Genomic DNA, 60,948 nt, shown 5'->3' with positions numbered 1-60,948 from the left:
ACTTTACCCACCCTATGCTTTCACTCATCACCCATTTAAAGAAATTTATCAGGTTCAATTAGCACAACCTGTTTCCTCAGATCTTGACGCCCACTGGATGGCATATATTGGACAACCCCTCCCTCCATTTTTAATAGGGCCTCCATTACCTGTCCAAGAGTGGTTTGGCTGCTGACATAATTTAAAATTCAGTACTAAATGGATTATGTCTTCTAAGAGGTCACAAAAACCACGTCATTTAAATGGCTTCATCAACCAGATAAACTAACCGAACATGTAATTATCATAAAGATGAACTGTATTCCTTACAGCGTGGTGAACCTGTTGTAGTCAATGTACCAGGAGTCCTTTTTCCAAAGACTGTCCTATTTTTGTATAAGTATGACTGTATTGAAAATTTTTTTTATTACATTTGTACCCCGCGCTTTCCCACTCATGGCAGGCTCAATGCGGCTTACATGGGGCAATGGAGGGTTAAGTGACTTGCCCAGAGTCACAAAGAGCTGCCTGTGCCTGAAGTGGGAATTGAACTCAGTTCCCCAGGACCAAAGTCTACCACCCTAACCACTAGGCCACTCGCTGCCAACTTTAGCTACATGTTAAATGCTAACATGTCAAAACTAGTTTACAACCTGCAACATAGCCATATCTTATTTTGGTGATGCCATCAATTAAAATGTTTAATTGCACAATCACATAAAGCATTTCCTCCTGTACAGTGCAGAATGTAGACAACAGAACTGAATTTTCAGAACTGACATATTTCAAATACTAAACTGAAAATAAAATCATTTTTCTTACCTTTGTTAGGTGATTTGTTTTTTCTAGTCATCTTGTTCCCTCTCTGAACTCTGTTTCCAGGGCATCATTTCTTTTCTCTCTTCCTTCACTCCCTGCCCTATATCCATCTTTCACACCCAACTTTCTTCCATTTTTCTGCCTCTTTCCAGCTCTTCCCTTTCCCTCCATTCATGGCCAGAATCTCCTCTTCTCTCCTCCATTCCCTGCCATCAATGTGCATTTCCCCTCTCTTCCCTTCTCCTAACCTCTGTTAATGTCCACCATCTCCCTTCTTTCTTCCATCCACCATTTCAAACATCTATCCCTCTCTTCCCATGCCAACAGCATCATCACTTTCTCTTCCCCAACCATCCAGCATTGCTCCTCTCTCTCCATCATCCACCTCTCTTCCCCCTCACCATCCAGCATTGCCCCATCTCTCAGCCCCCCCCCCCAACCATCTAGTATCACTCTCCTCAACTACTACAAAAACAAAACCATCATCCCTGCATGTATTATCCCTTATATTCTACATTGCCCCATCCCCCCCCCCACATATATTCTGCATTGCACCATCTATCCTCACCCCCTCTGTATTTTCCATTGCCATATCTCTTCTTCATCATGCTATGCATTGCTCTCATTCCCCACCCCCATATCCTACATTGCACCATCTCTTCCCCACCCATATCTATGCTGCTTCATCTCTCTGCACCCTCCAGCATTGCCCCATTTTTCTCCTCCCCTTCGCCTGCACTGCTGTCTTTCCCTACCCCACCCCTCCTATCTAGTTTTGCCCCATCACTAATCTCCTTCACCATACTCTATATTGCCCCATCGCTTTCCGCCTCCCTCTACATTTACCCTTCTTGTCTCCTTGTCCTCTTCCCCTCCCGCTGGCTCACTCATTTTAGGTGGTCTGAATAATACATCATGTAACTTCCTGTTTCTGGGTCCTGTAGAGTCAGCAGCGTGCAGAGGGGAAAGGCCCTGCGCCTGCCTTTTGCTTCCTGCTGCTACCACAGCCACAGTGAAGACAAGAAGCAGACTGGTGCAGGAACTTCAGCTCACCTAAAATGAGCTAGTGGGAGGGGGAGAGAATAGGGAGACAAGATGAGGCAATGCAGAGTACAGGGGAGGAGGGAAGAGATGGGGCAAAGCTGGATACAGGGGAAGGGGGGAGACAGTCATGTGTTAACTGTATTAAAATATTTAACGCATTAATCACATTATTAGCATGTTAAGTCTGCAGCCCTACTGATTTTTTAACTGGGCCACATACTTAATCTGAAATTCTGGAAGTTACACCTGGTGGTAGTTTCCGTAATCACAATTCCCACATTTCAGCATTTGTTCATACAGCAATGGCATATGATAAGTAGACCTGTAAGTGTCAGCATGGCTTACAAGTTATCATCTGTTGTTGCACTAACAATGTAATACTAGTCATTCCTTTTGGAACGGCAGTAGAAAATTCAATGCTAATTTATATGGGAAAACTGCAAAAAACAAAGCCACTGTTTAAAAAAAAAAAAAAAAGTTTGTTTCTCATGGTAACCAATAAACTAAACCATACTTCTGACATGGCTATACTCACTAAATGGTATTAATAGCAACATATTGAAAAATATAACAGTTCAGTCTTAATCAAGGTTATTGCATAGCAAGGGATTGTTTTTTTTTTTGGTATGCTAATAATTTTATTAAAAGTCAGGACGAATAACTATTTTCTTTCAGGACAAGTAGAAATAAGAACAGTTTGTTCCACCTAACCTCTTCTTTTTCAGACAAGGAATTTTCATGAGTAAGCTGAGAGAGGCTGACAAGGGCACAAGACACTTTGAAGAAGTCACTTATATTTCCACACCATCTGTGCGCTTAAATATACAGAATACTGGCAGTTAGGGATCCTGAAAATGTCATTTGGGTGCCTACATGATATTCTACAAATAGGCACTTTGTGTATTTGTAAGAGGGGTGGTCACATGGGTGGGGCAGACATTTAGGTGAGTAACTTACAGAATACTGTAAGTTGCCCACATGCCTGCTACATTTAAGTGTCCCAGAAGTACTCAATAAGGACACAGGCACCCAATTGTCCATACACAGTAGGCTCACGTTGCATTACTGGGATGGCTAAATGAAGGCACCGTGTTAGAGATTTGCCTCCTAAGGGCCCAATATTCAAACACATTAAGCCAGATAGCAGCATCTGCTCTGCGCATAAGCGCTGCTGAAAAGTGACACATGGCCCTGTTCAGTGCCACTGAAAATCATTACAGATCTTTTCACTATCTGAAGTTATCCAGTTAGCGACACAGGGAGTCTACTGCTTGGAAAAAGTTAAGATAGATTTTTTTTGCTGTCCTAACTTCAGCCATCATTGCTAGAGTGGCTCCTGTCACTACTGTTTGGATATTCAGTGTCAGGCAGTAGCCAGATATTGGTGCTAATTAAGTGCATCTTTTTTTCACTACTGCAGCTATATCTGCTCTCCCAGGACCCCAAGCATTAGGCAGCACTGCATCAAGATGTACTATGAATAAGGTCCATTAAAAAAAAAAAAGTTGTGTTACTTCTACTGAAGCTGGATTAATAAACTGGTGAGGGTACTAAATCCTATCTGGTGCTCTGTAATTTGCAAACAAAATTGCTTCCTTCCTGAAGTATGACTTTTCAGTATATGAGAGAGATAGACAGAGACACACACACCACAGACCAGGATGCACAAAGTCACAGTCAATTCATCTAAAAGAAAACAAAAACACCCCTGTCAAAAAGTTCTCAATCTGAAAACTAGGTACAGACCTGACAAACAAAATAAAAAGTTATTGGGGTTGAGGATTTGGGGTGGGGGGGGGGGGGGAGATGCACATACAGCAATCTCCAAAGCTGCCTTTTTCTTTCAGAAAGCAGACTAAAAATGGAGGCTTTCCCTACACCCCTTCCCGTGCACTCCGCTCCATGAATAAATCCTTCTTATCTGTTCCCTTCTCCACTACTGCCAACTCCAGACTTCGCGCCTTCTTTCTCGCTGCACCCTACGCCTGGAATAAACTTCCTGAGCCCCTACGTCTTGCCCCATCCTTGGCCACCTTTAAATCTAGACTGAAAGCCCACCTATTCAACATTGCTTTTGACTCGTAACCACTCGCCTCCACCTACCCTCCCCTCCTTCCTGTACACATTAATTGATTTGATTACTTTATTTTTTGTCTATTAGATTGTAAGCTCTTTGAGCAGGGACTGTCTTTCTTCTATGTTTGTGCAGCGCTGCGTACGCCTTGCAGCGCCATAGAAATGCTAAATAGTAGTAATAGTAGGCTTGTAAGTTGTATACAGAAGACTGTACTAAAAAAAGATACCTTGTGTTTTAACATGTTCACTAACTATTAAAACCTATTAGAAGCAAAGATGATACTTTCATTAAGCCCTACCTAGCCCACTAGCTGATGAGGTCTGCTTCCTGCAGAGTCACTGCAAGCTCTGCAATCCACTGCACATACTGGATCCAATCAAAGGAGGAAAATCCGAGGCAAGAACATTTTCTCCAATTACAAAATTATATCCTTTGTCAAATCAAAAAGGGGGAACACAAGCTGTATATAAATAAATCATACATAAAGCTTTAGAAAATGGCATGGCATGCTATGCAATACAAAAATATATAGACGTCATACATATTTACAAGACAGATATGACCAAATTTTTAAAACAGCTGCAGCGACACAAGGTTAACTGAAGTCATGGAAAAATAGCAAGTGATTTAAAGTGAATATTCTGGATATTTATTTATCATTCATAAAGCTTTAGAAAACAGCATGGCATGCAATGCAATACAAAAATGTATAGACGTCATACATATTTACAAGACAGATATGCCCGAATTTAAAAAAGAGCTGCAGTGACACAAGGTTAACTGAAGTCATGGAAAAAGAGCATGTGATTTAAAGTGAATATTCTAGATAAAAATGTTTTCATTTTTAGCAGATGGATGCTAGCTGCTCTGGAATTCAGCTTCACTTGTGTCCAAATCATGTTCCTGCAGGAGAAAAAAAAAGACACAACTTTTGTGAAATTAAAAAAAAAAAGTTATATCGTAGGCTGGAGCAGAGTTCGGCTGAGCTTAGCAATCAGCACTGCTGTTATGTTCCTTAGCAACTGCAGCGCCAAAGTCTGGATTATTTACCTCTAGTGGGCGCTATCAAGGAGCTACTATGTACAGGCCTCAGGCTACGCAAAGGGTTGAGGGACCATCGTGAATAAGAGTCAGAATGTAATTCTGTACAGCACTATTCCATATGTCTAATAAGTTACCCATCTTTAAATGAGGACCCCTTTTTTCCCAACTGTTTTCTTGTGAGTTTGTGTTGCTTCTATTTTCCATCACTTTATTTGATTCTAAATTATTTGGCACTACACATACATACAAACACACACACATGCGCACCAGTCCATGAAAACCAGAAATGAATGGACCATTGTACACACTACTCTGTGAGTGACAACACTTTAAATGGAAACTGGCAGCTATTTTCCAAGGTCTTAATATATAGTTATATTTGCATATCTCTAGAAGTTAGAAAGTTCCATTTTTTCTCTCCTCTCTCTCTCTCTTGTGCTTGATGTAGATGGTGAGGCATATGTCATGTGCTCAGATCTCAGCAGCTCACAATACCTGATTTAACTTCTTGAACTCCACCACCCGGAAGAAGATGTATTCTAGAATGTGTTTAGCATCTTGCTTATCTCTTGGAAGTGAATTTGTTACCCCAAGAATGTCACCGCACTTTCTCACATAAAACTCCAAATCGTCTTCTGTACCTGAAAATAAAAAGCAAAAAGTTCATTAACCATTCAGGTAAATTACGCAAGCTGCAAGTACACACCTCCCTATTTCCTACTGTCGCATAATTACGCTTTCCTGAGGAAGCGGACAAAAAGCATCACCCTGGTGAGAGGATATATACATTAACACTATCTCCAATATTCATGGAGCCCCATCTATTAAAAATAACACTTTTTTTTTTAAATCTGAGAAATAAAAATTGCAAGCAAGGCCTGGAAGCTGACATTTGTTGGTAAGTTGAGCAAGACGAGCATTCTCGGAAGAGAATGTTTCATCCAAGTCAAAGAGTTCCAGAGCAGGTGGTGGTAACTCCCTGAAAGTCGGGGGGAAAACCTATAAAACAAGAAGAAATAACTGCTAATATCAATCTAATTTAGTCTAAAATCCAAATCTAGTTTTCCCTAATAATCAAAATACACATTGCTTTCGGGTTGTACCGACTACTGAAGATATGTGTTGGTGAAAGGTCAAACTGGAGTTGACAATGATACCCAAAATGTTTACAGATTTGCTGATAAAAATTTGTACATTAGTAATGGTAATTCAAAAAGCATTAAATACTCATTTATTTAATGTGGCATACGGTTGCAGAGTCTGAGATTAGCTGCCAGTGCACATAATCTTTCTTTCGCCTGCCTTTTCTTTTTCTTTGTTCTATTTGAAATTGGAGTTCTTTTCAATTAATTATAGTTGTGTGTTTTTAATTCATTTATAAACTGCTTTGGGGTTTGTTTGTTTTTTTATCCAAAGAAAATTGGTATATAAAATTTTAATAAACCATAATGGGACTCAAGAATGATTATTCTGATGTCATGTTTGGGAACAATTGGTGGGTGTTGATGACCAACACTGTTCTGGGCACATGGACTGCACTTCTTGAAAACTACTGGGAGTCTTCTGTATTTGGGACACTGGAAGAAAAAATAGCCAATGCAAAAAAACAGATGGCTCAGTGCTACACATTTTGGCTGATGTTGCTCAATGCACCAATCAAGGTACAGGCCACTGCTACGCAAAGTATCAACGAAATTATTTAACTGGAAAAATGATCAAAGAACCTAATTAAAGTTTATCTAAGAGGAAGAAGAATGAACATGAGGTGGTCAAAACCACACAAAAATACTTCTATACATAAAAATGTCGTCAAGATGAAACCAATGGAAAAAAAATGGAAACCGCTAGGCTCTTCAAAAAGGAGAGAACTGATGTGGCCCCACATAATGCTAGCACAGAAATCCAGACTCCCCTAGATGTCATCTATGTACTACCCCCTCCTCCATCATGTCTCCTTTTCCCTTCTCCCTATGGTTTCATTTTAACATATACGTGTTGTTTTATTTTTAGAAACTGCCATGCTTGTGCTTCAGGAAGGTGGTATAATCAAGCTCCAAACATGAGGGCTAAATATCCTGCGTGTCCTCTGAGGATACAAAAATCACAACTTTCTTTTCTTATCTTGAACTAGCCGCTACTTTTGGAATGGGGGGGTTTCCAAGCCCCCCCCCCCCCCCCCCCGGAGTTGCCGCCCCTCCACCCGACCCGAGCAGCACTGTAAACTTATATCAGCACGCAGCAGCAGGCACATCAGCAAAGCTGCCGTCGGGGCGGGCTTCCTTCTCTGCCTGTGTCCCGCCCTCGTGTGACGTAACGTCGGCGAGGGCGGGACAAAGGCAGAGAAGGAAGCCCGACGGCAGCTTTGCTGATGTGCCTGCTGCTGCGTGGTGATGTAAGCTCACAGTGCTCGGGCCAAATGGAGGGGCGGCGGCGACTCCGGGGGAGGGGGAGCGGTTCCGACGTCTGCAGCATGCCAGTAGAGACTTCCCTCTCTGTCTCACCCCCATCATCACGTATTGAAGCGGGGGTGGGGCAGAGAGGGAGGTCTCTACCGCGCATTTGCGAGTGAGTACGGTCACTCGCCATTTATATGTTTGATAGGCAGCATGTTGCAGTTTTTAACTGGAATAACAACTATCCAAATCACTAAGACATATACAAAGTTATTACAATGATCTAGAACTTTGCAGATTATATAGCAATATTTTTCCATTGTATTTTTCAATTTTAGGTTGAAATTTTTCTGCTCATCTCAAAAGTTTTCAAGTCTCATGAAAAATGACTTACAGCTGGTTGGAGTACAGGGAGAGGTGGCTCAAACTGAGGCTGGATGAGCTGGAGAGCTTCATGCTTCACATTCAGCTGTTCATATGCTCTACAACATAGAACACCGTCCACATAAGAAAAAATTACATAACCATACTTGCAAAACAGACTAGAGCTGTACCAAATAGCATATTTTATTATTCAGCCAAAAACGAATAATGAAAAATATTATTCGGACAAATACGAATAATGGGCATTGAGCTTTAAATGTAACAAATAATAAAAGCAGCAATATGAAATCAGAAACCAAAGTGTTTATTTCAGTAGGATTTAGCATAATACAGCGCCAGATTATTCGTATTCAAATTTAAACTGCTGTTCGGCCGAATACGAATAATGTTGGGCCAATCAAATCCGAACATTCAATAGAGACCTAAAACAGACCCCCTCATGGATGAAAACTACAGTTTCAAGAACTTTTCACGTTGAAGGATGCAGGATCAGCAATATTAAAAAAAAAAAAAAAAAAAGTAGCATTCCTATTACACATCAAACCCTTGGAGAGTTGCTTTTCTGGTTTGTTTAGGTATATTAGTTGTCACAGTGTGACAAAGGTTACCTTATGAATTTTGATATTTCATACACGAGTCTAAGATTTGCAAAACATACAATATAAAAGCCTGTAAATCTGCATGAACAAGAGGTGGGTATGGGTATGTCAAACGTTTATGCACATAGTTTAAATACTTGCATTTACGTGCTAAAGTGCTACATTTAGGCACACATTTATGCCTGCTATTCCATTACAGATTTCATGCTCAGTACGCTGCATTTTGGTGCCTTAATTTTAGCACATTTTAAAGACCTGCATGGTCCATCCAGTCTGCCCAACAAGATAAACTCATATGTGCTACTTTTTGTGTATACCTTACCTTGATTTGTACCTGTCCTTTTCAGGGCACAGACCGTGTAAGTCTGCCCAGCACTATCCCCGCCTCCCAACCACCAGCCCCGCATCCCACCACCGGCTCTGGCACAGACCATATAAGTCTGCCCAGCACTATCCCCGCCTCCGGCTCTGCCACCCAATCTCGGCTAAGCTCCTTAGGATCCATTCCTTCTGAACAGGATTCCTTTATGTTTGTCCCACGCGTGTTTGAATTCTGTTACCGTTTTCATTTCCACAATTAATGTGAGAGTTACTATAAAGTAATGCCAAAATAAGAGAGAGAAGTCAAGATTGATGGCAGATGGGAACAATTTCCTCAACACTAACTTAATAACTTTGGAGAGAGAGGTTGTGTCTAGTTGATAGATGGTCGGATCAAACAGTGTGGTAAAGTCTCGTGGGTTTTCATCTCCTTCCTGTAGACACACTCGCAGACGATCTGACAGCTTAGCTGTGTCAGGGAGCATGGTGTAATCAGAAATCTGAAAGAATATAGTAGATATTGCTTAAACTACTAGCACAATAATGTATAGATGAAAAGAACTTAACATTTACCTAGCTTATTATCTTTTATATTTTGAAACTAAACTGAAATTCCAAGCAACAAAAAAAGATTACACTCCAATCCCCATCCACTCTCAGTTTCATTACTGCCTTTTCTCATATTTTATTTGCCTAAATTTGCAAAAGGTTACAGCAAGGACAGATCAAAATTAAATGCAATTTAAGTGGCAAGGCCTCATTTCTGCAGAAGAAAATCACCAGCACATTACTACCAGCAGTAAAATCACCTGCGTATCAGGTAAGTCACTGGAGAAGATCAGTGATAAGGTAATGGCTCGTTTAGAACACTTTCAACTACCAGTACAATCTTGTCAACATAGTTCCAGGAAAAAGGTCAGGCTCAAGTATTGCAACATCTTTGAAAAAAAATGTCAAAGTCACTGACCAGAATATCCTGGAATTTATGTATCTAAATTTCAGTAAATCGTTTACCTAATAAAACAAGATGCAGCTAAAGAAGATGTAAGCATAACAATGAAAAACCTATAACTGAGTTCTATGGATGCAAATAAAAAAGAACATGGTTTAAAAAGCTTTGACTTTCAGGTCAAGAGACTTTCCTCAAGGTTTGGTGCTGGCTCTGTCCACAGGAGAGTAGCTGAGTTTGCAGAAGACAAATTGGCACACTTTGAAACACCAGAGACTAGATTTCTATTCCATTACACGAGCAGAAAATGGTATATGTGGTTCAGTATTGATAACTGTATTATAATGTGCCCTGAGAAAGTAAATCTCCTATGACAAACTGCACTCTGAATAAATGAATCCTTAAAATTATTAAGAAGGATAAAGGTGGGATTATTTCTGATAACCTCACAAGAAACGCTGTTCTGAAGCTGAAAGATGTGAAATTTAGTCTGGTGAATAATTTTCTTTCCTTGATTCTTGCTAGTCCAGTGGGTTCTGCACCCCTACTAGAAGACGGAGGTAGAGAAGACAACACTTTTCAGTGGCATCACCAACATAAGTAGTGGTATAATCTGGAACTTTGTCATTATGCCCACACCAAAGCAAAAAACATGACCATTAAGAAAACCACTCAAAGAAGAGCCCATCTTGTTTTGATAATATGGGTTTCCCCGCCCCTTTGTGGGGACATCCTGCAGGACGTCCTCAGGAAAACTTGGGCGCCCCGTTCGATTATGCCCCTCATTGTCATTAACTGAGGAAAGTTTAACAGGTATAGGTTCAATTTTATTGTATAATTCTCAAAGTTCTCCAATTTTCTCTGAAATAACATTCGATCGTAAAATAAAATGGTTTGAGACTTATCTGCTGAACTTGGCCTGAACGTTCTTCAATCCTCCCACCATGAACATTCACTGTTTCCTCAAGTTTCTGAATCTTGGCCACATTTTCACCAATAGTTGGCAGGTAAAGATAAGGCACATACCTTGCAAACAGAGTCTAAAGCACTCCAAATGGAGTCGAGTGTCACCTCTGTTTGTCTTACTAGGTGAGGAATAGCCAATCTCTTCCATGATCATCCACGGCTCCTCCAGATAACCAGGACATCAGCTCAGATTCCAGATATTATAACTCCCAAGGTAAAAGGTAAAGACTATAGATGGTGGTGATATTCCAACCGCTGTCAGCGCCTCAGGCGTCACTATATTTCAGAGTGCCGGAGGAGCAGCTGGGCTGAGCGAAGAATCGCTGTACAATTCAGGGCTCTTCCTCACCCCCTGCTGAGCGGATACGCCCGGAACACCACTCTGGCGCATGAACTGAAGAATCTCAGTCTGACAAAAAGGGGACACAAGTGAGCTGGAGGGAGCCCGAGACTTCCTCTTTTGCTTAGGCATAAGGAAAAATGGGTAAGACGTCCCTAAGGGCTAAGAAAATTAGAAACAAAACAGAGCTCAGTTCAGTTCTTCAGTGTCCTTGCTGGCAGCCATCTTACCCCTGCATCTAACACTAATGTTATATCTCTAGATGGGAACAACTTCCCTCTAGATCTTCAATCCCAAATTCTAGGGGCGGAAGTAAATAATTTACTGACCATGCACGGCTATTTACAATCAGTTATCAAAAATTCTTTTTTCATATTAAGAAAATTAGGAAGCATCAGAAAAAATATTTTAATCCTGAGGTGTTCAGGATCCCGGTGTAGTCATTAGTATTATCAAGACTTGACTATTGTAATCTCATCTTAGTTGTTTGTTCTAAATCATTTAGAATTAGTTCAGAATGCAGCTATTAGACTAAATTTTGGTTTACCTAAATAAGATTCGCTTAAAATATTTTATTCCAAACTTATGAATACATCACAATTTTCAGAATTCTGATCGGTGAAGCCCCCCTGTACATGTCAGATCTAGTGACCTTATTGCAGGGGTCAGCTATGAGATATAAAATTCAACATCTTTTTTTTTGTTAAGATTTCCAATGTTTAAGAAACTGAAATCAATTAAAAAAAACTCCCCTCTTCTATTCAGTATCAGATGGCCGAGCTATGGAATCATTTTCCTTTTTCTTTAAGATCTTGTGGACACTACTTTTTGTTCAGAAGGAATTTGAAAACTCTTCTCTCTTATAAATTTGATCTCTCAATTAATTATGTGATTTAATTTTTTATAAATTTTATAATTTGTTCCCGGATGAAATAGTCTGGCTCTTATCTTATGGAATCCGTCCTTGAACTATAAAGGAATACTCGGAATACAAGACCTGGTATAACATAACACAACAGGAGACAATCAGGAGGTGGGAACCTTTTGACATCACTGTACATATACATAAAATCTTTGAACAACCAGGCAATGTGTGTGTTATACTACATACGCTCAGAATAAACCTGATCAGTACTTCTTACCTCTGGGTCCTCAGCATCTATCTGATTTAAATGGATATCCTTTGTAGTGAGCCACTGGAAGACAACATCCTGTGAGAGTGTAGACAAGAAAGTGTTTGGCTCCAGAGCCATGTAAAAAGGTCAGGCAAATTATAGCTCACAGACCCACAGTCAACTTGTTTAAAACGAGACATTTCACTAGCCCAGTACATAATTACCTAGGAATGAAAGTAAGGGGTGTGAGAGGGAGGGGGCACTAATTCCTGTTATTTTCTGTTTAACGCATATTCAAGTGCTCTAAAACATTTGTTGGGTGGCTCTAACATAGCATTATTTTGCTTACCCTGCAGTATAAGGTAATAAGATGCAAATTAATGCAAAGCAGTTCATGTAATGCATTTTGAATTGAACACTAGATGCAAGCTGCAAGCTGGGTGATAGCTGGTAAAATAACCCCAGTTTTTAATCACCAAGAGAGTTTTGGGCTGCCAAGCTGTGGCTCAATGCTCCCAGGTTGCAACTTAAAAGGAATCATGATAGTGCATGTCAGATGCCCCACAAGTATCCCCCTCACCATTCACACACCCCTTCCAAAGTCACCTCTCTCCTGTAGCAGTCCCCCAACAATGCTACCTCCCCAAGAAGGGAAGAACCTCCCAATAAAGCCAGCCCTCCACCCAGAAGAGCCTCCCCAAAGCAACTCCCTCCCTGAAGTGCCAAGCCAGCACCCCTCCCCCCACACTCGTCAACAGCAAGGCTCCCCTGTCCACTGCTAGATCCCCACCCCCACCAGCCTACTTGGTCCTTTCCTTGGTGTCTAGTGGGTTCTGATCAGGAGCAACCCCCAATCGTTCTTACCCTCTTCGGCATTAGGATCCAAAATGACACCACCAACCCCTAGCGGTAGCTTTGCAGATACTACCACTGGGGATGGAGAGGGGGTGTCATGTTTACAAATAAGGGCTTCTTTCTGATATAACATTTTATTACAACCATGCTGAAAACCGCTGCAGTGATCAACCAAACAGTTTACGTCAGAGATCATGGAGAAACTGACATTCCCCAAGATCACAAGCAGAACTGGGAGCAGCATCTGCAAGATTCTAACACCAAGCTTCAATGACGAAAATCAGTAATTGATAACAGAAACTAAGTAGAAAAGCCTAAATTTTAGATGTGGTGACATAGTAGGAAGAATAAGAATGACTACTCCTGACAGCCAGAAAAAAAGAATAAGAGACCATAAACTCAAAGGTCACCACCACTATATCCATTCGAAAGAAATAGGGTCCGACATGGTGACTGACAAAAGATGATACTGCTGGTGACTCTCAGGGCCTTAGAATGGGGGCATAATCACACTCCCACAAGTGGATATGAAACGCTACCAAAAGGCATAATTCAGACAGCCATAAAAATCTACTTACCATAATTTTGCTGTTTTCTTCTTTATCCAAGTACTGGTCACTGAACATATGGCACGAGCCCATCACAGCCAGCTTTCCACCTTGATTCTGTCAATAAGCCAACAAAAACTATTGAATCAGCAAATCTATTAGATAAAATGTTTCTCTAGGGACACAGACTGCAAGCCGGCTGCTAACCTCTATTTGTGTCTTTGCTGTAAATGAGAAAACTTTACAAAGATAAAATACTGAAAACATTTTCAAGTCATTTACCTGGGTAAACTGGCTGTCTGAAATTTGCCTGCTCCTTTTCCCACAATGAAGTAGTACATTTAAAAACAAATCAAAGACAATGTTTTTTTCACTCAATGCATAATTAAGCTCTGGAATTCACTGCCAGGGTATGTGGTAAAAGCTGTTAGTGTAGCTGGATTTAAGAAGTCTGAACAAGTTTCTGGAAGAAAAGCCCATAAACCATTATTAAGGCGGACTTTGGCAAATCCACTGCTTATCCCGGTGATAAGCAGCATGGAATCTATTTACTTTTTAGGATTCTGCCAAGTATTTGTGACCGGGATTGGCCACTGCTGTAAACCAGGTACTAGGCTGGATGGACCTTTGGTCTGACCCAGTATGGCAAATTTTATGTGCTTATATTTCCTGGGTAAAACTGCATAGAGATCAATGACATGCATACTTTTACCTCAGCAAGGGCAGGAAAATGCATGTAGATTATATTTTCCCCATCTCCACGCACTATTTTGTATGGAAAAAGTACTCATGGGAAGAAAAAAAAAAAACCTGGAAAATTTCTGTGGGAATTTTCTGAGGCAATTCACAAAACTGGTGCAAAGCAAGGTTACAATAAAACTATTTTGGATAACTTGCCATTACTTTATATCTAGACAGGCATTTCTGAAAACTGTCCCCATTACAAGCAGAGGAAGAACTATGCATGTGTCTACTCTTGATGTGGCATATTCTACCATCTCCACAGCCACCGGCCCTGACTTGGCATACAATATCATCCAGTGTAGATCCTCCCAAATTAAACTAATGCCCCTCATTGGTACCCAATATACCATCATCCCCTGCAGGTAACTGGCATGGCAAATGCTCTTATGCCCAGCAGATGCTCCCTATGGGATACACAGAAAAATTATGTCTTACCTAATAATTTTCTTTCCTTTAGTCCTAACAGATCAGTCCAGAACTTGTGAGTTGTGACCATCAACCAACAGATGAAGACAAAGAAAAAAAGTAGTTCACGATTTATCCTTTAAGGGTACTGTGCATCCCTAAAACACTCAGTATTTGAATGACAAAAGCAATGGAGGTCATGTAAAGAGTTCAGAGCATTTGCCGTATTACTCAAACTAAGAAGGCACTGTTGATTTCAACTTGCTCATAGACCTCCAAATGAAGCAGCCGTTAATATAGAAAACTCAAAGAACTGACCAACTGAAGTAGGAACTATCATACTCCACTGAGACTGCACCATGTACCTGAAAGCAAGAGCTATTGATGTCAAGTGATACACTATGTACCTGTAACAGTAGCTATTGGAGCGCAATGAAACAGAGATCCACAAACCAAACAGTAGGTAACGCCTTGTAGTGACACACAATTCCTCAACTGAGGGCAGACGGAATGAAAAACAGCAGATAAATTCTATAGTAGAAGTAGAATGAACTGTGGAATGGGAAGAATAGGATAGCAATAGGAAGCACGTAATATAAGGATGTTTTTTTTTTTTTTAGTTACATTCGTACCCCGCGCTTTCCCACTCATGGCTTCTGGACGGATCTTGTTGTGGCTAAAGGAAACGATCAGATAAGACATACTATATTCTTCCTTAGTATCCCACAGATCAGTCCAGAACTTGTGGGATGTAGCAAAGCAGTTCACAAATGGGGTGGGAGTTCATTTGTGTAGTTCAACCAGCTTAACCCAAGGCACAGATATGCTTAATGAAGTACAGAAATAAAATTAAATAGCACTGATACCAATAAGTTGTAGCACTGAAGATACTGCAAACCAGAAGCACAGCAGACTAAGAGGGCAAAGGAAAGCATAGAATAAGGGATTAAGGTACTACAGCCACTGAGAAGCTGAAGAACAATGGACAGTGAGAGACTGAAATGAAGATGACCTGCAGAGGTGAAGCACAGCAGCAAGTGCTAAGCTACATGCCAACTAAGAATTTAAGGCAGATGTACAGCTGAAATAATGAGGTTGAAGCACAGTTTCAAGTAGGAGGATGCAACATAGCTTATAGTGATTGATAGAGTAAACTGAAATAACAAAGATACTGTGAGGTGAGGATAGACAATACAATGCTACTAAACAGCTAAAGTCTACCATATACTGAGAGAATTAAGTATAGCTGCCCTTGAGATAGTGAAGCATAGATGGCACTGAAAAACTGAAGTCACATTGATGCCAAAAAGCTTTACTTTAGCGCTGGCGCCCTGGACCAGAGCCTCACCTGGTCCATAGGTTAAGCCAGCCCTGGATAAGAACATTATACTGAAGCCCAACTGATACTATGAAGCTGATGTAAAGCTGAAAAAGTGAGACTGAAGAATATCCCATGCTGCGAGGTTGAAGAACACAACACTGTGAAGCTAAAGAATAGCTAATACTGTAAAAAGGTGATACCGTGAAGGTGAAAACACCACTCATACCATGAAGGGGAAGCAAAGTAGCTACTGTGAATCTGAATCTTAGGTACCCCTGAGAATCTAAAATACAGCTGGCTCTACTAAGCCAAATCACAGCTGTCACTGAGAAGTTTAACATGAGAGGCTAAGAGACAGGTGATTCTGTAAGGTGAAACACAGCTGATTCTAAGTATAGCAGAAAGTCTCAAGGTGATGTTTTGCTAGAGGCTTCCTGCTGTACCCCAGAAGTTCCTGAAAGTTACTGGAACTAATTTGGAATGCAGAATCCTTTTGTGTAGTATAAGATGAGCTAATTCAGTGCAAAATACTAACTTTCCTTAGGAACCTAGAGAGATAAAGGAGGACAATTCTACCCATCCAATAAAATGGTGGACTTAAGAGGAGAAAACAACTCATAGAAAACTACATTATCTGAAATAGATCTATTTCTGTCTTTTGGAAGAAAATCTGCCTAAACACCACCAGTTTCTTTGCTGTAAGAAATGCATAACCTACTTTGAAAGAGCAGAACTAAAAAGGATACCCTTCCTCCAGAAAGGAAACCATCAGTTGGGAGGAACCTAAGAGGCACTAGGCACACATATACCTAACACAAAGCATTAAAAACAGGACTGAACTCCATAAAGATTTTAAAGAAAGGAAGCTGCATCAAATGCATCCCATGAGCTTGGATATCAGAGTATCACCTCAGGATTCACACTTCCTGTGATACTATCCATGGTTGGAAAGAAACAACATAACATTAAAGACTAGTAAAAAAGGCCCGTTTCTGACACAAATGAAACGGGCGCTAGCAAGGTTTTCCTCGGAGTGTGTATGTTTGGGAGAGTGTATGTGAGAGTGACTGTTTGAGAGTCAGAGTGAAAGTGTGAGTGTGTGAGAGAGAGAGTGAGTCTGGGTGTGAGTGTGTTTGTGAGAGAGTGTGTGTGTGAGAATGAGAGTGTGTGCAAGTGTGTATGTGAGACACAGTGTGAGAGAGAGTGTGTGTGTGTGGGCGAGAGAGAGAGTGTGTGTGAGACACAGATTCTCTGTGAGAGTGAGTGTATGAGACCAAGCGAGTGTGTGAGTGACTGTGTGGCACATAGAGAGTGAATGTGATACAGTGTGAGATAGAGTGTGTGAGAGTGAGAGTCAGAAAGACATTGTATATGAGAGAGAGAGTGTGAGCCCTGCCCTCCCAATCCATGCCCATCTGTCCCCTGCCCCCTCCATTCATCCTTTTCCAGCAATTCCCCTCTCTCCCTGAGCCCTGCCCTCCCAATCCATGCCCATCCATGCTCCTCTGTCACCTGTCCCCTCCATTCATCCCTAGCCAGCAATTCCCCTCTCTCCCTGAGGCCTGCCCTGCAATCCATATCCATCCATGCCCATGTGTCCCCTCCATTCATCCCTATCCAGCAATTCCCCTCTCTCCCTGAGCCCTGCCCTCCCAATCCATGCCCATCCATGCTCCTCTGTCCCCTGCCCCCTCCATTCATCCCTTTCAGCAATTTCCCTCTCTCCCTGAGCCCTGCCCTCCCAATCCATGCCCATCCATGTTCCTCTGTCACCTGCCCCCTCCATTCATCCCTATCCAGCAATTCCCCTCTCTCCCTGAGGCCTGCCCTGCAATCCATATCCATCCATGCCCATCTGTCCCCTCCATTCATCCCTATCCAGCAATTCCCCTCTCCCTGAGTCCTGCCCTTCCAATCCATGCTCCTCTGTCACCTGGCCCCTCCATTCATCCCTATCCAGCAATTCCCCTCTCTCCCTGAGGCCTGCCCTGCAATCCATATGCATCCATGCCCATCTGTCCCCTCCATTCATCCCTATCCAGCAATTCCCCTCTCCCTGAGTCCTGCCCTTCCATGCTCCTTTGTCACCTGGCCCCTCCATTCATCCCTATCCAGCAATTCCCCTCTCTCCCTGAGGCCTGCCCTGCAATCCATATGCATCCATGCCCATCTGTCCCCTCCATTCATCCCTATCCAGCAATTCCCCTCTCCCTGAGTCCTGCCCTTCCAATCCATGCCCATCCATGCTCCTTTGTCACCTGGCCCCTCCATTCATCCCTATCCAGCAATTCCCCTCTCTCCCTGAGGCCTGCCCTGCAATCCATATCCATCCATGCCCATCTGTCCCCTCCATTCATCCCTATCCAGCAATTCCCCTCTCTCCATGAGTCCTGCCCTCCCAATCCATGCCCATCCATGCTCCTCTGTCCCCTGCCCCCTCCATTCATCCCTTTCCAGCAATTCCCCTCTCTCCCTGAGCCCTGCCCTCCCAATCCATGGCCATCCATGCTCCTCTGTCCCCTGCCGCCTCCATTCATCCTTTTCCAGCAAGTCCCCTCTCTCCCTTCCATGACCCCCCCTCGCATCCATGCTCCTGTCTCTCCCATGTCCCAGCCTGGCCCGCCCTCTTCTCTCCCCCCCCCCCTTCGCATCCATGCTGTCGTTTCTCCCCTGCCCTCCCGCTCCCATTGTTCTACTTTACTGGCCATCCTCTTCTCTCCCCCCAACATGCGTGTTTGTTTTTTTTCTTCTTTTTAAATTTACCTCCGTGGCGGTTCCGGAAGCGAAGCGTCAGCGAAGGAGGCGGTGCTCCCGACGTCTAGGTTTCCCTTCGCTGTGTTCCGCCTTCTTTTGACGTCATCCTTGACGTCAGAAGAAGGCGGAACACAGCGAAGGGAAGGCTAGACGTCGGGAGCGCCGCCTCCTTCCCTGACGCTTCGCTGCCGAGCGATGCGATTGGTTGAGTGTCATTGCTCCGCCCTCGACGTCATCACGTTTGACGCGTGGGCGGGGCAGACACAAAGCGATCTCACCCCCTTCACTTTTAGAATGTTGGCTAAGAGAGGCTTCATTAGAACGTTGAAGGTGCGTTTTATATAGAGAGATGAGCATCCCCAAATCCAATCCCAGGAATTGAGCTGTCCCAGAGAGATGGGAAAGTCATGTCAAAGGAATCCCCTTCAAGAGTGAATGGCATAGAAGGTATTTGGCGTCCAATTTTATGAGCTCTTACAGTGCAAGCTGTACAAAATACAAAATGGGGGATGCTGACTCTATGACACAAAGACTGTGGCAAGAAGGGGACAAAATGGTGCCAATGCTTCCGCGCAGCCCAAAGTAGCATCCTAATGTCAGAAAGAATAAGACAAAGTCCAGTTGGTAGAAAAATTGCTGCCTCCAATGAAGGAAATTTGTGCTACTAGAACCAGAGACCCCCCCTCCCCCAAAGATTTATGTTCTTCCCTAGATAGAAGGCAGCAATGATTCAGTCTCCCACTAGAATTAGGAAAACAGGACTTCCGGTTGGACCGAGTGGAGGAAGACGTGGGAGAGAGAAGCTCCACACTCCGTACCTCCTTAGAGTGCTGTACCCCGAGTTTGTTGCCAGTCCTCCGGATATTTGACAGAAATCGCAAAAGCCCCTGACAGATGCCAAAGCCTGTTAAAGGGAGAGTTTTTGAAAACAATTAAGGAAATATAAGCTACAAAAGCTAACTCACAACACAGGCTTTTTGGTGGGTGAGCAGACCACGGAGATGACGGAACTTAAAAACAGAAGAGATGGCTGTGGGCTCGGAGACTGATAATACTGGAATAGCGTTGAAGGAAATAAAGGAAGCAAAGGCAGAGATTTTACAGACCGTGCTCACTAAGTTTGATGAGAGATTTGAAGGGCTGGTCGCTAGAGTGGCAAATGCTGAACAGCAGGTGTCTGCACGCAAGGACTAGATGGAAACAAAAGGTCGTCAGTACAAAATCCACATGCGCAAGTTCAAGAGTTAAAGGACAGATCGGAAAAGCAGGAAAACCATAGCCGCTTACCCAATCTGAGACTGTTTGGAATGCCAGAGGATCTTGAGGGTAATGACACCCAAAAGTATGTGCATGCCGTAATGCAGAAGTGCTTCTCAAGCTCTGCGGATAATCCATCTTATGAGGTGGAAAGGGCACATAGGGAGCTTTAGAGCTCAACTGGGGCCTGATGTGCAGCCAAGTGCAATCATTATGAAACTGTCGAGATACAAGGAGTTGGAACATGTACTGCAGGCCTCCCGTCACAGACCTACAATGGAATACCAGGGTTTGAAGTATATCCTGATCTGATACAAGAGACTGTACGTAAACGAAGGGAAATGGTGAAGTGGAAATAGGCTGTGCAGAGACTGGGCTACTCTGCCTGCATTTGGTATCCAGAGAAGCTGATGGTTATCAAAAATGGTTTTAAGAAGTTCTTCAACACAGAGCTTACTTCAAAATTCGTGACTGGGTTGCAAAATAATCTGGATCAGAGCCGGTCACGATCATGGCGCGAGACACAACACTGCCTGATTATCAGTGGAAGCAGCAGTTAAACTCGGTCTAATCCTGAGACTGCTTCATTTGAGGGCACAGGAGTTGTCCCAGGGAAGTTTAATCCCAAGACCCCTCCTAAGAAAAGGGGGAGTGATAGGAAAAAAAGGGGACTTGGACACAACCAAGCACTTCCTACACTGTTTCCAACCAGCTTTATCCTGTATTCTGAAAAGAGACATAGATCAACTTAACCAACTAGCCCTGGTTCAGGAGCCAATTAAGTCCTTGCAGTCCAGGTACTGCAAGGTGTATCATCACCATCTACGGGAGACACAGAAATATTGAATGGTCTAGGGATGCATGGTACCCTTAAGAATGAAATCATGAAGAACTTTCTCTGTATCTATCTGCTGGGTCAATGGTCACAACCCACAAGTACTGGACTGAACTGTGGGACAAAGCATACAGCAAAATCACCTCTAGTGTGGTTACTGCAGTATCTATTACAGAGTACATGCTCCTAGCATCTAGCAGGTCCTCAGAGTAAAATCCAGCTCTGCCTCACTTTCTCCCATTCCCTTTCCTAGCAAGCTCCAATCATGACAGCTATCATCTTTCACAGGCGTTCATCAAATCACACACTATCTTCCCCTGTGGGTTCTAGACTTGATACAGCAGGAGGGAGACAAGAGCAATAGCACTTTCAGTCATATGCTCCTTGGTCACCAAGAGCCCACTTGCTGCTCTGAATCTCATGGGACTTTGTACAGTTGCACAGTTCAAAACAGCAGTTGAAATCCCAGGCAGAATAGGAAGACATGGCCAAATGTGCTGCTCCTAGCGCTGAGATGGGAGGACATCAGCAAGGGAGGAGGAAGGGAGCAGGAACGTGCAGCAGGATAGCGGCAAAAATGCAAGGATCGACTAGTTCTATGGCACTAAAAGAGACTATGGGCTCTAAAGTATTACATCTAATCATACCTTCTTTCTCTATTACTATTTTCTTCCCTACCTCGTTTCTCTCAAACAGTTTAAATATCTTCTTTCTAATCCTTTTCTCGGCCCTGACAGAGATTCTACCACTGCTTTCAGCTTCCTCCTCCAGCATTTTGTCTATAATTTCCTCCAGCTAAACACAAAGAAAAAGATATCTGGTTAAAGACAGGTTAATTGGGTAAAGATGTTAGAATGCGACACCGGTCATTAAAAAAAGTGAAGAAAGTTACAAAAGGAGATTTTAGAAAACTACATCCAAATAACATTTCCTTAAAGAAAACAAAATCATTCATTGTTCACATTAAGAAACAAGACTCTATTATAGTAATTCTGAAAAGCCGCAGGGAGCTGGAAGCTCGTTTTTTCCAAGGAAACACCACACAGAATTTCTCTTTGAGAATATGGGTTACACACAGACCATGGGCAGAAACACACTTGTAGATTTTAAAACTTGCTTTCCTACAGTGCAAGTGAATGCATAGATTTCAAAATGAAATCCCTACACATACTTTCTTTTCCATGCTCTAAACTCAACCCAGACCCTTTTCGACAGGCAAAAATATGCATTGTACTTTTGGCTGCACTGAGGTGAAAGGAGCAATTTTCAAATGAGATAATCCATCTGTATTATTAATAGTAATAATAATAATAGCATTTTTTGATGTAGTACATGCTGGTTTTAGTAATAGAGAGTGTTTTTTATTGGTGATTTTAGATGTTTCTACAGCATTTAGCACCATAAATCACACTATCATGATAAATAGATTACAAGCAACTGGATTATGTGGTACAGCATTAAAATGGTTTGAATCTTTTTTGGAAGATAGAGGGTTTTCTGTTATACAAGGTAATGACGTGTCAGAAGCCATCAGCAACGGGTGTCCCACAAGGATCATGCCTGTCTGCCATTCTTTTTAATGTTTTTTTGAATATCTCTGTTGATTATTAAATTGTTTTGGCATACAATTCAGACTATATGCATACAACATACAATTTGTAATCCCACTGGAGAAAAGTGTTCAAGATACATTTGCTAAATTGAAGTTAATAATGCAATCTATTAATTGTTTGAAATTAAATATTAGTAAAACTAAGGAGAAATTAGATCTTACCTGCTAATTTGCTTTCCTTTAGTCCCTCCGGACCGGACCAGGATTGGACTGATGGGTTGTGCTCGCCTACCAGCAGGTGGAGACTGAGAAAAAACTCTGACTCTAGAGAGCCAATAGGAGCCCTGGTCATGTGACCTTAGCCTCAGTATTTGAATAACAAAGCAGGAAAGAAAGAAAGACCTTCTGTGCCGTATGGAATCCTAGCAGCCACAAAGCACTTGGCAATGCCAAGTATCAGAGCTCACCAGCAACTCTCACCAGAGAAGTGGTATGGCCTGATATGTATTACAGCTCACCAGCAACTCTCACCAGAGAAGTGGTATGGCTCACTTGTACTATAGCTCACCAGCAACTCTCACCAGAGAAGCGATATGGCTCACATGTAAAATAGCTCAACAGCAACTCTCCCCTGAGAAGTGGTATGGCTCACGTATAATATAGCTCACCAGCAACTCTCCCCAGAGAAGTGGTATGGCTCACTTGTCTTGTAGCTCACTAGCAACTCTCACCAGAGAAGTGGTATGGCCCACTTAAGATTTTATATATATTCCATCAACTGAGCTTACCAGCAACTCTCACCAGAAAAGTGGTAAATCATATTTAAGGTTTTATAGATATTCCAGCAACTGAGCTCAGCCACAACTCTCACCAGAGAAGTGGTATGGCGTATTTAAGGTTTTATAGATAGATTCCAGCAATTGAGCTCACCAGCAACCACCAGAGAAGTGATATAGACCACGTAAAGTTCTGTATATATATAGTATTGTTCCACGAATCGTAAAGGAATGAATACACTTCCTACTGAATACACTTCCTACTTAATAAAAGAAGCTAAAGAGTAGAGAGAACATGGGAGGGGCCTGGTCCGGTCCGGAGGGACTAAAGGAAAGCAAATTAGCAGGTAAGATCTAATTTCTCCTTCCTTAGCGTCCCTCCGGACCGGACCAGGATTGGACTGATGGGAAGTACCAAAGCAGTAATCTGAAGGGAGGGACCCTATGAAAACTGCAGAGAAATGTTCATGCTGCATAGGCCACCTGGCGACAACTAACATGTAGTGTGTCCCAATGAGCAAAATAAAATGAAACTAGGACTAAGTTGCCAACTTACCAATGTGCACCGAGAGCACCAAAAATCGCCGTAGTAAGAAGAGAGCCCGCTTCTGAAGTTGTGGAATATGTTGTAATACGCTGTGGAACTGCCCTCTCAGCGAGAAGAGAAATAGACATTCTCATTTCCTTGATCCTTCACGATATAGCGGGTTAGAAACAATGAAAAACTTTTACGCCTACTGGCTAGGAGGACAAAACCAATAAGAAAAAAAAACGATTGGGAAAGGTGAAAACTTTAAACTACAGCAGACTGAAAAGAAGTTACCAACCGTAGAAGTATTCCACACATAGATCTACTTGCTGCAATGGCTACTGGGAAACACTGCTTGAAGAGGAAAACTTTATAGAAAAAGTTATGGCTACTAGAAAACAGAACTTTAAGAGTCTGTTCACCTAGTTCACCTAGCTGGTGAACGAAGCGGGGGGTACAGGTGCAGGACTCCTTTAAGAAAACCGCCTTGACAGTGGATGCTGCATAAGCGTGCGGTTGTCAACAGTATCATGCATCACTGATAGAGCTGCCAAATGAACTCTAATGGATGAGTAAGACAGACCAGATTTCGCAAGATGCAGAAGATATTCCAAAACATGCGAAATGGATACTGTTTGTGGAATGAAGTGGCGAGAGGAGCACCACAGAGTGAACCGTCGCCCCTTTGATTGATAGGACTTTAATGTAGATTTCTGTCTGGAAGCAATTAAAACTTGAAGTACTTCCTGCGAAAATATCAAAGACGTTGCGGACCCATTAACCACGCCATAAGTTTGAGTGACTGGGGGTCCGGATGTAGAAAGGTGCCTTGGTTCTGCGTGAACACCTAGTGGGATGACGGAAGAAACGCATATAGAAGGTTGAAAAACCCCTGCTGGACGTTGGCATCTGTCCCTGTCTCCGTCAAGACTGTTGCTGAACGGAAGAAGCAAGAAACGTTCGTGAGCCTGAAGGCAAAAAGAGATAGCCCTGAAGTGTCGCAGTGAGGAAGTAAGGCTGAAAAAATGAGAGTCCATTCACCTAAATGCAGGGTGAGACAACTAAGAAAAAATGACTACAAACTCAAGAGTATACTCTTAACTCCTCCTTGGCGGATGACATAATCCATTGCCATGGCAAGGACCAACATAGCTCTCTGTGCCTTGTTTGTCAGTAGGGAAAACAAAATTCACCCGAAGGTAAAACGAATTGCTGAGGTCCCCCAGAAAAAAATATATACAAACAAGCTTCTGCCAAAAAGTGTACTGCACGAAGCATCCCAATGACAGAACTAAGGTTCTTGAGATAACTAGATGACACTTAAATAGCGCGATTGATGACCCTGAGATTCGCAATAGGATGAAGGAAAATTCCTTCTTGGGCATTAGAAAGTAAAATTGCATTCTGCAGAATAGAGCGAGGAAATGGCCGAAGGCCCAAGGTCACCAAGAAAAATATAAACTGGGATGTTTGCAGAGGAGACAAAAGACTGTGCGCCCACCTGACTAAACAAAGAGAAAATCAGAGATATCTGATGAGAGATCAAATGAGAGATCAAATGAGAGGCCTGGCTACAATCACCACCCAACCTAGAGACCTAGAGAAATGCAACACCCGGTGCGTGACCTGAGAACTCTGCTGATAAGACTTTCTCCAATTAGGCAGTCGTCTAGGTAAGAATGAAATGACCCTAAGAGCGCAATGAACATCCTCTTAGATCTATAAAAGAACGGAAGAGAGAGTACTGCTGAAAATGCCCGGTTAATGCATAAGCAAAAAACTAGCCAATCTCTGGATCCTGAGGAGAAGAGGAAGGGTGACCAAGGACACCAGTTAAATAGGGCTACAAACTCCAACCCTATCTCTATGGCGTTCCATAGTTGGGTAAGTTCTGAATATAGAAAGTTCTGAATATAGGAGTCCACCAGCTATGGTAGTACGCTCCGGACAGAAAAAAATTGTCCCAGTATGAACGTCTGATTCACCGGCCTGTAATTTCTTGGATCTCCCTAATCCACATACCACGGTCATGCGTCCTCCCTCACTGAGATGTAGATTGTACGCTCCTTTGAGCAGGGAACGTCCTTCTTTGTTAATTTGTACAGCGCTGCGTAACCCTAGTAGCGCTCTAGAAATGTTAAGTAGTAGTAGTAGTAGTACCAGACTCACACCCAATAGATATGAATGTTGAGCTTGTTTCAGGTTAAAACACCGAACCTAGGCCCAGGGTCCCCGGTGTTCCTAGTGGTGAACAGCCATGGCAAATATTGTATGCGTTAGTTTGCAGAATTACTGCAAAGCCTTGCTTTTGGAGCAGAGATTTCTGTTCGATACTCTCGTGAGAGGTTTCTTTTTTTTTTTTTTTTCTGCTGTTCTGGTTGTAGAAAGGTGGACATTTGAGCTTTCCCAGAATGGCAAAACTTATGTACCTATGCCCATTAGATATGAATGCTGGACTTGATGGACTTTAGGCCTTACCCAGCATAACCATACTTATGTACCTATGGCAAAAATACACAGGAAGTGAGTGAATCCCCTTCCAATTGAAAGAACACTCTGGAGTGAAGGCGCATAGAATGAAAATGAAAAAGGACAAACTTGGCAAATACCTGTAACGAAAAAAGTGAAGTTGTGCCACAGCCACTTGGTGAAGGCAGTGTAGACAAGACTGTATCTGAATTCAAGAAAGCTTGATATAACATCAGGTCTCTAAGGAAGAGGAAGAGATAGCAGATGGTATGTATAGGCATACTGGACCAAACCAGGATGTTTATAATCTGCCAATGCTGAACTGATAGAGTAGAGACAAACACGAGTAGATGGTTTGAGGACCTTCCACTATCTTTAAGTGGGAAATATGCAAAATGAAAGGATGACTTTATTCTCTAAGTGACCATATGTCCTGTAAAACCCAGAAGAAAGCTAAAATGAAATATGAGAGACTTCAAGGCAGTTGGAAAAGAAGGGAAGACATGAATAAAGCATGCCTGCTAAGGCAGCTGAGTGATTGGGAGCTTGGTAGACAGGACTGTCCCTCAGAGAATATGAAAGAGCTGATATATCCCCATGGCATCTGAACAATCCACTGTATGCCTCTAGAGAAGGCTTCTTAAAGTCTGAAAAAGAAAACTACAGCCATTGAGAGTGTGTCTGTTAAGTTCTTAAAACCCTATATAACATCATAGGCATGGAGTAAAATGCTTGAAAGGAACTAAGATATTATGGTCAGAATTGCAAAGTACCAATCAATTGACTCTTAGGCAATGTAGTCCTATTCACCAGGGAATGAGAAAGACAGAAATTTACTCTATGCCTATAGAGAAAGTTTCTAAAGTTCTTAAAACACTGTATAATACTACAGCTATTGAGGAAAATGCTTGAAATGAATTATGATATTATGATAAGATGTAGATTTTCCACCAGGCAATGAAAAATGACTGAGCACCAGAAAAAACTAGTGTTAACAGCCCCGTGATACATAGAAATTTAAAAGAAGAAAAGCTTGTTATATATCCATATACGAAAGGAGCCCCCTTTCAACCAAATATTGCCTGCTGATGTGAAGAGCATTTTAGAATACGCCGTTCAGCACATACAAAAGTGTACACATCTTGGAGCCGAACTGCTCTATGAACTGCAGCCTTACCTTCAGCAGAGAGATCCTCGACTGATAAGACGGAGGGAGAAACAAAATGGCCACCGTTCGCGCGACTGGCCCCGTGGCGATCGTCGACAGCGCGCCCGACACCTCCGAACAAGCGGAGCCCAGTGGAACGGCGAAGAAACAACAGCCGGCGAAAAAGGCCCCGAAAAAACCGGAGGCAGCACCGGACCCGAAGAAACCTTGAAGGGAGAGCAAAAATTTACACGTTCCGGCTGCGTGAACTGCGCGACGCTGACCGACAGCAGCTGTTTGAACTTTTAAGCCATATCGGAAAAAACAGGTGGCCGCGCTTACGCGGTTCGCACCTTTCTTTTTTTTTTTTTTTTTTCATTTGTTTAAACTGCCGCCACCAAAACGCAAGAAAATGGAGAAAATTAAATCTGACGAGAAAAATCGCTGTTTAAAGTCCCAGATACTGAATTATTTTCTTCTGTTTTTTTTTTTTTTTTATAACCCCTCAATCATAATAAAACACTGGAGCTGCCTGCTCGTTAGAAGTCTGGGGAAAGAAAGGCTGCTTCTTTGAATTTCCTTTTATTTGCTTTAATTCTTTTAAAGCAGCTACCTGTTAAAAGTGGCTGCCTCTCCCAAAGACGGTACACCTTTCCAGAGAAAGGGACGGCCCTTCCCTGCTAAGCCAGGGAGATGGGGAGGAAGGGGGGTGGACTCGAGACACCCGAGTTTAACACCCCCGAGGCTGTCAAAGAAAGAAGAGAAAGGAAACCCTGTCAAGCCTCTAAATAAGATTCCAGGCACAGAAGAAATATCACAAATATCTGTAATATCTAAAGAGAAAAGGAGAGAGACTAATGGGCTCACTTCCTACCTGCTGGGAGACTGAGAAAATACTGAGGCTAAGGTCACATGACCAGGGCTCCTATTGGCTCTCTAGAGTCAGAGTTTTTTCTCAGTCTCCACCTGCTGGTAGGCGAGCACAACCCATCAGTCCAATCCTGGTCCGGTCCGGAGGGACGCTAAGGAAGATTTAATTATTGACAATTTATGATTCACCTGACATTCCAACAATGTTTCAGTATGATAATGAATCAAGGCAGCAGCAAGACTCATAGAAGGTTGCAAGCGATGTGACCACATCACACCATTTTTGCAAAAACTTCATTGGCTACCAGTACAATACAGGGCTAAATTTAAAACTCTATGTCTGGTCTTCAAGGCCCTGAAAGGAAATGATCCTGAGTATCTAAAGAATAGGATGATCCTCCACACACCGCCAAGAACACTAAGGTCCTCCCAAGGACTTTCACTAACTACACCCTCTCCAAAAGACATTACACGATGTGATACCCGCAAGCGAGCCTTCTCCGGAGTAGCCCCCACACTCTGGAATGCATTGCCTGAAAGGCTCCGCTTAACACAAGACTATCTCTACTTCAGGAAGCAGGTGAAAGCTTGGCTCTTCAACCAAGCCTTTAATGGAAGAAGTAACTCACTCACACACACATACACAAGGATTGACTCGGGCTGCACATACTGCAGCGGGACATGTTTATCCACTCCTACCCTAGCTGAGATGATATTTAACCATCTCTCTCACCTCATGTGCAACTTTCTAATTCTTCCTACTTTCTTACTCATCTATATGTTACAACTTTGCCTTACCCTTCACTACCAATTATAATGTTCTATTACGTATTGTGTAGTCATTGCAAGTAGTATACCATGCCATACTTCATATTGTTACTTGAATTTTTTTACTGCTGTAATTGCCTATTGCTCATGCTTGATCTATTCTTACTGTACACCGCCTTGAGTGAATTCCTTCAAAAAGGCGGTAAATAAATGCTAATAAATAAATAAAATAAATACCTATTGTCTGAAAATTGAGAGATTTAGGTGTTATGCTTGATGAAGGTTTGACAATGAAAATACATGTACTTAAGATCATTAGAAACGTTTATGTTAAATTGAGATTAATAAGAAGATTAAAGAATCTATTGAAGCAGCATAATTTTAGAACTGTTGTATAGAGTTTAATTTCTCCTTGTTTTGAATTATGTTAATGCATTGTTCCTTGGAATCCAAAGAACTAAAATAAGACATTACAAACAGTACAGAATTCAGTGGCTAGTTTTGACTGGGAACAGTCGGTTCAAACACTCCTATATTGAAAAGTTTACACTGGCTGCCCAATGAGTACAGTGTTCAATTTACAAATTACTTGTTTGATTTTTAAGATTCTTACACAACAAGTCTCAGAGATACTGGTGACAAGGCTTCATATTTAGCAGCCAAATTGACTGTTTAAGATCAGCAACTCAGAAACTACTTGATATTCCATCTCTGCATGTTAATACGATCTGATGAATATTTTATATTACTGGACCAGTTTACTGGAATAAGTTGCCTCTCAGAATCAGAAATGGTATAGTTTAAAAGGGAGCTTAAAACATTGATGTTTATGCAACCCTACAGATGGGGTAATGAATGATGATCTAGTATCTGCTTTGGGACTTTGATAATTCATGACATTTATTTTGTGATGTCATTTTGTAATGTCTAGTTTGTTTTTATATTATGTATGTAATTATGTAATCCAATAAGAACTATGGATTAAGCAAAATAAGTTTTTAAATAAATGAATGCTAAATATTTAGAGCCCCAAATCTAACCAACAGCATCTAGCAGGCTTGCAGGAAGCCACAATAAAAAGAAATTAGATCTTACCTGCTAATTTTCTTTCCTTTAGTCCCTCCATACTGGTCCAGACTCATGGATTATGCACTACTACTGGCAGATAGAGACTGAGAAGCATAAACTTCCAAGAATCCTACAACCATCCTGTGCAGTCCTCAGTCAGTATTTCCATATCAAAGCTAGATGGACTAACCCAGGAACCTTCTCTCCCTTTGAATTACAGTACATCTCTCTTTCTTGTGCTTACTCTCAGGTTCCCAGTGACTCTGGACTTTTTGGTCTGGGGGCCTGTGCACATGTCGGACTAGTCTCCATTCTGTCTTATGGCCTGGCTCTTGAAAGGGTGCAGCTGCAGAAGAGGGGATATTCAGGCAGACTATCTAGTACCATGTTTCAGTCTCATAAAAGATCTACTTCAATGGATTATGTTATTGTGTCATATTTTGAGAACTGGTTCCAGGGTTGTAATTGTGCTCCTTTTGTGGGCATCGATTCTGGAACTTTTTTTTAAGGATAGTGGATTTTCCCCGTCCAATTTAATAATGGTCTATGGACTTTTCCTTTAGGATGCCGTCCAAACCTTTTTAAAACTCTGCTAAGCTAACCGCCTTTACCATATTCTCTGGCAACAAATTCCAGAGTTTAATTACACATTGAGTGAAGAAATATTTTCTCCGATTCGTTTTAAATTTACTACTTTGTAGCTTCATCACATGCTCCCTAGTCCTAGTACTTTTGGAAAGTGTAAACAGACGCTTCACGTCTACCCATTCCACTCCTCATTATTTTATAGACCTCTATCCTATCTCCCCTCAGCCGTCTTTTCTCCAAGCTGAAGAGCCCTAGTCGCTTCATCCTTTCCTCATGGGGAAGTAGTCCCATCCCCTTTATCATTCTTGTCACCCTTCTCTGCACCTTTTCTAATTCTACTATATCTTTTTTGAGATGCGGCGACCAGAATTGAACACAATATTTGAGGTGCGGTCACACTATGGAGCGATACAAAGGCATTCTAACATCCTCATTTTTGTTTTCCATTCCTTTCCTAATGCCTAACATTCTATTTGCTTTCTTAGCCGCAGCAGCACACTGAGCAGAAGGTTTCAAGTATCATCAACGACGACACCTAGATCCCTTTCTTGGTCCGTAACTCCTAACGTGGAACCTTGCATGACGTAGCTATAATTCGGGTTCCTCTTTCTCACATGTTGGTTGCTGATGCCATCAAATCCATTACCGCAAGGCCCCATGTTCGCACAATACAAGTTAATTCAGACTAGCTCAGACTGCTCAAGTTTATCACATCCACCATCTGCTGGAGATTAACAGCCTAATATTCAAAGCTATTTAACCAGTCAGAACAGATGCTGACCAGTTAAAAAGCACTTAACCGAAACCGGGGACTCAGTGTGACGTATAAATTTAATCTGTTGTTTTTTTCTTTAAGGGTTGCATAGTAGTATGTTACGAAATACGTTGTTTACTCATGTCGGGAGTGTAAATGTTGATGTGTTGCTGACTCTAATAGAGAGAAATAAAAAAATAAAAAAAAGCACTTAACCGGCTATCCACCGATTTTTAAACCGGGTTTGGGGGTCATGCTTGGCCACAAAACCCTGGTAAATCTTAAAGATAACTGGCTATGTCTGAATATTGACATAGCTGGATATCTTCAAGTCAGCCAAAAAAAAACCCTGAATATTCAATGCCTGTCACCAGAAATGGCCCGGAATCGAATATCCGGGTTCAGCACAGACCACAGAAGACCGCGGGAGATAGCTGGGCTGTCTGAATATCAGGGCTTAATAAATACTGACTAAGGACTGCACAGGTAGTTATAGGGTTCTCCAAAGTCAGCTCTTCTCAGTCTCCATCTGCTGGCAGGAGTGCATAACCCATGACTGGACTGATCTGAAGGGATGTTAAAGAATAATCATCATCATTATTATTATCGATAGTAATTAATTTGGCTAGGTGCCTTTGAAAGCTGGAACATTTCTACTTTCTTCCAGTATATCACTCATCAAAATACTGGTCAGGGTAATGTTATTTTCTTCCACTACTACAGATTATTGTATGTATTTGTTTGACTTATTTTAACTTTATCCACCGACTCAAAAGCAATTTATAATCACTTTAAAAATTACAATCATCTCCATTCACAATATCAACCAGTCTTCTCCAGACTATCCTACTATATAAATGAAGAGTGATTGCCGTGCTGCGCATGCGCAGAACATCACAAATCTCTTCCGAGTTTCGATGTTGACCGGCAAGCATCGGGCGGGCAGGGATCGTCCGACAGCAGCTCCGAGGCACACTTCGTCTCCGACAGGTACGATGAGCTGCTGCCACCGCCACCGCTGCTGTGACCCGGGCGCTTTCCTCTGTCACCATCCCCCGGGGCGGCTTTCCTGGGCGGTGGCTCAGCTGCACCCGGCGTTGCTCCGACCGCTTTCTTGCCCATTTTAATGGGCTCAACGGCTTGTTTTACATATATTACACTGGAAGTCATATTTTATTAGTGCATCAATTCAAAGAATACAGGTAGGGCACATGAACATCTGTGTTGTTTACCCCATATGGTACACATTTGGTAATCTCCCAAATACATATATTTTTAATGTTTCTGGAAGAAATTAGTGAATAAACTGCTCTCTCCTGTACCTTTTCATGAAAAATGTAAGTACACTAAATTAGGGTTTCACTGTACTTATGCTGAACAACAACTATACTTCTCTATTATCCCATTTTTAATCATCATCATCATGTTAGTTTACTTGTGAATCAATGTTTAAAAGACTGGAGCACTGGGCTTTATTATTTTATATCAAAACCTTCCTAATAAAATAACAAAATTATTACACAAGCAATCAATATTGCAATGAAGGCTTAATAGTAATTCTCAAGCAGGCAGTGTACTCATGCAATAATCTCCTACTGGCAGAATGGCATACAGGCTATTTACAGAAGCAGTTTACCTTGGAGTGGTAGAAAGCCAGAATAGGTCTATTGAGAGGAAAGCAGACTGATCCTGTGGACAGAACAGCCACAGCTGGTTTCATCACATTTAGTGTGGCACCATACGGATATACGAAAGTGAGAGCCCTGCAGGGAAGATTCAAGACTCAAATTAAAATCATAAGACTGACATATCTATTATGATCCCCCATCTATAGGAAGAATGCACTCAAAAGGGAAGTGTTTTTGATATAGTTATATACCTATATATACACAGATAGCTATAAAGATGCAGTTTTTTTATATTATAATTTTTATTGAATTTTACAAGAATATAATTTAGAAAGTGATAATAATGAACAAGAATCATTTAGTACAAAATTGTATGAGTAACAAACAATGAGAAAGTTAAGTTTACAACGTGAACAAACTAAGGGCCCTGTTTACTAAGGTTCGCTAGCCTTTTTAGCATGCGCTAATGCTAGGGTCACCCATTTATTTCCATGGTTGTCTAGTGTTAGCATATGCTAAAAACACTAGCGCGCCTATAATAGCATAGCGTAGTAAACAGAGCCCTAAATGCATACATGAGAAGTGCGTATAAAATTAAGGAGAAGTTGGAAGGTGAAAATATTTAGCAAGAAATTTGTCACATTTAAATTGTCACCATTTTCTGTTACAATTACAATTGACAAGAACAGTACTTGTAATGTCTTTATATTCTCTATATTGTAAAACTATATTCCACCATAAGAAAACAGAGGTTAGAACTGTCATTTCAATGCTGGATAATCAGTTTTTTATGTTTAAACTTTTTTATTGACGATATGCATAATACAATTCTACTTGGAGTATTCATACAACATGGAGCAGTATACAAATCGACATTCCAACAACATTTTCAACATCGTCAATCACTTTTTCCATTTTCTCCTCCCCTGCCCCCCTCCCCTCCTTACAACTTTTTATATTTCAGCGATTGTTAAAGTTAAAGCGTAATAGTACAAAAGAACATTCATAACTGTTAGGTGTACAATTATAAAACAACCAGTATTCTACTGTGGTGCAGAGTGATCAACTAACCTCCCCAAGTAAATATAGAGTTCCATACCTAATTGCACCTCCTTGTTTTTATGTTTAGGTCTTTTTTTTTTTTTTTATTAAAACTTAATTGTGAAATGAGTAAATACAATTCTCAACAAGAACATGACTACATAACGTCTACAAAGAAACTCATACCAGCATGTATTCCAACAGTTATAATTTTTTTATAGTGTAACATTTAGCGATGGCTCAGCAAAATATACTGCCTTTGTAATGGCTACACAAATAAGTCTAAAGAACCGTGCCATTCTGTAGTCCCAGCAATGCCTATTGCCCTCCCATTCCCCCCCCCCTTTATTCCAACCCCCCCCTTTCCCCCCCCCATCCCCTCCCTCCCTTACTTTCTCCATTCTATTAATAACTCCCCACTGATGATAACATGACCAAGCAGCATTTCTTCCAGCTGGATAATCAGTTTTAAGGCAATGGATATTGGAAAGTTGAAAATACATCTTAGTTTCAGTTTCAATAAAATCGGTTGTCATGTCTAAGTGCAATTAGTAAATTTACTTTAAATATTAATGGCTAAATTCAGCTGATGTGGCCTAACTATTGACTTCTGTGGTGAGTAAATTAATAGAAATGCTTCTATAGCAGAGGACTGTGAGGTTTCTGGAATCAAATGGACTACAGGACCTGAGGCCCCCTGATATTCAGCGCTATTTAACCAGCCAGAAACAGCTCTTGGCCGGCTAAGCACCAATATTCAGCGCGAGATGGTTATTTCCGCTGAATATTAGAGTGATATAGCCGGCTATCCACGAATATTCAAGTGTTGGCCAGCTAAATTTAGTGGCCATATCAGAATGCATAAATAGCATTCCTATCTTTGCCCGCTATAAACTTAACCAGCCAGTACTGAATATTCACTTAGCTGGGTAAGGCTGAGTCGGTGTCCCTCCCCCCTCCCCCTCAAAAAAAAAGGATATTCAATGCTGGTCACTGTAAACGGCCCAGCATTGAATATCCGTGGCATTAGGAAACTGATACTGTTACAACAGGAGCAGAAGTGGATATACCGTTTGCAAACCATACAACCGGGAGGATTAAATACTAAAATTGAGTGGGTCCATTTTTTCTAGTCAGTGCGGTAGCTTTGAAGTAAGCGTGGATATGACGTCATGACTGTTTAAATATAAATACGGAAGTAGGAAGTCTTTTGACTCCTTCCGCTGAAAAGGACTGGAGATACCAGGTATGTGGAGTTAAGAAGATATGTGTGGAACCTGTAAGGATTTAAGATTAATTGTTTGTATGCGTTGCAGTATGCCAGGCTCACGGACCCTGAAGCAGGCAGTGGAAAGACACCGAAACCTGGACCAGAGTCGGCCGTGACAAGGAAAGACCGAGCGCTAAGAAACAGCAACAATGAGTCAAACCTAAGATAAGTGCAGTTTGGACTCCATATAACATCAATATATATAAATGGCGAGTGTCGTATTCACTCGCAAATGCGCAGTAGAGACCCTCTCTGCCCCGCCCCCGTGTCAATATGTGATGACGGGGGCAGAACAGAGAGGGTCTCTACTGCGCATTTGCGAGGGACACCGCCCTTGCTAACGCTCCCCCCACCTGGAGTCGCCACCGCCAACCACCTTCCACCCGGTCGGGCCCTTGCTCCGCTATTGAAACAGCAAGGGCATGCAGCACACAGCTCTGCTGAGCTGCCGTCGGCCTTCCTTCTTCTTCTCTGCCTGTGTCCCGCCCTCGACGATGTTACGTCACACGAGGGCGGGACACAGGCAGAGAAGAAGAAGGAAGGCCACGGCAGCTCAGCAGTAGAGCTGTGTGCTGCGTGCCCTTGCTGTTTCAATAGCGGAGCAAGGGCCCAACCGGGTGGAAGGTGGGTGGCGACGGCTCCGGGGAGGGGGGCGAACTCGGAGGGGGAACGGCAGCGGCGAACTCGGCAGCGGGGTGAGGGGGGCCTTTCAAACCCCCCCCCCCTTTCCTATACTAGCCCGTTTTTACGGGCTGAACGGCTAGTATAAACAATAAATGAAGAGGGGGTTTTTAAGCCTGTGATGACAGAGAGAACTGCGTAGAAGTGACAGCCATAGAGCTGAGTTTCAGGAGTCTGTTGAGGCTTTTTCCTCCTATGACAGCACATAGAAGTTTTATAACATAAGTTATGACTGCAACAGACAGGCCCAGCTAAATAAAACAGCTTCCCATCATTACGTTATTTCTTTTATTCTCACATTTAGGTAGAAATATACACTGCATGGAAAAAATAAAGCACTGAATCAGAGCTGCTACAGCCACTTACTGTGCGTTGTTTCCACTATTGTCTTCATCTATTATTCCAGGAACAGCTTTTCCCGCAGCTCGGCTGATCTCTCTAAAATTTGGATAACGATTGAGATGTTACAACTTGTGGCCAATTCTTACTGGCACGTTTGGGCCTAATGTGCTCTAATAAGTGTCATACCTCCATCTTGGGAAGTTTTGCCATGAAGGTGATCTACAGATTGTTAATTAACAGCTTCACATAAAATCTATTTGAATTAATCATATGCAAGGTATTAACTAGAATTTCAAGATGTTACAGAAAGGTAAATGATTGTCACTCCTACTTGTTAACATCTGATAAAAAATGAAGTCAATTAGAAGTTAAATAGCATAACTTTATGATCTCCGCTTATAATGATAACAACAACAACAACAAAAAAAAGACATTAAGCATTTATTGATATATAAAATGATAGAAATCCTTAAATACAACTGGTTATTGAACAACATAGCACAAAGCTGCAAACTTCTTGTTCCTCTATATAATAATGGCAGTGTTTCACTCCTGGTGAGTCCATTATTTTCCACCATCAGGCTTTTTTTGCTCCTTCTGCATGTACATTCTGGCTAATAAACATATTTAGATGTTAAGAAATCAGCAGCACTTACCTATTCAAAATGCCATTGGAAACGAGAGCTTCTTTGGGATGGAAATACTTGTAATATACATTTCTCACAACAGCATCTTAAAGGATAAAGAGAACATTTTAGACTAGTGCAACAAACCGTAAGTTCACAAAATGATAGAGCCAGCCCAGTGGCTCTGAAGGGTCCTTGGTACAACCCCCTAAAAACTAAGGCATGGGGAAAGAAGCCTGCACTGTGCAGCAGGTACTGCTCTGGAACCCTACTGGGCAGACCATAGACTATAACTGATCTATACCTGCCGTCATCCACTATGTTACCATAGTTTATTTTTTTCTGACATATATATATATCTCACATTATCCCAAGAATTCTCAAATTGAATGTGGCTTACAACAGAGCTTATTCACAGCATCAAGAAAGCAGGATATCTATGATACAATAGCAGCATAAGGGCGGTTAATCAAAATACAATTGTAATAGATAGTAGGAATAAAGAACTGAATATCAAGTAAAGTATACAGAGAAAGAATAAAATGACAAGCCTTTTGGGTCTGACTGGGGAAATGTTTATCCCTAGACAGACCCCTCACAGAGTTGTCTGGTCCATAATTGGTCCATGGTTACTCACTTTAGATTGGAGGTTAGTGGGTTCAATGATTGGAGTCAGATGGGGTTACTAACAGCCTTCCCCACAAAAGTCTAGATTTAGGGGACACAGGAGCCCAATAAATTCATTGGTAATCCCGACGTTGGTTGGACACAGTTTTTTACTTAAATCCTTTTGGTCAAATAAGAGACTGAAATCTTGAATCTCAGTGGACCAAAATGTAGTCTATCCCTCTTCCTCTGTCAACCTTACTATCTCTCTTACTAGTCTAACTCTTCTTCTGTCCTCTTCCCCATGTCTATAAATGGGGTCTTTTTCATTTTTCTCTGAGAAGAGGTGAGAATTTTGTCTTATTATTACACTTCTAACTGGTAGTGAAAACATTCCCAAACATATCTATCCTTACTAATTATTCTTCTTTTACTGTCCCTTACACCTATATATATCATTTCAGTCATAACATGCCTTGGTGAAAACGTTTTTTAAAAAAAATCAGCGCTAGGAGTTCATTTTTTGGATCAGACCTTCCATGCCCCAATCAGCTAGGGATGCTGCAAAGGCCACATTCACAGCCTCTAAGGGGAGAAAGTCATGGAAGCTCATTTTCAAAGCACATTAAGTTACATATGTCACTATGGAACGTTGCAAGTCAATGGGGTCCTTTTACCAAGGCGCGCTAAAAGGCAGACAAAGACCATATGGTACTGGGATAAGTATTTATTGCCTTTTAAATACCAAAAAATATTTGAAAACCAAGAGCCCTGTTTGTTAAGCCAGGGTGTAGGCATGCTATCATTATTAGCACACGCTAATGGGTGTCTCTAGTATTAGCACGCGCTAAACAACAACAATAGTGCGCCTTAGTAAACAGGGCCCCAAATCTTACAAATTTCTTACAATTGAAAGACTACTACTTGCACCTAACTTAAATTCATGCAGCATTCATCAGCCAGGATGATGGAGTACCAAACACTGTTTAATAGCAAAACCTACTAGTCAGCCTTAGGGCACTTTATTTACGTATGTTAAGTTTGGCTCATGCCTTCTTCAGATGCAGCTCAAGTTACATTCGGGTACAAACAGAACCACGGTCTATGCTTTTCAGGCTGACAGCAAAGGCTAGGATTCACAGAAGGGGAGTAAAGAAAAGGGAAAAATTCCAGTGAAGACACTTAAGTAATTCTGTAAGGGATGCATACCTTATATGGTAATACATATGCCCACGTTGAGATATTTTAATCATTTATGCACAGATGTGACAGCATAATGACCCTTCATAGAATTCTCACTAGTTGAAAAGTATACGCCATGCATGATGGTGTGTACTTTGCTGGTAGGCATGCACAGGGATGCAAATCATGGGCAGAGTGCACATAGATTATAAAATATAATTTATACAGGTATGTGAAAAATAGGTGTAAATATCTGGGCCCACTACTTACGGAGAAATTAGATCTTACCTGCTAATTTGCTTTCCTTTAGTCCCTCCGGACCGGACCAGGATTGGACTGTTGGGTTGTGCCCGCCTACCAGCAGGTGGAGACTGAGAAAAACTCTGACTCTAGAGAGCCAATAGGAGCCCTGGCCATGTGACCTTAGCCTCAGGTATTACAAATATATCTGTAATATCTTATAGAGAAAAAGAGAGAGAGAGACTAATGGGCTCACTTCCTACCTGCTGAGAGACTGAGAAAATACTGAGGCTAAGGTCACATGGCCAGGGCTCCTATTGGCTCTCTAGAGTCAGAGTTTTTCTCAGTCTCCACCTGCTGATAGCGGGCACAACCCAACAGTCCAATCCTGGTCCGGTCCGGAGGGACGCTAAGGAAGCTACTATTTTATAAATAGAAGTAGGTGCTTTCTTACCCTCATCCTAGGTGTCCTGTTATAAAATAAACAAGGACTGGTATTCACTGAGCTGAAAGCTCAAAAAGAAGCAAGAATACCCCCCCCCCCCCCAGCAAAAAGAAAATTAAGACATATGTTTACCATTGTTCACCATGATCCCATATTCTTCTAACAGAAAATTGATATTGGTGTCATATCTGGATTCTCCACCCTCTCCTAGCATCACCAGAATATCTCCACCAGACTCAAGATATTTCTTCAGTACTTCAAACTAGATAAAAAAAAAAAAAAACAAAACCTAAGCATCAGAAGCAGGCACAGAATAGAATATGATTGCAGCACCAAAAGAATGATTTTAATACATATAAAAATCTGACAAAAATGGCTTCAGAAGATGCAATTACATGTTTCACCAGTCAGTCAATAGAAAGATCCTTCATTATCTAACAACATAAGCTGGAAGTAAACTCAGGATCATCATCAGGTGGATATGGTGAGGACAAAAACAAACAAACAGTGACAGAATTCAAAAAGGTGTGGGATAAACACAGAGGATCCCCTCTATAGCAAGGGAATAGAATCAAAGCAACACTTAAAATGACTTTCACACTTATTTATCTGAAAGATTTATAACCCACACGTTCAGGTAAGAACATCAAGGCAGCTAACAATAGGTGAGCATAATGAAACATATAAACAAAACACAAAAACTCATGCCTTAACCACAAGAGACAGGAAACAAAGGAAAGGCTGCACAGAACAATACAAACCAGAGACAGTGATACTGTAAGAGGGAGAATCCAGAAGAGTCAACAATGGGCTGAAGGAAAAATAAATCTGAAGGAACCCTGCTCATGTGAAATTCAGATAAGTATGACAACATTTATGTGCACTGTAAAAAGAGTTTAACCTTAGTACTCTGAATAAGCTGAAGATGTTGCAGGGAATATTTATTTATTTATTACATTTGTACCCCGCTCTTTCCCACATACAGCAGGTCCAGTGCGGCTTACATAGTAAAAGAAAGCATCTTACATGGTAATGAATACAGTAAAAACAAGGAAATGTAGAACAGTATTATAAATTGTGATGATCATAACTACTTACATTATGAAAGGCATTACAAAGGACATGTGAAAAGAACATAATGAATATTGGGGAACCCCACCCAAGCACTAATGGTAATTATCTAAACCAGGGCTCGACAAATCCCAGGCACCCAGAAATTGCACACTAGTGCCAAGGATTTCATGCCCTCTGAATTTTAGTGTTTTTCGTAACACTGCCTCAAATGTTAAGTTCCTTGCTTCTGTACCACAATTCGGCTCTCTATGTAAGCTTGAGCTGTGCAGTGCAGGATGTTCAGGAGTTTCAAGGCTTCGAGTCTAATGGGACAAAAACTGTGAGACCAGCCTGAAATTTCTCTACCACGTAGTTTAAATTTACATGACAGCATCGCAGTGGGAGATTAGGAAGCATGTTCCTTCTAAAAATGCAGCCTACAAGGTGAGGGGAATAGGTAGTCAAGTTAGAAAGAGAGAGATTGGGTGAAGTCTGTGGGGAGGGAGGTTCTGTGCAAGCGAGAGACTGCAAGTCATGCATTTAATAGGAAACTTGATATACCACTTTTCTTAAAAGGAAAATCCAAGCAGTATACATAACTAGGTAAATTATGAAAAGGAAAAGAAGTAGAGAAAAAAATAGCTATTAGCGCATGGTACCTGCAGAAAGTTAACATGACAGGTTAACTCTGCATTAGTTGGTTAGCACGTGGTAAGTATAACATGTTAGCAGGCTAATGCTTCCACGCCCACTCTCTACTACTACTACTACTACTATTTAGCATTTCTATAGCGCTACAAGGCATACGCAGCGCTGTACAAACATAGAAGAAAGACAGTCCCTGCTCAAAGAGCTTACAATCTAATAGACAAAAAATAAATAAAGTAAGCAAGGTGAAATTAGATCTTACCTGCTAATTTTCTTTCCTCTAGACCCTCCAGACCGGTCAAGACGCGTGGGTTATGTCCTCCTACCAGCAGAGGGAGACTGAGAAACACTGAGCTTTTGAATGCTGTATATATAACCTGTGCAGTACATCCACTAGCCAGTATAACACTAACAAAGCAGAGAAACCATAACACTAACTATAAAGAGCAACCCTGTACGTGGTCACTGCCAACTGGACACTTTCTTTATTTCTCTTACTGTGTCCCTTTTTTCGTGTGTGCTTCCACAGGTGGACTACCAAACACTGTCACACCTGTTCAGACTCCAACCAACAAAAACTGGTAAAACAGAGTCTGAATCCATAGACACAACAATCAACAGCTGCCAAGAAATAACAACAGACCAACCATACCTCCTGGCCTACAATACAGACAGACATATAGACAGGGCGGGCCTTGACCGGTCTGGAGGGTCTAGAGGAAAGAAAATTAGCAGGTAAGATCTAATTTCACCTTCCTCCACGACCCTCCAGACCGGTCAAGACGCGTGGGACGTACCAAAGCAGTAAATATCCTACGGGCGGGATCCACGAAGGCCAGAGGTCAACACTGCAGCCCCAAAACCTGCCTCTTCCTTGGCATGCACATCAATCCTATAATGCTTAACAAAGGAATGCAAAGAAGACCAAACCGCCGCTCGACAAATATCCAACGGAGGAATCATGCTACATTCCGCCCAAGAGGCCGCCATTCCCCTGGTAGAATGGGCCGAAAACTCCTTAGGAGCCAAGCGACCCTTTAGCAAATAAGCCGAAACAATCGCCTCCTTTAACCACCTTGCTATCGTTGCCTTGGAAGCTGCCGCGCCCTTCTTTGCACCACCATGCAGAACGAACAAACGATCAGAAACTCTATACTCCCGAGTTCTGGAAATATAACAGCGCAAGACTCTCTGCACATCTAACTTTGCCAGACGACGCTGCTCCGTATCCCCCGCCAAATTACCTAAGACTGGCAAGGAAATGACTTGATTAACATGAAACTCTGAGACCACCTTGGGCAAAAAGGACGGTACTGGCCGCAATGAAACCTTTTCCTTGGAAAAAATCAAAAAGGGTTCTCTACAAGACAAAGCATGAAGCTCCGACACCCTCCGAGCTGAAGTAATGGCCCCCAAGAAAACCGTCTTTAATGAAAGGTCCTTGTCCGAAACAGCAACCAAGGGCTCAAACGGCGGCCTAACCAAAGCATCCAGAACGAGATTCAAATCCCACGGAGGCACCATCCGTCGCCGAGGCGGTCGCAGCAACTTCACGCCCTTCAAAAAACGAACCACATCAGGACTAGAAGCTAAAGACTTCCCCTGAACCTTCCCCCGAAAACAGGACAAAGCTGCCACTTGTACTTTTAAAGAGGACAAGGCCAGACCCCTGTCCATACCATCCTGTAGGAACTCCAATACATCAGTCACAGACGCACGAAAAGGAAGAACCTGTCTGCCTGCGCACCAATGCTCAAAAACTCTCCACACCCGGACGTAAGCCAACGAAGTGGATTGCCTACGAGAGCTCAACATGGTGGCGATAACTCTGGCTGAAAAGCCCTTCTTCTTTAACCTGTGCCTCTCAAGAGCCAGGCCGTAAGCGAGAACCGAGCCGGATCTGGCATCACTATTGGGCCCTGACACAACACCACTGAATCTGACAACGGAAGAGGGTCTGCTACTGCCAGCCGTACCAGATCTCCGAACCACGGCCGACGCGGCCAATTCGGGGCTATCAAAATCACCCGTCCGGGGTGCCGAGCTATGCGTTGAACTACGCGTCCGACTAACGGCCATGGAGGAAAAACATACAGCAACTCCTGAGGCCAGGGCACCAGCAGAGCGTCGATCCCTTCTGCTCGAGGGTCCCTCCAACGACTGAAAAACCTCGGCACTTGAGCATTGTGGGCCGTTGCCATCAGGTCCACCTCGGGAAGACCCCAGACCGACACAATGCGCTCGAACACCAACCGATGCAGAGACCACTCTCCGGGGTCTAGAGTATGCCTGCTCAGGTAATCTGCGTCCACATTGTCCACTCCGGCCACATGTGCCGCGGAGAGCGCTAGCAGGTGACTCTCCGCCCATTGGCACAACAGCGCCGCCTCCTCCGCGACCGCCTGACTCTTTGTGCCCCCCTGACGGTTGACATAAGCTACGGCGGTGGCGTTGTCGCAGAACACCCTGACTGCTTTCCGGCACAGGAGACTCTGAAAAGCCTGAAGCGCGAGCCGAATGGCCCGAGTTTCCAAACGATTGATGGACCACTGAGCCTCTAACTGAGTCCACCGACCTTGAGCCACTTGCCCGAGACAATGAGCTCCCCAGCCTTGCAGACTGGCATCTGTGACGAGGACCACCCACTGCGGGGCCTCCAACGGCATTCCCTTTTCCAGATTTTCTGTGTCTAGCCACCACCGGAGACTGAGGCGTGGGCCTACCGCCAGCTGAAGACGACTGTCCAACTCCTGACTCAGTGGTGACCAACGACTGAGAAGAGCTGACTGCAACTGCCGCATGTGTGCCCGGGCCCACGGAACTACCTCTATGGTGGCCGCCATCAACCCCAGGACTTGCAGATACTCCCGGGCCGTCGGTGCTGAGTCCGCCAGAAACCGACGAATCTGACCCTGCAACTTGCGAATCCGGGGACCTGGCAAGAATACTCGACCCTTCTTGGTATCGAAAAGCACCCCCAGATATTCCAGCGACTGCGCCGGCACCAGATGACTCTTGCCGAAGTTCACTACCCAGCCCAGAGACTGAAGAAACTGAACCACTCGAGCAGTAGCCAGCTCGCTCTCCGACCTGGACTTGGCCCGAATCAGCCAATCGTCCAGGTACGGGTGCACTAGAACACCCTGCTTCCGCAAGGCCGCTGCCACTACTACCATAACTTTGGAAAACGTTCGGGGGGGCCGTTGCTAGTCCGAAAGGAAGAGCACAGAACTGAAAGTGCTTCCCTAACACCGAAAAGCGAAGAAATCGCTGATGAGCAGCACGAATAGGAATGTGGAGATAAGCTTCTGTCAAATCCAAAGACGTTAGAAACTCTCCGTCCTGAACCGCGACAATGACCGACCGCAACGTTTCCATGCGAAACGAGGGAACCTTGAGAGCTGCATTGACCCTCTTTAGATCTAAGATAGGCCGAAAGGCATCCTCCTTCTTTGGGACCACAAAATAGATCGAATAGCAGCCCGAGCCGCGCTGAGCGAGGGGAACCGGTACCACCGCTCCCAGCCTGATCAGACGAGCCAACGTATCCCGCACAGCTGCCCGCTTGAGCCTCGAATGACAAGGGGACTCCAAGAACCTTTCGGGAGGTGAACTGTCGAACTCCAGGGCATAGCCGTCTCGCACCACCTCGAGAACCCACTGATCTGAAGTGATTTGGGCCCAGTTCTGGTAAAAAAGACTCAACCGAGCCCCGACCCGAACCAGAGCCTGGGCCCGCACACCTTCATTGTGCATTACGCCCCAGGACCTGACCTCCCGTGGAAAAGTCACGCCCTCCGCGACGACTCCCACGCAAGGACTGGGTGCGCTGGAAGAAACGACCCCTAGGAGCCCCACTAGACCTCCCTGGCCTATACCGACGAGCCTCCTTAAACCGACCTCGGGAGGAAGAACCCCTGGAAGCCGCCTTGGAACGAAAATCTGGAAGCCTAGGGGCCTTGGCATCACTGAGACCTTTCACCAACTTATCCAATTCCTCACCAAAAAGCATGGACCCTTTGAAGGGAAGCGAACACAGCTTAGCCTTAGAGGCCGCGTCCGCGACCCAACCGCGTAACCAAAGGGCCCTACGCGCTCCCACTACCATAGCCATATTCTTCGCCAAAGCCCGCAACAAATCATAAAGAGCATCCGACAAAAAGGACGATCCCATTTCCAGCTTGGCTAACTCCTGGACCCCCGATGAACCAACATCCACCGAATCATCCAGAAGCTTCTCGGCCCAGCGAAAACACGCCCGAGCTACCAGGCCCCCACACACCGAGGCCTGCAAGGCGAGAGCTGACAGATCAAAACTACGCTTGAGAAATGATTCCAGCCTTCTATCCTGGGGGTCCCGGAGAGCGGTACCTCCGTCTACCGGGATCGCCGTGGCTTTAGTAACAGCTGTCACCACGGCATCCACAGTGGGAGCCTTAAAAGAATCCCTATCTTCCTGCGGAAGAGGATAAAGCCTCGCCATGGCTTTCGCTACTTTACATGGCGCATCCGGAACATTCCACTCCTGAAAAACCATATCCCGGAGGTCCTTGTTCATGGGGAAGGACCGGGCCTTCCTCTGGATACCTTTAACTAAGGGATCCACCTGTCTAGCCTCCCCCATGGCTACCTCTGGCTGATCAAACTTGAGGGTGGCCGACACCTGATCTATAAGCTCAGACAGCTCATCCCTGTGAAAAATACGAACCACCGAGGGATCCTCACCAGGAATTAGGCACTCCGCATCCTGCGAACCTTCAAACCCCTCTGGGTCCCCCAATTCACTAAGCGCTCCGTCAGAACCACCCGGAGAAAAAAACTCCCCGTCCTCTGACCAATCCACCCGTGGTCTTTTAGCCAACGAGGTACTAGCCCCCTCCTCCAATTGGGGGGGTCCCGTCCTCCATGCCTGATAGAGGGTCCACACGAACTCAGGGGGGAAACCAACCCCTCCAGGAGCCTCAGACGGGCCTTTTGCAACCAAAATGGGGGAAGCGGGCCCAAAAACTGCTGAGTCCGCAGTGCGCGCCGCTGACAAAATGGCGGCCGTTCCCGCCAAAACCGGAACCGCCGACGCTGTCCCGAGCGGCGTCCCCACTGCCCCAGCAACACCCGAAACTGCCGGGACCTCCGCAGTTAACTCGGGGGGAGCCGCTGCTACCGGCACCTGTTTCGGTTCGCCGCAAAGACGGCACTGAGCTCCCGGGGATTCCACACCGCGGCGCGCGCACGCGCGACACCGTAGAAGTTTACCCGCCATCCAAACACGAGGGCAAACCAAAAACAATATCGCGTGAGTCGGATCCAAACAACTTTCACTCAACACACTCGCGCTGCTCTCACGCTCTACCAACGAACTGCACCTCCGTTCGTTCTGAGCAGGAGAAAATTCACTGTTGCCCTTAAAGAGACAGTAACATCAAATTGGCAGCTGAGAATTGTAAGGCACTCAAGGCTACAGTACCAGGAAAGCAGCCGAGGCACAAAGCTGCCAAGTTCTCATACAGAGAGCAGCACAGGGGGAGGGACCCAAAATAGGTGTAACACCCCAGGGGGAAAACACTGGGCCCCACCGGACCCAGGGCCCCGAAGCACTTATTATTCTGCTTTTTTTTTTTTTTTTTTTTTAAACACACGTACAGGGTATGCCAAGAAACAGAAAATGGTCAGGAAACCCACCAGTCCCCGTGACCTAGTATCCAAACTACCTCACCAGACTATCGAAGACTGCACAGGCTGTCCTTCTACCTCTGCTGAGACTGAGAAAATACTGGCTAGTGGATGTACTGCACAGGTTATATATACAGCATTCAAAAGCTCAGTGTTTCTCAGCTGGTAGGAGGACATAACCCACGCGTCTTGACCGGTCTGGAGGGTCGTGGAGGAAATCAAATCAATTAATGTGAACGGGAAGGAAGAGAGGAGGGTAGGTGGAGGCGAGTGGTTACAAGTGGTTACGAGTCAAAAGCAATGTTAAAGAGGTGGGTTTTCAGTCTAGATTTAAAGGTGGCCAATCCCATACCCATGCCACAATCCCTCAGAGAAAAATGCATTAAATATGATAGTTTGCCTGTTACCACACATTGCTGTGAATTCCTAGGGTAGGGATTCTCAAGGGCTACATTTGGGAGCCCATAACTGCAATTCAGATCTTTGCAAATAACTCTTTCACCAAAAATATTCAGAGCTACTTGAAAAGCGTGGTACCAGAAGATTGGAGGGTGGCCAGTGTAACACTAATTTTTAAAAAAGGTTCCAGAGGTGATCTGGAAAATTAGACTGGCGAGCCCGACGTTGGTGCCAGGCAAAATGGTAGAGAGAGGTAGAGACTATTATAAAGAACAAAATTACAGAGCACATACATAAGCATGGATTAATTAGACTACTACTACTACTTAACATTTCTAGAGCGCTACTAGGGTTACGCAGCACTGTACAATTTAACAAAGAGAGACAGTCCCTGCTCAAAGAGCTTACAATGAAATAGACAAGTGAATGGTCGGTCCGATAGGGGCAGTCTGGATTCACTGAATGGTAAGGGTTAGGTGCCGAACGCAGCATTGAAGAGGTGGGCTTTAAGCAAAGACTTGAAGAACAAAATTACAGAGCACATACATAAGCATGGATTAATTAGACAAAGCCAACATGGATTTAGTCAAGGGAAATCTTGCCTCACCAATCTACTATGTTTCTTTGAAGGGGTGAATAAGCATGTGGATAAAGATAAGCCGGTTGACATTGTGTATCAGGAGGCATTTGATAAAGCACCTCATGAAAGACTCCTGAGGAAACTAGAAAGTCATGGGATAGGAGGCAATATCCTATTGTGGATTAAAAACTGGTTAAAAGAGAGAAAACAGAGGGTCAATATTCTCAATGGAAAATGGTAGATAGCAAAGATCTCCAAGGGTCTGTGTTAGAACTGCTGCTTTTTAACATATTTATAAATGATCTAGAGATGGGAATAACTAGTGATGACACAAACTTATTTGAAGTTCTTAATTCGCAACAGGATTGTGAAAAGTTGCAAGAGGACCTTACGAGACTGGGCTTCCAAATGGCAGATGACTTAAAGTGAGCAAGTGAAAAATGATGCATGTGGGAAAGAGGAACCCAAACCATAGTTACATGATGAAAGGTTCCACATTGGGAGTCACTGCCCAGGAAAAGGATCTAGGTGTCATCGCTGATGATATGCTGAAACCCTGTGCTCAATATGCAGGCTAAGAAAGCAAATAGAATGTTAGGAATTATTAGGAAAGGAATGGAAAACAAAACTGAGAATGTTATAATGCCTTTGTATCGCTCCATAGTGCGACCGCACATCAAATACTGTGGGCAATTCTGGTCACCGCATCTCAAAAAATATATAGCGGAATTAGAAAAGGTACAGAGCAGGGCAACAAAAATGATAACAGGACGACTTTCCAATGAGGAAAGACTAAAGTGGCTAGGGCTCTTTGGCTTGGAGAAGAGATGGCTGAGGGGAGATATGATAGAGGTTTATAAAATACTGAGTGGGGTAGAACAGGTAGGTGTGAATCGCTTGTTTACTCTTTCCAAAAATACTAGGGCTAGGGGGCACGTAAAGAAGCTACTGAGTAGTAAATTTAAAACAAATCAGAGAAAATATTTCTTCAGTCAATGAGTAATTAAACTCTGTAATTCATTATCAGAGAATATGGTAAAAGCAGGTAGATTAGATTAAACCTTTAAAAAAGGTTTAGATAATTTCCTAAAAGAAAAGTCCATAAACCATTATTAAGATAGATGGGAAAATCCACTGCATAATCTAGGATAAGCAGCATAAAATCTGTTTTGCTGTTCTGGGATCTTGCCAGGTACTTGTGACCTGGATTGGCCACTGTTGGAAACAGGATACTAGGCTTGATGGACCTTCGGTCTGTCCCAGTATGGCAATCCTTATGTTCTTAATCTCAAGGCTAGAGGTGCTGCATCCTGGATTATCTACGGCTTGAAATCTTCATAAACCCATTCAAATTTATTTATTCATAGGTGCAGTCTGGACCCTCCGTGAGCTGCACACCATAGATTGTTTTACCTTCATAGCAATGTTGATGTACAACAAAACTAAATTATTTTTTCCTACCAGAATAGCTTAAAACACCTATAATCAATATAGGGCTAGAAAGAGTTTATTCATCAATATGTACAAATACCTAAAGACAGAGCAGGATACAAACTGCATATATGTAAATCCTTAACTTGTTACTATCAAAGCCCATACTTCACCACCTGCAATACAGGGATACTGTAGGTATACAACCAAATGCATTCTGTACTTCAATTAATTATGAGCTTGATGCCATCAAATTGATGGCCAAGTCACAAGTTCTGCAAAAGTACAATAGCATAATTGGATAATCTTTTGTATTACTTAACTTTATTTGTATTCTTGATAGAAATGCCTTTTTCTTCTGATATTTCTTACCTCTGCTGCAGTGAACTTTTCTCTGGGCCCTGCTGTAATCCATAGTCTCACTCCCACTAGCTTCTCTGCTGTGATTTCTTCTTTCAAACTGTGAGATTAAAAAAGGAACAGCCACTGGTCTTATAGAATACCAGGCAAGTTAACTTTTATATATTCTACCCCTCGCCATACCTATGGCAAAACACACTGCTGTTGCCTGTATTGTACAAAGCATTCATAAATGAAGTTAATGGGATCCTCAGGAGCTTAGCCTAGAATGGGTGCCAGAGCTGGTGGTTGGGAGGCGGGGCTAGTACTGGGCAGACTTATACGGTCTGTGCCGGGGCTGGTGGTTGGACGGCGGGGATAGTGCTGGGCAGACTTATACAGTCTGTGCCAGAGCTGGTGGTTGGGCGGCGGGAATAGTGCTGGGCAGACTTATACGGTCTGTGCCAGAGCTGGTGGTGGGAGGTGGGGTTGGTGGTTGGGAGGCGGGGATAGGGCTGGGCAGACTTATACGGTCTGTGCCGGGGCTGGTGGTTGGGAGGCGGGACTAGGGCTGGGCAGACTTATACGGTCTGTGCCGGGGCTGGTGGTTGGGAGGCGGGACTAGTGCTGGGCAGACTTATACGGTCTGTGCCGGGGCTGGTGGTTGGGCGGCGGGGATAGTGCTGGGCAGACTTATACGGTCTGTGCCAGAGCCGGTGGTGGGTGGCAGGGATAGTGCTGGGCAGACTTATACGGTCTGTGCCAGAGCTGATGGTTGGGAGGCGGGGTTGGTGGTTGGGAGGCGGGGATAGTGCTGGGCAGACTTATACGGTCTGTGCCAGAGCCGGTGGTGGGAGGCAGGGATAGTGCTGGACAGACTTATACGGTCTGTGCCGGGGCTGGTGGTTGGGCGGCGGGGATAGTGCTGGGCAGACTTATACGGTCTGTGCCAGAGCTGGTGGTTGGGAGGGGGGTTGGTGGTTGGGCGGCGGGGATAGTGCTGGGCAGACTTATACGGTCTGTGCCAGAGCCGGTGGTGGGTGGCAGGGATAGTGCTGGGCAGACTTATACGGTCTGTGCCAGAGCTGGTGGTTGGGAGGCGGGACTAGTGCTGGGCAGACTTATACGGTCTGTGCCGGGGCTGGTGGTTGGGCGGCGGGGATAGTGCTGGGCAGACTTATACGGTCTGTGCCACAGCCGGTGGTGGGTGGCAGGGATAGTGCTGGGCAGACCTATACGGTCTGTGCCAGAGCTGGTGGTTGGGAGGCGGGGTTGGTGGTTGGGAGGCGGGGATAGGGCTGGCCAAACTTATACGGTCTGTGCCAGAGCCGGTGTTGGGAGGCGGGGATAGTGCTGGGCAGACTTATACGGTCTGTGCCAGAGCTGGTGGTGGGAGGCGGGGATAGTGCTGGGCAGACTTATAGGTTCTGTGCCAGAGCTGGTGGTTGGGAGGCGGGGATAGGGCTGGCCAGACTTATACGGTCTGTGCACTGAAGAGGACAGTACAAATAAAAAAAGTAGCACATATGAATTTATCTTCTTGGGCAGACTGGATGGACCGTGCAGGTCTTTTTCTGCCGTCATCTACTATGTTACTATGTACTGCAACATCTTACATCGTGAATTAAAACTAGACTTAAAACCAGCTAAAAATATACTTTTAGCATAAATAACTAGCAACAATTTGTTTTTAATTTTATACACATAAAAGACATTGTCCATATTTTGCCATTTTTATAGAATGACAGAATTCTCTCTATCTGGGAAGATTCAGAAGCTTGAAATGTGATGAGTCAAAGATATTGCCAGACAACAGCCACAGGGAAAGTGTCTCCTTCAGAAATATTGTTCTCAAATAGAGTTGTGCATACTCTATTTCTTCCATAATCACACTTTTAGCTGGGGAGTGCTCAGAGAGCCAGTGTCTTCCATTTCCCATCAATGTATTACGTTAAAAAGAAGGGTACTCACCTCTGTATCTTCCAGTTGGTTCGCAACCTTTTCTGTAAAGATTTGTATCCACTGTTGGTGGTAAAAATCTCTTTCTTGGAAGCATTAAAAACAATGGTGTTCCGAAGCTCCTTCTCCATGACTCCCTTACAGAAAAATGTTATTACATGAACCAGGTTACTACTACCAAAACTTCCTTCACATATACATGTATAGGGTGACACACAAAAAAAGCAAACCCCTAGAGCAGTGGTTCCAAACCTGATCCGGGAGGCACCCCAGCCAGTCAGGTTTTCAGGATAGCCACAATGAATATTCATAAGGGGGTTTTGCACACAGTAGAGGCAAATATCTGTCATGGATATTCATTGTGAATATCCTGAAAACCTGACTGGCTCAGATTGGGAATCACTGTTATTTCTGCTGTTTTCTCAATAACTCCTTGGAATTTCAACATTAAATTTTACTACAGCTTTATTTGTTATTACTATCTACGTTTAGATGCCGACTGGCATGAGATCACCTTTAAACATGGCAAAGTTATAGACTTTTTAGCGTGACCACCCAGCAATGTTTGCACATTCAAAAATGGTTGCACTGTAAAACGACCACAGGGTAGCAGCTTACTGTTAATGGTGTCACGGTGACATAGACTTTCGTCTGGGGAGCAATGTTGGAAGCCTATCATAAGCTCCACCCAAAGCCGCAATCATCAAACTCAAGGAAGCGCTGCAGATGATCATGGTCAGACTGCCATAGGGGTCCAATGGAGCAATGCTGGAAGCCTATCATAAGCGCCACCCAAAGCCCCAATCATCGAACTCAAGGAAGCGCTGCAGATGATCATGGTCAGACTGCCATAGGGGTCCAATGGACAAGGCTGTTAAGAACATCACAAAGCAACTAAAGGCCTGTGTTAAAGCTGGGGTTGAATACGTTAGAGAATTCACAGTGACTGCAAAATTCTGACACATTGTTAACTGTATTGTTTGAATGATGTCATTTTATACTGTGTTTTTGCTAGAACATTTTTAACTTGCAAAAAAATCGCTAAGTAGCATCACATAGCTTAAGATAATTAAATGTTGTTTAATAGTAATACGTCAGTATGATGAGTAAATAAGTAGATAAAATTTCTCACTGAAATTCAAAGCTGTTACTGAGAAAATGGCAAAAACTAGCGATAGGAGATATCACCTATGAAGAACATCTTGTCTCTATTAATACAGCATCTAAACACTGTGGAATGCAGAGACCAGGAAGTACAGATACTTTAAACGTACCCCTTTAATGAACATAAAAGTACTGCAAACAGCTACACAAAATGCCACTGTATCTGTTGATTTTTAGTCAGTTATGCTAAATAATAAATCCATAAATATTACAAACTAAGGGCCTCTTATCAAGCCACTCTAGTGGCTCCCAACGCAATAATACCGACAAAGCCCATTCACTTTGAATAGGTTCCACTGGAATTGCCGTGCAGGAACCGTTGGCGTGGCTTGATAAAAGAGGCCCTTTTAAACTATATCCACTCCTTAGCAAAAGGAGGAAATTAAGAAGATCTCTCAATTACAGTAGCTATAAACATTCTAATTAAAAGGGGAAAAAAAGGCACATAGCTATGGCTTGAACTGTACTCTCATTGAGTAGGAACATGTTTTTTAAACTACAAAAATACGTATGGCGCAGTAGGCCTAAATTTGAGCCTACCGTAAAGTAAAAGGGCACTACCATGGGACAAGTGCTACTCCCGCAGTAAAAAAATATTTCTATTTTTTGCTGCAGGAGGAGTGTCTGGGGGGCAGAGAGTAGGCATACATGCACTAATTTGGTAGTGCAAGCACATTACCGGACGCTATACAATCAGTATGGGAGCCCTTACTGCCTCCTAAGTAAGTGGTGATAAGGGCTTCCGACAGTACTGGCCACATGCTAATGGGGAAATTAGCGCATGGCCATTACAAAAAAAAAATGAACACGGACATTTTACTGCCACGCTAAAACTGGTCACAGCGCATAGGAAGCCCACACGCTGACAGAATGCTGTATTGAACTTTTTTGGGATCTTGCCAGATATGCGACCTGGATTGGCTACTGTTGGAAACAGGATGCTGGGATTGATGGACCTTTGGTCTGTCCCAATGTGGCAATACTTATATAAAAATGACTAGCAACATAGGTTAGTCATAGGCATCTCTCCTTGTCAATTCATGCTGCCCAATGATCCCAAAACATGCAAAATCCTTACAAAGCACTACCACAAGACAATTAACTTTTTTTTTTTTACACCAAGCACCACAATCCAACTGTTTTCAAGACTTTTACAATGAATATACATGAGATTCATTTGCACATAATACTCCTTGCAGAAATTCTAAATACATAACCGAGTTACGCCCTTGAGGACCAAGTTTGGGGGCTCTGGTTCGTACTACATTGAGAGGCTTCTGATCTGGTAAAGGAACAACATAAAATAGTAAGGTTACTATTACCTGTTACTTTACCTTTCAATATTACTCCTTCTTTTTAAAAATTTTACTATAAATTCTTAGGTTTTATAATTTGACTATTTTAATATTTCCTTTCATTCAGATTCTCAACACACACCTGTCTAAAAAGACTATTGTTAATAATCGAATATCAACCTTGTGTCAGCAATGTAGTGTGATTTATTTATTTACTATTGGGACATTTTTACTAGCTAGCAGCTTGAGGACAGTTTTCAAAGCATATTTACCACTCAAATCAGCTGCTGGAAAATCAGCTAGAGGTCCATGGGTTCTTAAATATCATAGGAATACATTTTTTCCATGCATAAAACAAGGAAAATTACCCCATGGATTTAAACATGGTGTCAAGGTGAACAGTTTTACATGACCCATGCCTGTGTTCTAGGGGGGGGGGGGGGGCAGGATATGGACAGAATTGCAATTTGCAGGCATAGTTTAAAAAGCAGTTGCATATTTTACATGCTCCCAAGCTTCAATATAGCTACAATTATTGTCAGCATTTGGTCCTAGTGTTTTGGAAAGGCGCATACCTATCTATAAAATAGGTGCTTTCAAAGGGGGAGTCATAGCGCGGTACACTGAGAACCAGGGGAACCAAGTTCAATTCCCACTGCAGCTTCTCCTGTGACTCTGGGCAAGTCACTTAACCTTTCATTGGCCCAAGTGCAAAATAAGGGCCTGTGATATAATATGAAAAGCACTTTGATGGCAATCACACAGAAAGGCAGTGTATCAAACTCCATCCATCCCTTGTCCTTTTTGCCCCCCCTCCATCTAACCCACGTTATAAAATTATTCTCCGTGTGTGCTTTGAGCTCAGTTGAGAACCGGTATTGTTGTGAGTCACGTTCAGAAAGGAGAGGTAGACCCATAGATCGACCACAAATTTCAACCGGCAGAAAAGTTGCGGCAAGTGGCCAAATGCAGGCGCTTCACCCAGAAACTTTGCTGAACACGATTCCTCGAGGTGGGGGTGGGGGGGGGGCAGCTGTCCAAGTCCTACTAAGGGGCCCGTCCCCATCATTCACAAAACAACGGGGCAAGAGGGGAAGGAGGTGGAGAGCAGGGGAAGGAGGTGGAGAGCAGGGGAAGCAGCCCTCCCCCCACCCCCACCCCCAAAAAAGAGAGGCATATCATAAAATGTTGCTGGTCACAGGAGCCAACTTTTCAAAATTATTGGGGGCATTGGAACCGACTCTGTGGGTGCTTGAGCACCCCCAATATTGAGAAAATTCCTCATTGGAGCCGACTCTATGGGTGCTTGAGCACCCCCAATATTGAGAAAATTCCTTGTGTGTGTCCAGGGAGGGGGTTATTTCCACTGGGCTTAGCACCCCCAATAATTTTGAAAAGTTGGCTCCTATGATTGGGGGTGCTAAGCCCAGTGGAAATAACCCTTCCTTGGACACATACAAGGAATTTTCTCAATATTGGGGGTGCTCAAGCACCCACAGCACCCACAGAGTCGGCTCCAATGCCCCCAATAATTTTGAAAAGTTGGCTCCTATGATTGGGGGTGCTAAGCCCAGTGGAAATAACCCTTCCTTGGACACATACAAGGAATTTTCTCAATATTGGGGGTGCTCAAGCACCCACAGCACCCACAGAGTCGGCTCCAATGCCCCCAATAATTTTGAAAAGTTGGCTCCTATGATTGGGGGTGCTAAGCCCAGTGGAAATAACCCTTCCTTGGACACATACAAGGAATTTTCTCAATATTGGGGGTGCTCAAGCACCCACAGCACCCACAGAGTCGGCTCCAATGCCCCCAATAATTTTGAAAAGTTGGCTCCTATGATTGGGGGTGCTAAGCCCAGTGGAAATAACCCTTCCTTGGACACATACAAGGAATTTTCTCAATATTGGGGGTGCTCAAGCACCCACAGCACCCACAGAGTCGGCTCCAATGCCCCCAATAATTTTGAAAAGTTGGCTCCTATGATTGGGGGTGCTAAGCCCAGTGGAAATAACCCTTCCTTGGACACATACAAGGAATTTTCTCAATATTGGGGGTGCTCAAGCACCCACAGCACCCACAGAGTCGGCTCCAATGCCCCCAATAATTTTGAAAAGTTGGCTCCTATGATTGGGGGTGCTAAGCCCAGTGGAAATAACCCTTCCTTGGACACATACAAGGAATTTTCTCAATATTGGGGGTGCTCAAGCACCCACAGCACCCACAGAGTCGGCTCCAATGCCCCCAATAATTTTGAAAAGTTGGCTCCTATGATTGGGGGTGCTAAGCCCAGTGGAAATAACCCTTCCTTGGACACATACAAGGAATTTTCTCAATATTGGGGGTGCTCAAGCACCCACAGCACCCACAGAGTCGGCTCCAATGCCCCCAATAATTTTGAAAAGTTGGCTCCTATGATTGGGGGTGCTAAGCCCAGTGGAAATAACCCTTCCTTGGACACATACAAGGAATTTTCTCAATATTGGGGGTGCTCAAGCACCCACAGCACCCACAGAGTCGGCTCCAATGCCCCCAATAATTTTGAAAAGTTGGCTCCTATGATTGGGGGTGCTAAGCCCAGTGGAAATAACCCTTCCTTGGACACATACAAGGAATTTTCTCAATATTGGGGGTGCTCAAGCACCCACAGCACCCACAGAGTCGGCTCCAATGCCCCCAATAATTTTGAAAAGTTGGCTCCTATGATTGGGGGTGCTAAGCCCAGTGGAAATAACCCTTCCTTGGACACATACAAGGAATTTTCTCAATATTGGGGGTGCTCAAGCACCCACAGCACCCACAGAGTCGGCTCCAATGCCCCCAATAATTTTGAAAAGTTGGCTCCTATGATTGGGGGTGCTAAGCCCAGTGGAAATAACCCTTCCTTGGACACATACAAGGAATTTTCTCAATATTGAGCACCCACAGAGTCGGCTCCTATGTTGCTGGTGAGGCTTTTTCTCCTGAGAGATGACCTTAGCTGGGTGGTGGTATTGCCGGGGCCCCTGCAGAAGAAACACGTTCCTCCACTCCCCTCCCCCCACCGTGGAGGTCTGTCACTAGGCTACGCCTCTATTTCAAGCTCCAAAGTGTTGTTCCCTTGTAAAACCGGCCCCTAACAGCTGAGGGGGGGGCAAGGAGAAGACGGTGAGCACAAACTCGGCTTGAATTCAGGGTTTACCTACCTCCTTGTCGACCACCATCTTCCAGCCAGAACCCCCTCCCCCCCTGCCACCGCCGCGTTGCACTGTGGGACAGAAAGAACAGCAGCGGTATCCAAGCACGAAGCGCCTCGTCTCGCGCTTAGCAACCGCAGCGCCGCAGAATGGGCGGCGGACGAGCCGGAATGACGTCACGTAACGGCGGCCATGATAGGACTGGCAGAGCGCGCGCTTGAGTCTCTCTCAACATGGCAGTTAGGGCCAGCTGACTCAGTCCCTGCTGCACAGAGCTTACAATCTAATTATTTTTATTTATTTCTTTTTGTTACATTTGTACCCCACACTTTCCCACTCACGGCAGGCTCTATGTGGCAGGCAATGGAGGGTTAAGTGAGGACAGACAAACAGGACGCTACTACTACAAATCATTTCTATAGCGCTACTAGACGTACGCAGCGCTGTACACGTGACCGTGAAGAGACGGTCCCTGCTCGACAGAGCTTACAATCTAATTAGGACAGACAAACAGGACACTACTACCATCTACTACAAATCATTTCTATAGCGCTACCAGTCCTACGCGGCGCTTCATCACAATCGAACATGAAGAAGAAACAGTCCCTGCTCAAGAGAGCTTATAATCTAAATCAGGACAGACAGACAGACAGGACAAATAAGGGACAGACAGATGGGACACATAAGGATAAGGGACTATTGAAGAGAGGAAGACAAGATAAAGGTTATGAACAAGCGAAAAGTTAGGAGTCAAAAGCAGCATCAAACAGGTGGGCCTTTAGCCCGGATTTGAAGGCGGCCAGAGATGGAGCTTGACGTCGCGGCTCGGGAAGTCTGTTCCAGGCATAAGGTGCGGTGAGATAAAAGGAACGGAATTAGCAGCTTAGGCTGGTGTTGAGGAACTACTTTTGAGGGAGGTCTCCAGCAATCGGATTAAGGTAGGACCCAGAAGAGCTGTTAGCTTCCCCGAGGGACTGTCCGGCCTACCTTATGCAGAGATGCCAAGTTACCTAGTTCAAGGCCACTCCTGATTTTGAACTTACATCCCAAAGAAGATTTGTAGTGCATTATCCTGCCCCAAGGAGGTTTAGTAAGACAGGAGACAGTGTCACCTAACAAGGCAGAAGCCCATAGCCGCCACCTTCATACACTCAAACCAAAGCAAACTATTGGTCCACACCAAGCCACGCAGAAGCGGTTCCTTATTTCTAATAAGTGTTTGCTATTGTTTTGAGTGACTCAATATGGCAGCAAGCACCACCAACTGGCTTCAGGCCAGATAATGGGCAAAGCCCGCTCCCGCCATCTATCAATTAAAACCTCCTCATCTTGGCCCAAGGAGGTTTGGTAACAGGAGAAAGGATAACGTCACAAAGCTGAAGTCAGTCTGTACCCAAGGAGGTTTAATTCTTACCAGTGCAGCCACTGCCATCTTGGTACACCCAAAACATACAGCAACATAATGGGCCAGATAGGCTCATGCAGTCTCCTTTGACCAAATCTCCTTATCCTGCCCATTGAAATCATTGCTGCAAGTTCTATAATGCACCATGATGGGCTGTCAGAAATCCAGGATGGACCCAAAATTTCCAGCCTGGAACTGGGTAACTTTGTATCTCCTATCTCTCCGTCAGTGATCTCAAAGGAGCCATTGAGCAAACTCCTTGCCTAGATCCAAGGAAGGATAATTTCTGTTAGCTATAGCATCCCCCAACTCCTCCATTTTGAAAAGTTCACTTCTATGCTGTGCACCAGTTATTGGAGGATTTTCCCAATACATGCTTTTCTTAAAATGTACTGCCACCACTAGTGTTTCTCATTTCAACAGACTTACCCAGCTCTGTGGAGACACCAAGGGTGACCTATCCCAAAAAGGTGAGGTTTTCTATTGCAATGAGTGAGGTTTTTGAGTTTGCAGCTCAACTATAAATTTGAAAAGAGCTGTATGTTATTTTGCTTTGCAAATGATTGACACACCCCAAAATGATTATTCAAGTTGCTTGGTTTGTAGTTCTTCAATTCTAAACGATAAAAGTATGCAAAATGTGCAAACTGAAACTTGTACATATCCACCTCCCCCTTAAGTTACCTCCGCTTATTGCTTTGTCTTGCAAGCCTATGCAGCAAATGTTACTGTGACGCCAGGGCATTCTCTCTGCTACATTCCTCCCACATGCAGAGGGGGCAGGACACAGCAGAGGGTAGTGTATGTTAATCACTGTCACTGACAGAAAGGCAAGTTTGAGAGGGAGAGATGCTGGAATGTGAGTGGGGGAGGAGTAGAGAAGGCATGAGATACTGGACTAGGGAGAGCAGAAAAGAGAGAGAGAAAAGGAGGGGGTGAATGGTTTGAAAAAAAGGGGTGCTTGGGGTGTGAACATGTGATAGCAGCTAAATGCATGTGAGTTATCTCTGGTTCTTTATACATACACATAACGAGATGGGCCCTGCTTTGTCAAGTTAATCTATTCAAGGTAGAGCTGGTACAAGGGTAGTAGGTACCCTAAGTGAACCATCACACTTGCACCCTCTCCCCAAAAATCAAGATTCTCTCAATATTAGCCCATCCACACTTTTCTTGTAAAAACACATAACTAGACATCATAATTTTAAATGGTAAACATGTAAAAGCATGAAGTTATGGTTCTCTAAGTTCATGCATCTGTTTTGCTTTTAGTATCAGATACTTTGTGCAGTACGTCTTATACTCTTGACAGTGTAACCAGGGCTGAGCACAAGATCCTCATTTTTGTACAGTTACTCGAGCACCCTACAGCCAAGACAAGAATTTTCCAATATTACCAAAGCAGTCACAGCAGGAGAAAGATAAATACCATTAGTTGTTCCCTTTTGGGTCAGCCCCAACAATCAACAGAGAGAATATTACAGCGCAAATGGTGGCTGAACTGCAGCGAAAGCTGCAAAAAGTGGGAAGAGAGGAGCTATCAAGAGCTGCTGGAGTCCCAAATATGCCACAAATGGGTGATAGCGGTTAGGCAGAAGAGGAAAGAGACTTTCAGCAGTACTCAGGAACCCAGACAACACAGGTGAGTGGAGTGGTATGAGCGCAGAGAGTAAGGGAGAGCAGGAACTAATAGTATTGGACTGAGTACCTGATACTAAAAGCAATACAGATGCTGATAGATGGCTCTATCATAGTAACATAGTAAATGATGGCAGATAAAGACCTGTACAGTCCATCCAGTCTGCCTAATAAGATAAACTCATCTGTTATTTCTTTTATGTAAGATGGTAAATTATTCCAAAGTTCAGGGGCCTTGGATGTTAGCATTCTATTCCATGTGCTCACTAAAGGGGGCCTTTTTACTAAAGAGCAGTAGGGCGGGACTGACCAAGATGGCGCCGAGACCAGACGTGCTATGCTGAGCTATGGAGACTCCTTTTTCCTTTAAGTATTATTTCCTGAATTAATAATGCCAAAGAGAAAGGGAAAGATTAGAGGAGGTTCCTCGGTACCCTCTACGGACCCTACTCTTCATCAGTTACCGATAATAGCATATGCAACGCCAACTGCAACTAGGGGCGCTCCTTTGACTGGCACAGAGAGGAGTCCCGGTCTGGAAAGTGAGGTTTCACTTTGTTCTGTCCTCTTGGACTAGCTTATAATGTGATCCTAAAATGTGTTTAATGCTTTTACTGTTATTCTCACTTCTAAGGATTTTCATTGCTGCAGTTCTCACTGCAAAGATACGTGAGCAGTGCATTGTGTGTAATGCAATTTACAGGCAATGCAGCAACACTTGCTTGTCTGTATAAGAACTGTTATCATTGGTTTGTGCTGCTGCCCAGACCTCCTCTCTTTCTCAGCCAAGCTTGGCTCCTTTGTCTACCTGCTATCATTTCCTGATCATTCTTACTATCTCTGTCCTGAGAGGTCAGCC

At 43.6% G+C, this 60,948-nt stretch overlaps 1 protein-coding gene across 2 annotated transcripts; it reads right to left on the bottom strand.

The window, feature by feature from the left end:
• Positions 1-4,551: 4,551 nt before the first annotated feature.
• IFT52 (intraflagellar transport 52) lies at positions 4,552-57,156 on the bottom strand. 2 transcript variants are annotated; one of them, XM_030212596.1, is made up of 15 exons: positions 57,056-57,156; positions 51,423-51,547; positions 49,485-49,572; positions 39,464-39,593; positions 36,889-36,964; positions 36,257-36,328; positions 32,907-33,033; positions 21,428-21,544; positions 13,464-13,550; positions 12,058-12,126; positions 9,006-9,160; positions 7,751-7,838; positions 5,854-5,962; positions 5,459-5,604; positions 4,552-4,822 (listed from the first exon to the last, which is right to left on the bottom strand). In XM_030212596.1, the coding sequence occupies exons 1-15, from the start codon at positions 57,071-57,073 to the stop codon at positions 4,778-4,780; spliced, it is 1,452 nt and encodes a 483-aa protein (XP_030068456.1). In that variant the 5' UTR covers positions 57,074-57,156; the 3' UTR covers positions 4,552-4,777. The 2 variants fall into 2 exon arrangements, with proteins under 2 accessions (XP_030068456.1, XP_030068457.1); XM_030212597.1 differs by lacking the exon at positions 21,428-21,544.
• Positions 57,157-60,948: the final 3,792 nt, after the last annotated feature.

This window comes from Microcaecilia unicolor, chromosome 8, assembly GCF_901765095.1.
Source record: "Microcaecilia unicolor chromosome 8, aMicUni1.1, whole genome shotgun sequence".
Classification (NCBI taxonomy): Eukaryota; Metazoa; Chordata; class Amphibia; order Gymnophiona; family Siphonopidae; genus Microcaecilia; species Microcaecilia unicolor.
This window is presented reverse-complemented; position numbering and strand designations above follow the sequence as displayed.

Coding starts and splice junctions, on each gene's coding strand:
- IFT52 (XM_030212596.1), bottom strand. Junction 13,551..21,427: donor AACTGTTTGAGAGAAACGAG/GTAGGGAAGAAA, acceptor GCTTATTGACAG/AATCAAGGTGGAAAGCTGGC. Junction 4,823..5,458: donor AGTTCAAGAAGTTAAATCAG/GTATTGTGAGCT, acceptor TTTCTCCTGCAG/GAACATGATTTGGACACAAG.